This window comes from Ricinus communis, chromosome 7, assembly GCF_019578655.1.
Source record: "Ricinus communis isolate WT05 ecotype wild-type chromosome 7, ASM1957865v1, whole genome shotgun sequence".
NCBI lineage: Eukaryota > Viridiplantae > Streptophyta > Magnoliopsida > Malpighiales > Euphorbiaceae > Ricinus > Ricinus communis.
In genome coordinates this window covers 21,543,145-21,615,233 of record NC_063262.1, presented here as the reverse complement: position 1 = coordinate 21,615,233, position 72,089 = coordinate 21,543,145, and the positions used below count along the sequence as shown (strand labels likewise).

At 28.3% G+C, this 72,089-nt stretch overlaps 5 protein-coding genes and 1 long non-coding RNA gene across 8 annotated transcripts; 4 read left to right on the top strand and 2 right to left on the bottom strand.

Moving 5' to 3' along the window:
* Positions 1-9,118: 9,118 nt before the first annotated feature.
* On the bottom strand, positions 9,119-11,953 carry LOC8282535. The gene is made up of 3 exons (XM_015723087.2): positions 11,755-11,953; positions 9,818-9,906; positions 9,119-9,241 (listed from the first exon to the last, which is right to left on the bottom strand). The coding sequence occupies exons 1-3, from the start codon at positions 11,951-11,953 to the stop codon at positions 9,119-9,121; spliced, it is 411 nt and encodes a 136-aa protein (XP_015578573.2).
* A 9,114-nt stretch (positions 11,954-21,067) lies between these two features.
* Positions 21,068-35,347, top strand: LOC8282567 (lysM domain receptor-like kinase 3). Of its 2 annotated transcripts, none has more exons than XM_015723103.3 (12): positions 21,068-21,957; positions 28,737-28,770; positions 28,891-28,895; positions 28,984-29,133; positions 30,361-30,557; positions 31,427-31,516; positions 33,129-33,222; positions 33,301-33,452; positions 33,532-33,623; positions 34,210-34,348; positions 34,686-34,784; positions 34,876-35,347. In XM_015723103.3, exons 1-12 carry the CDS (start codon positions 21,297-21,299, stop codon positions 35,038-35,040), a joined length of 1,878 nt encoding a protein of 625 aa, XP_015578589.2. In that variant the 5' UTR covers positions 21,068-21,296; the 3' UTR covers positions 35,041-35,347. The 2 variants fall into 2 exon arrangements, with proteins under 2 accessions (XP_015578589.2, XP_015578590.2); XM_015723104.3 differs by lacking the exon at positions 21,068-21,957 and adding an exon at positions 27,622-28,601.
* A 2,495-nt stretch (positions 35,348-37,842) lies between these two features.
* LOC107261749 lies at positions 37,843-38,723 on the bottom strand. The gene is made up of 2 exons (XR_001535650.3): positions 38,219-38,723; positions 37,843-38,118 (listed from the first exon to the last, which is right to left on the bottom strand). It is a non-coding gene; the product is annotated as an uncharacterized LOC107261749 (long non-coding RNA).
* A 13,115-nt stretch (positions 38,724-51,838) lies between these two features.
* LOC8269564 (ribonuclease 3-like protein 3) lies at positions 51,839-54,171 on the top strand. Its single transcript, XM_048376353.1, has 3 exons — positions 51,839-52,648; positions 53,037-53,183; positions 53,679-54,171. The coding sequence occupies exons 1-3, from the start codon at positions 52,253-52,255 to the stop codon at positions 54,006-54,008; spliced, it is 873 nt and encodes a 290-aa protein (XP_048232310.1). The 5' UTR covers positions 51,839-52,252; the 3' UTR covers positions 54,009-54,171.
* A 4,969-nt stretch (positions 54,172-59,140) lies between these two features.
* On the top strand, positions 59,141-60,741 carry LOC125370528 (pathogenesis-related thaumatin-like protein 3.5). Of its 2 annotated transcripts, none has more exons than XM_048376383.1 (3): positions 59,141-59,424; positions 59,540-60,203; positions 60,323-60,741. In XM_048376383.1, the coding sequence occupies exons 1-3, from the start codon at positions 59,367-59,369 to the stop codon at positions 60,456-60,458; spliced, it is 858 nt and encodes a 285-aa protein (XP_048232340.1). In that variant the 5' UTR covers positions 59,141-59,366; the 3' UTR covers positions 60,459-60,741. The 2 variants fall into 2 exon arrangements, with proteins under 2 accessions (XP_048232340.1, XP_048232339.1); XM_048376382.1 differs by having other exon boundaries at positions 59,142-59,424; positions 59,534-60,203.
* Positions 60,742-66,261: 5,520 nt separating this feature from the next.
* Positions 66,262-69,983, top strand: LOC8276194. Its single transcript, XM_002529296.4, has 3 exons — positions 66,262-66,603; positions 67,264-68,565; positions 69,430-69,983. Exons 1-3 carry the CDS (start codon positions 66,421-66,423, stop codon positions 69,655-69,657), a joined length of 1,713 nt encoding a protein of 570 aa, XP_002529342.1. The 5' UTR covers positions 66,262-66,420; the 3' UTR covers positions 69,658-69,983.
* The last annotated feature ends 2,106 nt before the right edge of the window (positions 69,984-72,089 follow it).

Below are 72,089 nucleotides of genomic sequence, written 5' to 3'. Positions count from 1 at the left end.
TTGCAGCAATTAATTTGTCCCACTAGTGTGGACCAAATAGCATGCATATATGAATTCCATATTCTCTCTGTAGACAAGTGTGTTGCTTTTCTTAATTGCATGGTTGTTGTATGAAATAATGGCCATTTCTACTAGACATTACAGAATTGGACTAGCTAACCCACTCTATCTATCTAAGCTAGATAGCTCTCAATTCTCATCACAGGATATTATATACTGTTTGCAACCCTCAAACCTACTGATCGGCAAATGGGTCATTTCTTAATTATGACTAAGGATAATTCCCTTTCCCAAGTTGCAACCCTGTTATCTTGAATTTTGTGTATCTGTCTTATATGTACTATCTTTCAGTGTCAAGAAAGATGATTATTGTAAAGCTGCAGTTCTTTTCTGGTAGCAGAATATACAGAACACAAAGAAATTAAATAAATTTAACCCTCTGTATATTATGTTTTAGCCGTTACTCTTCTAACCTAATTTTGACTAAGGAAACCAGGGAGCCTTAGATTGGCTGGTACAATCTTTTATTGTATGCTTCTAGAAACCCAGTTATCACAGCGAAAGACTATTGTATAAAATTATTCAGTATTAAGGTTTTCATGATATGATATGTGCATATAAGCATTTTCTATGAGAATTCAACAAATCGTAGAACAAAGAGAATTAAACAAAATAGTCATATATATAATGAATATCATGAAAAAGAAAAGTTTTGATCACATCAATCTTTCCTTCTGTACGATTTCTAAAAAAAGAAAAAGAAAAAGAAAAATAGAACTAGGTATTCTAGAAGTATATTAATACATATGTGTTACAAAAATAAGAACTATCTTCTAATCTATGCTAAGTGCTAACTTTTGCATATAATTAACCAATAGTTACTATAAAACTCCTGTATATATATATATAGCAATACACAAAAGAGAAACAAATGAAAAGAGAATATGTTATCTGAACAAGAAGGTCTCCGTATGATCTCTTCCGAAAACAAACAAGAAATCTTCATAACCTTCTCCTGTTGTGCAGAGGGTTCGATCCTGTAGGAACTCTTCGTTTCTGCGATTCGAATTCTTTAATGGGTCGGGTCGCAAAGGGCCCATTATTAACTGAGGAGTAGTGAAAAGATTGTCGGTTCATCGTGGATGCATAAGGTGCAGCAGCAAAGGGTGTTCTTGCAAATGCAAGAATCGTAGGATTGAAGAAAATGAGAAGAGCAAGAAGAAGGGAGGAGAGGCGAAAGCGATTCATTTCTTTTGCTAGAGAATGTTTGTGAAAGAGATAGAAAGATAATAATATGGAAAAGGCAATAAGCTTTTGTTATATACACATGGTCCACACTTTCTTTTTTTCTGAATGTGTATAATTAATAATAATAATAATAATAATAATAATAATGCATTTTTATGTGAACACCTAAAGGTCTGTGTACACTGAAGATTGAAAAATAAGGCATGGAATTTGTTGATGTTGATTAAAGTGTGTGCATAGTTTTTGTTACTAGAGTCAAACATATAATCACTGGTGGTTGGGGGTGGTGGTGACGGTGGTGGAGGTGGAGGTGGAGGTGGAGATCACAATTGAACAGGGATACAAGAATTAAACACAAAGTTATTAATATGTGAACTCGGAGGGGAAGGTAAGAGATTGCTGCTCACTCTTAAATTTATTTATTTTTTCTTTTCTACTTTGTTTTATTTTAAATGCCAATTGCTCATTTCTTCATCGTCATCTTCGTCTTCATATGACCTTTTTTTCCCTTTCCTTATTTTAACTAGTTGACTAATAAAAATCAATAGTTTAGTCTCCAAATCCCAAAAGGGTTTCTTGTTATAATAATTTGCTATTTTTTAGATTATGGAATTAGAATTGAATTTAATTAAGAGTTTAAATAAAAATAAAAAAATATAAACTTAGTTGGTAAGAGAAGCGACCTATTTTCTAGTGAATCAGGCGCCAATTATCTCAAAAGATAAATAATAAAATATTTAAATTTTGGATAGATTTATTATATAAAAGATAAAAAAAAAAAAAAGGAATAGTATAAAATGAAATAAAAAATTAAAATTTAATAGTTGACTTTTAAAAGTATAGTTTCTTACAGAATTATTATAATTAAGATTGTTGCCAAATAAGAATAGAAAATTAAGAACCACAAATATGGAGCTTGATTTTAAATTTCCATTAATGTAAAAGGTCAATGGTCCAATACGGAGGCAATCGAGTAGTATATTGAAGAAATCGTATTAAAGGCACATGCTGCGATTAATATATAAACTTTACTAAAATAAGAGAGCTTTATATGTTTTTAGATTATTTTACTGGATTTGTTTTTCTGGTTTATAAAGGTGAGATGTGATTAATGAAATGAGTGAAATGTGGAATTATTAATAAGAAATTATATTAACCAAAGATCAAAATTACCTACTAATCATTATAACTAGTCATTTTTATGGTAGGGGTTTACTATTTTAGATTCTTTAATTTTCTTCCCCAAATCCTCAAATGCAAACCACAATTAAATTTATGCTAATGTTTAAGTAAGAAAGAGAAACAACTCAGAAAATTGGTAAAATGTCACCTTCAATTCATTAGATAACAATCACAAAGATATAAAATAAAATGAGATATATCTCATTTTACTGGTTTGATAATAATGTATTATTTTAAAAATTAGATGATATTATTTCACTATTTTTTAAATATTTTTTTAATATTTTTTTCTAATGAAATTTTTAAAAAATAGAAATTTATATAAATAGAAAAATATAAAAATAATCTTTTTAAGAAAAGAACAAAATAAATATTGAAAAAAATCATTTAAATAAGAATTTATAAAAAAAATAATTTACCATGAAATCTTTTCTCTAAAAACACAACAATGTCTATTAACATTATTAAGAATTGAACGAGCTCATTTTTGTTTTCAAACAGTACTCTAGTAAACTCATATATTAATATAAAAGTATTAACATAATATCTAATCTTTTAATGGAAAAATATTTTATTTTTCACAATAGAAGTTTTTATTTAATTAAAAATAAATAATTTACTATTTAAAGGGAATTTCGTAATAATTTAAAGGAATTAAATTTTAGATATACTATTTTTTATGCAATCTATCAATTATCTAATTAGAAAAATACTCATTTGCTGTTTAAAAGTAAATTTATAATTATAAGAAGAATAAATTATTCTAACTTGATACATATTATCCTTTTCAATCTTATTTATAATACACATTAAGATTTAGATTAATAATATTTAATGTGCAATATAATTATATATAAATTCAAAAATACTATAAATCACATGAAAAGCACATGCATTACTATTCATAAATCTGAAAATATAATAAGTCATGTGTAAAGTACGTGTGTGAAAAACTAATCTTCATAAAAGTCTCTCAATAGCTAACTTTATTTGTGGATCAAATTGTTATACATTGTAGACTCATAGGATCCCTGAGATATTGTTATGGAGTAGAATTAAGTTTTTTAACCTAATGCTCCATAATAAGATTGACCGAGATATAGAGAGTTGGCAAATAAAAGGAAAGATGAGCAGTATTTAAAGATACATGTATATTGATAAAAAAATCTATGGAAGAATGTTCCAATTATCTAAGTAGGTCGTAAAGTTGAGTACGGGGTAGTATGACTGAACTATAACAGCTAAGAGATAACTATGGTAACTAGGTGATAGTTATGTTGTTAAAGAATGGCTATGTGATAACTATGTTGTTGAGGGTAGCTATGTAGCTAGGTGATAGTTATATACTTAAGCAGTATGTATGATAGTTGAGAGCAGGCTTTATATAATTTGAAACAAAAATGAAGCTTAAACTATTAAATCATTAAATTGAACTTAGATTTTCACTATCTCTCAAAATACTAAACTATTCAACCCTTTTTGTTTATGAGAATGAGATGAGTATTTATAGAAAAGATTTGATTAATAGAGGTTATTGACTATTATGCTATATGGTACCATCTTAGTGAATGTAGAGCTATTGATATGAGTTAGGCTTATATTGGTCTAGGCTTACCTAAATTGGATCCATAAGAGTATATTCATCAAGTAAAGATTAAGAGAAAGATAGCCTTTATTTTTAACGGCCCACACCTCGAGTCTACTAAGCTGAATTTCTCACTACAAGAAATCAGCGAAATAGCAATGGATAACTTTCATCACTATTTAGAGACGTATTTGTGATGGATTGTTGATGGAGTAAGGATTATGAAATTTCTTTTTCTCTTAGCTACAGATTTATGACGAAATAATGACGAACAAAGTTCGTCACTATTTCGTTGCAAATTATAGCGCCAATTTTAATGGCGGCTTAGCAATGGACGACTATACCAACGCTAGAGTTTGGCACACAATTGGTGCCATGTATTAGGGACGAACAACTCTATTGCTACTTAGCAACGGGATATGAATCCATAGCTAATTAGCAACGAACTCTGTATGATTAAGTAACGATAGACAATTATGTTATCGCTAAAGTTTGGCATGTAATAGGTGCCATGTTCAGTGACAAACATCTCCTTTGCTAATTAGCGACGTACATGCTTCCGTCGCTAATTGTCCTTAACTAATTAGCGATGCATTAGTGACGAAAAATTTGTGGCTAATTTCAAAAAAGATTTCCACCTTTTTTTTTTTAGTTTTCTCGCTTATATATTTTTTTATCAATGGAATTTTCCATCACTAATTTAAAAAAAGAAAAATTCCATCAATATTTTTCTCTTCCGCTCATTTATAGTGTTAGCAACAAATTAGCGATGAATTATTTCTATTGCTAATTTTTAAAATAAAATTTTCATCCAACTTTTTTATTATCCCGCTTATTTAATGTTTTAGTGACGGATTTCTATCCGTCGCTAAATCTAACTCTTTATAAATTCACATTTTCTTTTTCATTCCATTATTTTTTTTACTCTTTCATTCTTTCTTTCTTTTTTTTTTCTCTCTTTTTTTATTTTTATTTCTTCTTCTCTCTTTTTATTTTTATTTTCGGATACTTATGACAAAATTTTTAAACATTTAAGGAAATCCATAAATACCTAATTAGTACTCTAGTAAACCAAAAACGAAATAGAACACCACATTGACATGTTGATAGAATAAAAAACTTATCTAGACACTAAATAAAAAATATTATAAAACTCAAACATTAAATTTATAATTATCTTAAAATATTACTAAGGAAAGATTTTCTGACAATGTCGGCTAATGTCCGGATTGAAATTGTATCGGTTCACCAATAAAAACAATAAGACGTGTAATCGGAGAAACTGAAGAAATTCTCTGACAACAGTTATACCCAATTAAAAGAAAGGAAAATTTGCTTCTGGAAGGAAAAAGGTTAATTCTGACTACCCAATTAGAACGATTCAGCATCCCAACAGCACATTCATATAATGGATATAATAATTGGTTCTTTATTGTAAAGTTAAGGAATATATTATTATTATTATTATTATTATTATTATCCATGCTCTAAATGATGTATAATGTTGAATTCAAGAAAGCACTTTACTGAATTACTATATATGAAAACAGCAGGGTTTGAACATTATTAAAGTATGATTAATTAATTATTAAAGGTACCACAAAGCTTAATTTATTTTTCTTAATTACTTTTGCTCGGTAGATTAATATCGTTTTGAATTAAATTAAAGTCTTAATTGGACTGATTTTTTTCTTTTTCATCCTGAATTTAAGCTTGCGTTAGTGTGTAAACTTGAACATTCAAGGGAAAAATGATCATCTATTGCACTCTTGAAGACATAAAATTGTTGGTGGTGAGAAGACTTTCTATATTTGATTCACGTAATAGGTTAGGTATGATATAAAATAATACAAAAATATAATAAATAAGAATTAAATAGTTATTTTATTTTTTGATTCATCGATTGGATTAAATATTTTAATAAGATTGTACTTAAATTATTATCCTGCACTTACAATTTTGTCATAATAATGAAATTATGAATTTTGCATTTATTCTCGATATTTCACTTAATAACTAGATATAAGATAGATAAAATATGTTATTCTTTCGGCCGAATAATAACTACTTTGCAATTCACTATAAGTTATGTATATGTAAAATTTAACAATAATGATTTCATGAGATAATTACTTTTTATTTGGGCTTGAAATCTTAAACTAACATTGAGCTTGAAATCTTAAACTAACTATATTCTATATAGAATAATTAATTCTATTTATATTTTCTCGAATATGTTATTAAGATTATTATTAGTATTTTATGTTTTTTTAAATAATTAGTATTTTATGTTAATGCTATGTTTGGCTGAAATCTATAAAAGAATTCATTTTATTCGAGAAAAAGGTATGAGAGGAAAATAAAATAGAAATAATAAAGTTGAAAGAAATATTTTGATATTATAGAATGTATTAATTTACTAAAATGAAATTCATTTGAAAGTTTTATCTATTTAATTAGAATTTAGTTTCACTATAATCAATTCCATACAAATTTGATTATACAAAATATTAAAATGAACTTCCACTCCATTCAAAGCATATAAATTTTAGATTTATAAATAAAATTCATAAATTTTATGAATTACAACCAAACACTGCATAAAATTTTGTAAAATTGTCAACTTCTGTTAGACAATAATACGATTTGTTGCGAACCTAAACTTATTTTAGAGCAAGGAGACAAAAGTCTTTTCTTTTTTAATTAAAGAAAAAAACAAAACTTTGGATGAAAGCAATAAGAAAGGTTGAAAAATTCCATATAAAGATGTTTCCATAAAATTATTAAGTTTCTAATTTGAACCTAATCAAAGTTTAATTAATTAAAGAAAAGTTACACTTAAAATAATTTTATGATTAGCTAGGGCAACCCTAGCTATCATATGGTCATAATGAAGTTAATAAAATAAAAAGAAAGAAAAAAAGAAGAAGGAAATGGAAGTGGTCAAGGGATCACTTTCTAATGCGTACGGCACGTGCATTTAGGTCATAGTTTCCTAATGCAACATTTCTTTTCAACCCTATTAGCAAATTTTTTATAGGCAAATAGCACAGATTTTCAACGCGGTCCACCCACAAAACAAATTGTGCAATTTCAACGTTGCCTTCATCGCCTCCATTTTGCTTTTCACCGACATTAAGGACCCATTTGATTTAAGGTAAAAGAATAGAATAAAAATAGAGAAAAAGATAAAAATAATAATAATAATCGTAAAATAAATCTAAATAATTTTACCGTAACCCATTTGAAGGTGTGGGAATTTCACCAAGTTGCCCTTGCCCTTGAGCTGGCTTACACTTCCTCTCCCTCGTGTGTCTATGATGTTTAATTGATTAGAAATTGGAACTAATTTGGTGTTTGTCACTTTGAAATGTCAATATTAACTAATCAATAATGTCTTCATTAACATCAAATGAATTATTGAATTCCCACAACTCCTAATTACAGTTCTTACTATTGAAGAGATGGCTTGTGAGTATCTTTGTGCACAGTCATTATTTATTTCAGATATGTAATCAAGTTTAAGGACAACCCCCTTTTGGAATTTGCAGCCAACATAAATGGGATTTGCCGCCAACATAAACTAAACTTCTGTCTAACTTGAAAAGTAATGTATATGTTAATTTTAAATTATATTGATAGTGTCATGTCATGTAATTTTAATTTTGAGGTCTTTTCAATAATCCCCATGTCATTAATTTTAACACATGATGTAACTTTACGTTAAACCCATATTAGGTATTTATTTAAGTATTTTAAAAACTAAGCTTCTATTTATGTATATAAGCTTATAAGATAATAGAATTGATAATTTAAGTTAATTAATAATCTTATTAAACTGTATTTCGATAAGTTATTGTTTTATTTGATATCATCATTGTGTGAGAGTCTGCATAAGTTAAGACTTGTATGTCCAAAAAGGAAAAAAAAAATATTTATACCCTTTCAATAATTTATTTTATTTTATTTTTTCTTAATTCAGAAAATTTTAATGAAATTCAGTAAATGATATATATGTCAACAATATTTCATATCTTGATTTATGAATTATATATAATTAGTATTGATAATATAACTAATATGTTATTTTAGAATTAGAATTATTATGTAATTTTAAAAAACTAATTCATCCATTAAATAATAATAAAGATATAATTAATATATAATTTCTTAAGATTACTATTATTTAATATATAACTTGTTAGTTAGTAAATTAATTATATAAAAAGTTACGCCAGCATGATAATATTATAAATTGTTGAAGAAACATAAACTAATTTTTATCCAATTTTATTATAAATTGTTGAAATTGGAATGATCGAATATTTTTCATTAGAGGACTAATTGATTAAATTCTTAAAAATAAAAAAAAAATCAGCTCTTTTTGCCGGTTGGCAACTTATTAATGGCCAAACCCAACATGGTCATTACGCGCTTGGAATTATGCAATGTTGACGAATTTTCCAATGGTAAGACAATGTTCATGACGTACCACTGAGGACATATACGGCGAACCCTCTTCATAATTATAATATTGGTGGACCAAATTAACCTTTCTTCTCTCTTGGAAAATCTGAGCTTATTGTTTCTATTATTAGATAGTATAAGTGACTAAGATTACAATTATTAAAATTATAATTTCGAATTTAGTTTAAGAAAATACTACATATAACGGAGAAATGCAACGTCGTCTTAAGAATTTCAAATTTTTTATTTTATAAACTTTTATCTAGTGTAAATCTTTTTCAAATAATTATAGATAAATATTTTATTTTATTTTAAATTTTTAGTTTAATATATCATATACTTTTCGTAATAATATTAATAATTATTAATTTAATCATAAATATAGTATTGAGTTGTCATGAAAAAAAAAAAAAAGTAAATTTACTTACCCGACTAAAGTGAGTTTAAAAATAAGAATCTGTAATCTTTCTTATCATATATTTAAATACGTTCAATTTATAAAAAAAATGAGATGAGAATCAAAATTGGATCGAGTGATTTCGATTGTTGCTACTGATTTACCTGCAAATATTTTGAAATTGAAATAAAATTTCTTTATTAATCAGACTTGCCTCTCTTTCTTTTTTATTCATAGAATTAAAGATAAGAAATATCCTGCAAGAATAACAAAACAAGATCAGACGGAGGAACAGGGATCCAGTTAGGGCAAAACAATACAGAGTTGGCTTTGGACAGCCAATCAGCAACTTCGTTACATGTCTGAAAATAAAAGTGAAAGAACAAAACTCAAAACATCTGGCAAGATTTCTCATGTCATCAATTATCTGTCCAAGCTCCTAAGAGATCAACAGCAAGGAGTTAGACTCGCAAGCAACTTTCCTGAGCTTCAAGGAGTCGATTTTGATTCTTTAATCAAATCAAACAATTTATTAAGATTTTTATTTTATTTCTATTTTTTTTTTAAATCCCAATAATCTTAATTTGAGAATTTAACCAAATGAATCCTAGTGAGAAAGAATTAAAAAGAATTTATTGAACTATTTCAAGTACTAGTAGTTAATTGTTTTCTAATATTACGAAATTTATGTATTGATTCCGATTTTAAAAGTAATGATAACCAACACCAATTTAAGAAGTAGATTCTAATTTCTTATTAAACCTACCAGCATATTAACATTTCCATTTTTTTTAATTCTTTTTCAGTTTCATTATTTTGGGTAATTTTAAAAATTGAATCAATGAACCTTAATAATTATTTAAAAAAAAATTATGGCATGATGAAGAGGTTGAACAGTTGATTAGTGCTTGGTGTGCCCATTGAAAACTACCAATTACCATGTCTTGGTTCTGGATCCAGCTAAACTCATGATCCTGCCTCACCCATATAGTGGTACACAAAATTTTCCATCTAGAACAAGTAATTCCTGCAATGAATTAGAAATTATTAGTTGAAGCCCTGTGTAAAGAGATGATCATGAGGACCTATGAGAAAGTGCCACCTATAGATGACCACAGTGGAACTGGCTGTCCAATCTTTGGAGTAAGAGTTTCCTTCCTTATATTCTTGAATCATGTGACATCAAATTTTAACTTTTTCCCCTCCTTTATGCGACCCACCAAAGGAGTGAATTTTCTTTTAATATCATTCATCCAAAATATGACTTCTAAATTCTTGCTTTTGATATCGGAAGTAACACCACTTCTCAAAGACCAGTGAGGCTGTTGGGTCGGTGGTTGGATCGCTTTCAAGGATTTAATATTGGATTTTGGAAGGACAGTTTTTTTTAGGACTTTTTTCTCAAAAATGCCTAAGTTTACCTTTTTGATTGAATCTTTTTGTCTACCTCAGCTCTGAAATTAGCCTTGCGGTGATGGATTTGGTTACATTCGAGTTAGTTATGGTTTTATAAATATTTTATAATAAAAAGAATATATATATATAATTATGTGAAATTACTACTATTCAATAGCTTTATTTTTTTAATGTTTAAACATGTTATTTAAAATAAATATCTTTTCCATTGAAGCTAGATCTCATATGTAATAATTATAAAACTTAATTATTTTCTCTCCATCTAAATCATGGGCTCTTATTTTAAGTGGCTATCTTAACTGCTACAAACACGAATTAACAAGGATGAATCTTAAGCTTGTTGTCTAGGAGAGACCGATTATTTTATCAATTAATGCTTTTTTTTTTTAGGAATAAGTATATAAAAGTGTCATATAGTCTTAACGATTGACAACTTTCAATATGTGGCTTCTTTTTAAATAAAAAAGCTACGTTATTACAAATTATGATAAAATAAAATATCTTATCGTTAAAATATATTGATTGACAATGATTTAGCTATTTTTATTCTGATTAGCCGTCATTATTATATTTTATGTGTTTAATAATATTTTATAGTTTAATAACTCAAAATGTCAATATTTAACTGTTAAATCTATTTTATTGAACCAACAATTTCTTAAATTATAATTTAACGGTTAAATGATAAAATAATAAATTGTTAAGTTTTAAACTCATATCAACATAATAATGACAGTTGATAGGAACGAAGGTGACTGAATCTTACAAATTGAGAGTTTTTAACGGCAAAATACTTTTTTTGTCATAATTTGTAACTATATACTTCTCTTTCTCTAAAAAAGAAAATTATATTCAAAATTATAAAATAGTAAAACCATAGTTTAATTTTCTTTTTACTGAGTTCAGTAAACAATTACATGTATTTACAAATGTTCTTGTCAAAATTAAAGTTGGTTATTCCGGATTCAATAGAACCAAAACCCAATATAATCAAAGTTTATTTGCACTATTCTTATATTTATTATATATTTTTTTTTATTGGAGAGATAAAATTAGATTTGGAAGTTGTAAATTGCAGTAGTAAAAGTTGGGATAAATAATGAAGAAAAAGTGAGTGGAAAAGTTTCATAAATGAAATATTGACAGAATATATGTAGACACAAAAATAAATAAATAAATAAATCACAACCACTTATATGCAAATTCCAGACTACAATCTACAGCACAGTATGCAAAGTCTCAACCATTTGTTTTTCCTTTATATATAAAAAGAGTTTAAAAGAGAACTAATCCCCACAAGCCGAGGAACAACTAACCCAACCCTAAATAATCCGCAGCTTGATTGGCTTAGTATATATATGTACCTCAAGGGAACTTGCTACTCTTGACTCGACAACTGGTGGATGGTATAAACCTATTATATTCAATGAAAAGTCTCCGCACTATCTCAACGACACACCTGCTGTCAACTCAACCTCCAACTGAACCACACCTCTATTCCATGCAATTCTCAGCTGCTGATACAGTCCCCATAGCTCCGCTTCACTGATCGAGCAACTGTCAATGTTCATTCCAAAACCCGTGACCCCATTACCGCAGCGATCCCTCACAATATCACCCGCTCCTGTTTGAAGTCGATGCACCACTATAAGCACCATCACTATTCAAGTTCATATCCGAGCCCTAACGAGGACTCCAGCTAACTAAGATTTCCTTCCTCGTGCCTCCAGTCACAGCAGTACTGTTCATTTCAAGTCGATTAAGAAATTCCTTGTTTTTTTATTTATAACTGATTTAAGTTAAAATTTATATAGAAAATATTATAATATAAATTACTTTTACTGTGTCTCGTCCATGCGTACAGACATAGAGGGCCATAGATAAACAAGTTGGAAAACTTTTGATAAATAAAATTTTCCGGGATCATATCCCCAAGGCATCTTTTACTGTATGCGGGAATTGGCTATTGTCTCACTTGAATGTGAGGTTGAATTTTTTGCACTTTCTGTCTCTCTATTGTTTTCTTGTTTATACCTTTCCTTTTTCTTTTTCTTTTTTTCCTTCATGATTGAAGCCATGTGGCGACTCTAATGGGTCGTCAACCCACGCCCAAAACCTTTTCTAAAATCCTTAAATGGCAAAATCTATAAGTAAGACTCTTAATTATTCAGTTTTTTAAAATTTTTACTTTGTTCTATATTCTTATTTCTACTTTTATAAATATTTTTATATTTATTTTATGAGAGTTTTGTTTATTCTATTGAGTTTTATATTTTTATTTTTCTTTATTTAAGAATTGTTAGATTGTTGATAAAAGTAAGAAATATAAATATAAAAATTAATAAAATAAATAAATATTAAAGAGTTGAACAAAATAAAATTAAAAAATTTAACCGATTTGCCTTATTGAATTTTGTTTTTGTTGGCATCAGGTGTTGCTCTGCTTTCAAGTGTCAACCCATTTGGTAAATCTGTCATTCATTTCTTATAACTACTTTAGCAGTCTAAAAAACCTTGAATCTGCAATTAGATTTATCTTTTTAATTCTTTTTACAATGATTGCAAAAAGTTTCTAAAATCTCATCCATTAATGTTATTTGTAATAGGATTCGTTTGGAAGTGAATCTTTTTATTTAGTGTGTGAGATATGTATTTAAAAATCAATCTAAAGTTAAAAGAGATAAGAAAGAGAAAAAGAAGGAAATTTATATAAGAGAAAAGGTACATTTTTGCTATTAAAGTTTGGTATGAGAAGCAAATTAACCCTTAAACTATTTTGTAAGTTCAAATAAACTTTTAAAGTGTCAAAAATTTATAATTTATACCCCTCTATTAAGAAAATATTAACAGACCATAGGTCTTGCTAAGGTGGCAATTATTTTTATCAAAATAAAAAGATTAGACCCACCATAACTGATGTGTCAATAAACAATAGGTGATTAATGAGTATTAATACACAAAAAAATAAAATAAAACTATTTTTCAAATAAAATAAAAATAATATGCATTAATATATTAAAAAAAAACAAAATAAATAATTTTTATCAAAATAAAATAAAAAAGTTATTTTCTAAAAAAAAAGTTACCGACCATTCACCTTATCGTTCCACTACCATTACCACCCATCATCACCATCTCCGATCAACAAATAAATTTAACAAAATCAATGACATATATACTTTTAATACAAGAAGCTCATACCCAAAATAAAACCACATTCTTTTATTTCTTCTAAAAAAACAAAAAGATATCATAGAAGAAAACATAATAATGAATATAAAATCAAGCCAAACAGGCATAATCCTTGTTAGTATCTTTTGTAAGCTTTGCACATGAAAGCCCATAATCATATTTGGCAAAGATTGTTCCTTACTAATTTAACAATGATATTTTCTTCATATCTCTCAGCTGGAAATAAATACTTGCCTCGATTTCTCAGATATAAAACCCAGACCATTAAATACTACTCTAAACTAGCTCCATAATAGCATTACGAGTTGAAGATTTCAACTTTGATTTTCATTTGTCTTTTCTTTTACCAAACAAATAAACACAGTTGAAATGATAAAAAGTTAAATTAGAGTTAAAAATTGTTAGAATGCATTTAATTGAATAACAATTGAGAAGGCTAAAACAACACCACATGAAGTATTGTGGACCTTATGTAATAATAACGACCGTGGGGTAGAAAACTGTGATGATTATAACAACAAGAAGGATAATTAAGTAACAGAGGATTTTGAAACTAGAGCATAATTTGAAAACATTAATATTCATTTTGTATTGTAAGTGGCATCCTTTTGTGATGGTTTCTAAATTTTAGATGGGACTAGAAAAAAAAGAAGAACATGGAGAAGGAAAGAGAAGTAGTATTTTCTAATACTAAAATATTTTAAATTTATTAAAAATAATAAACACGGTAAATCAGTATATTAGACCTATTGTTAGCCACATCAGCTTTAAGTGACGGTGTTAAATATTCTGTTATGTTAAAGTTGTAAAATTACAGATTTTTTATACTTTAAGAATTTATTTGCACCTAAAAATAGTTTAAGAGCTAATCTATTGTTTACATTAAACATTAGGGGTAAAAATGTACTTTTTTTTATAAATAAATAAAGAAGAGAGGGATGAAAAAGTAGAAATCTATATATATATATATGTGTGTGTACTATTTTTGACACATGGGATTCAAACTTATATATAATTTTATAGTTCTTTCTATTAATTTACTAATTAATAAGTTATATTCCTAATTAAATACTTATTTTAATCCTAAAAATAATATATTAATAATAAATTAATTTCCTAATTAGATAATGATTAGTTTTCCAAGTAGGTAATGATTAGTTTTCTAATTAGATAAAAATAATTCTAAAAAATATCATACTAATTATATTTTAATATTATATTAATTAATAAATTAATTTTCTAATTAGATAATGATTCTAATTATAGAAAATAATACTTTAAATATTATATTCACTAATAAATTAATTTTTAATTCTAAAAAAATAGTAATATCAATTACATTGATAATCTATATAATATTAGAATTAATAAATAAATATTTTTAAAGAAATTTAATATTATTTTACTAATAAATTTTTTTTAAAAATTAAAGATATTTAAAAATAGTTAGTTTGCTATTATTTTTTAAAATATTATAAATCAATATTAAATATTAAAAAATTATTAAATTATATCTGTAAACTTGATTTTATAATCAAAATAATAATAACAACGGTCGTGTAACGCACAAATAAATGACTAATATATTTAAATATGAAGTAATTTTGTCACGATAAAAAAATAATCTTATAAGTTTACAATTTATTTACATTGTATTTAGTAGAAATTCATATAATTTATGAAAATCATTTACAAATATGAAGTTTATGTATTTCGATTAAAATAAAGTTAATTTACAATTTTGTATAATCAAATTTATAAAATTAATTATAGCTGAACTAAACTTTAATAAAATAGATAGAATTCTGAAATGTTAATATATTCATAACATTGAATTTCCATTTTATTTTCTCTCTTGTTTTTTTTCTTTCAAATGAAATAAATTTTTTAATTAATTTTATCGAAATACAATATTAGAAAATTTCTATTAAAAAATTTATACAATCCGATTTAATTTTAACCACAAGGATTTAATAAAATAGAATTTCATTTATACTAAAGACACAAACTATGAAATTCATAAAAAGTTATGAAACACAATATTGTTCCATCCTTGAAATATAAATTTTCTTTTATTTCCAAACACTTGAACTCTTACAAAAATATAGTTTTAACCACTTTCGATGTAATCTGCTTTTATATAATATTCTCAAAAAAATTAATATTTGTAAAACATTAAATTTAAAACCAAATAAACAGCAATCAAACTGTCGTTTGTTTTTGAAGCAAATTAAGTTGTTGTTTTTTATGGAGAATATAATTTCAGTTTGATATTTTGGGTTATAAAATCATTTTGCAAATTAGAATAAAAAATACATTAAAAAAAGAAAAGAAAGAAATAGAAAAGTTGTTAGGACGTTATTGTATCTCTGGCTACTCCAATTTGGATAAAAAAACTTTGTACTCTAAATTTCTAAATTGCTGAATGAAATACTTACGTGGCAGGACGTTGTTCTTTCAAATGTGGTTGAGCGAGTGAAGCGCTTTAAGCGTGAGACATGTACACAACAAAGTTTCATGTCATAAACCACTCTACACATACGAATCCAAATTTTTTTAAAAACAAAATCATCAAAGTGAGAGTACAAAATTTGTAGTATGGAAATCACCAAAGCAATAATATAAAAACTAAGTTACAAAAGATTAAAAAGATTAATTAACAAACAAAATAAATTTATTTATTAATAAATCCAGACACATAAATTCAATGATTTTACTTTCTGATTGATCTGAATGATAAACTAAAAAAATAAACTACCTATAATAAATAATCATAATAATTAAAGAATTGTGATACTCTGTTGAAGAAGAAAGATGATAATAGAAGACAATGAAGAATTTAAGCTATAAGCACCTTCGTTACAGCCATGGCTACAACTACTAATAGACATACAGTCCAGTTGGAGAAGGCCACATGTACATGTAGGAAATAGGACTTAATATGAATCCCCTATCAGTGTTGCATATGTGCAGTGTATAGTCAAAATAATAATCCTAAAAGCTATATTGCAAGCTGGTACAGAAAGAACACATATTTGAAAGCTTATTTATTCATTATGCAATCTGTGAAAGATAAAATGCTATGAAAGAAGAAAGGACTGCCATCAATAGAATCATTAGAGGTAAGGAAGATGCCTCGCAGGCCTAAAAAGGTCAAAAAAAATGACAAAAATGAAATTAAAAAAGTTAGAAATTTTTTGAGAATGAGAAGAGTAATGACTTGTAAACACTGTGGGAACAAATGCCACAATTCTAGAGGTTATCCTACAAAGCCAAAAGGCACACATTTACTCTCTTATTTTATTGTGAGTGAAGTATAAATTTTTTTCTTCTAATTTATGATGTATTTTACTTTTGAAATGTAGGGTTCTTCAAAACCAAGGGTGAGGAAGACTAAAGATACCGACTCTCATGCTTCTGATAAGGATTTAAGAAAGCAAGTTGTTGAGAATTTGAAAAATAAGTATAAAGCCAATAAGAAACTCAAAGTGAAGAGGGAGAAAAAATCAAATAAGTCAAACATCAATAATAGTGTCACAAATTCAATATCTTTAAGGTATGACACAGGTGACACTAGAGTGTATGTTTCAAGAGTGAAGAAACAGAAAATGCAAGGTTATGGTTGCTATGTGAATCCTGATACATTATTGGGTTGTAAGTTATTTTCAATAATTTTGTCTTAGTTTTATAATTTATTTGTTTTAATTGACTTGCTTCTTTGTGATTTTTATAATTTATTTTATTTGATGTCTATGTTTGTAGTCTAGAACATCATCGTCAAGGTTCCTTTACATGCTAAAGGCAAAGAAAAAGTCCAAACTACCTCTCAGCGAGTTGATCCCAAAAGAAAGAGCAATGGCATTACAATTATTGAGAGGCAGACACAGTGAAGATGCATGATGTTTTGGTAATTTTTGTTGTGATATTAGCAATGTATTTTTGTAATTAATAAGATATTTTTGTAGTGATGTTCTTGTAATGAAGATGTTTTTATGATTTTTTTTATAATGAACAAGTTGTTTTGCTACATTTGAGTAGTCAATAAACAAGTTATGTTGCAACATTTCACCAGTCAATGGACAAGCTATTTTGTATTCGCAGTTTACATGTTCTTAAAATAATTCCTAACCAATTATTGACATAGGTAATTCAAAAATAATAGAAACACTAACTGTCTTCAACATTAATAATAGAAAATTTCAAGATTATATTACTAATACCAACTGCTTTAGTCATTAACAAAGGCAAAAGGATTATAATAGCATAATAGTTAGGGAATTACAATACATATATAGTAAAAACTTAGCATATATTGTAATTGCCAAACTAACAAAGAATTAAAGACTTATACAAATCCCTGCTTCTCTTCAAAGCTTGCATATTTTGAGTAACCTCCATAAGGTTGACCAGCAATAGCACAGTCTCTTACTTGATAGCCTCAATTATACTTGAAGTGACCATTTGCATATCTTTCTTAGCAGCTTCAATTTTTCCCCTTAACTCAGACTGAAACCCCTTAATTTGAGCGTTAAAATCATCCTTCACAAGCTACATTTCATTTTTTACATCTCAGGGTTAAGCATATGAGACAACCTTGTAAGCTTATTCATTTCCCTTACTTCTTCTAATAGCATCATATTGCATTCACTAATCCAATCATCATACCACTACAAATTATCATAGTGGGACTGCATAACAAAAATAAGAAAAATATCACTTCTCACTTCAAACCAAAAAATTGCAAAATAAATAACTTAATTACCCCTCCATAAGGACATTTTCAGAATTTTCTCTCTATTGTTATTTGTCCTTGGTATCATCAACTTCAATCTCTCGCCACACATATATTTTAAGCTTAAAGGATTCCTAGAACTACTGCCAACGACGTATGTGCTTTGATTTTGGCTTTGAAATGCTATTCCTCTTTCTGATTGAGAAGCCATTACTCAAAATCTTCACAAAAGGGTTTCAATTGGAAAGAAAAATTATTTCTTCCTTAAAATCAAACAGGTTGATAACCCTAACCCAAGAATGAAATGCCTCACTTCTACCCCTTTCCTTTTCTTGTCGAAATTTTGGAAAATCATTTTCTATTATAAACTTTAACGAAGTTAGAATTTTTAGGCTGGGTGTTAACTAAAGGTCCACGTGACACTGAATTTATTAGGCATAAGGGCCCAATTCAATGTTTGAAAACATAAAGGGCTTAACTACAAAAAATATTAACGTTCAAGGGCCCAATTATGCTTTTTGTCAAGTTTATACATACGTGTCATTCTTCTATTCATTATAGTGTATACAATAGGTCTAAATAAGAATTTTTTATTTTATAAAGTAAAAGATGTTGTAAGATGGGCAAAAAAATTTATACCTAAAACCTATATTGTGGTCATGCAAATTGTGAGCTATAAAACTCATACTTCCAGTGGAAAAAGGCACAATAGTAGCAGCGTTAGAGTTAATTTTAATCCAACATGGTAAAGTTGGAGTTTTTTGAATTGAACACAAAGAATGAGTAGGAAAATCTGATGAAGAAACTCAAGTAGCAAGGCTATACTCAAAATCCTTATTTACTCGGAAAAGAACTTTAGTGTTTTTATATCCATTTCTAATTGAGAACGACAATCATTTTGGCCTTTCAAAATCTGCCATAGTAAAAGTCATCTTTTTTTAGATGTTTCTAAAATCAACGAAGGTGATAAAGATCCCTCACTAGACTCACACAATAGTCTAAGATGTCAATATGCATGAAATGAGTAGAAAGGAAACTTGAGTAGGAAAGCTCTCAAACTCGTTGGGGCAAACGAGATATGAAAAAGCATATACTGCATAGTAGTCTCAAACGCTCCACAACAATGCCATGAGATATTTTTTCCAAGCCGAAGTCGGTGATAAAGAATGGAGCTCTAAGCATTGGATAGTAGCTTCCACATGAATACTTTTAAATAAATCTCAGAGCTTCTATATAAATTTCTTTGCCATACTAAATCCCTTTCTTCATCTTATATTACCGTTTAATTAGATGCACCCAGTTGGACATTATAGGATGCTAGCCATGCATAATATCTAAAGCCAGCTATATATATTTTGTAATAACAATTTAAGTGTCATTCCAGTATATCCACATTATCTATAATATTAATTGAAATTGAAGAATGATCTTAATCCAAGAGCGTGTAAATAAGACGGTAAGAATCTTTTCTAGTTCAATTAAAGTCTCAAATTCAAACCTTATATATGTAAATGTGTTAAAATTCTTGAGATAATGTCTTGCCATCAAAAATCATATTGGGCGGGTGCTCTAAATTATACATTAAATTACTAAACCAAAAAAAAGAAAAGAATGGTTTTAGCTTGTGAAGCCAAGAAAAGTACGATGAATCAAAGATATGTTCAGAATTTAAAAGCAAGATCAATATAATAAGGCGTCGTACGGTCACTAAAAACAAGAAAAAAATGATAATTGAAAGAGGACAAGAAGTCAAAATATAAGTAATTCTTCTTTTTAGTTTAAGGAGTTATTTCATAAATATTTTTATAATAACTAAATAAATATTTAATAACATAAAATTAAAAACAACCTAAGTAATGAGTAAATGAGTCACAAAAGATAATTACTTAATTAATCATTACATAATTATTTATATAATTAGTCATTATATGTACCGTTGCTCCTCTTCTTTTGTGTGAAAAGTTGTCGTCAATAATTTTGAATTAAATGACTACTCCATCGGGTTGCCGGCTTCACTAATGAATGGCCATAATATAATTATATAACATACACAGATTTTCCAACTCCAAGAGTATTTATACTTTGTTGTTACAGGAGAGTACCCCATAATTTAACGGTAGAATAATACTATTGAAAGTAAACCCTTTTTGTTGAACAAATAAGGATCGAATAGTATTGAAGCTACACTCCCTTTTTCTTTTAAAATAATGGATAGAAGAGAGAGAGAGGTAATTAGTGGTAGCAATGTTTTGCTAGCTTGAGATCGAACTCTAACCTAATATTATAATGTAATTTTTAAAATTATTTTCTCTGAAATTCAAATTTAAATTTTCTATAAGTGCATGAAAATATTTTGATTATTAGATTATCATTTTATACGGTAGAATGGTATTATTGATTTAATTCTTATTATTAAATTAACATTTTGAAAATATTTTAGAAATCATATTCTAAAATTTAAATTTAAATTTTTATAAGTGGATGAATTAGTTTCAACCATTAGACCACCATTTCATATGGTAAAAGACATTATTGATTCAATTTTTATTATTAAAATAACATGTTGGAATTGTTTTAGGAATCATATTCTATTAGATTCATCCTTTCTATTGAACTTGATATTATGAAATTAATAGTTTAACAAAATTCTTAGGAATCATAATTAATAAATCAGAAAAGATATAGTTCATAAGAAAACCAAGAGCATGTTTATAATAAATCAATTCAATTTATTCAAGAAACAAAGCTCTTTAATGCCATATATTATATATATATACAGAAAATCAAATGTTATATAAAAAAAAAAAAATCATATGTTATAAACTTATTTAAAAAAGAAAGAAAGAAAACAAAACAAGAAGCCAGTGTAGTCTTAACCAAAAGATAGCCGGAAGTTTCCATTTCGTATTCTCCAAGGATGCAAAACACAGAAAGAAAGCGACAACCAAACATCAATTACTCAAATTTCTTGAGTCTTTGTTTAATTCCTAAAATAATGTCTCCTTCAACAACAGATATCCACCAAGTCAACTCTCCATAGCAGCAACACCATCACAATATTTCATCACCATCACCAAATGTTCTCTTTTCTCTTTTACAGTTTTAACCCCAAATTGAATCCCGAATTAGGGTTATTGCTGTTACTCTCACTTTCCTTCTCCATCCCATCATCATCAAGATGCGAGAGAGGCTGCGATTTAGCTTACGCATCATACTACGTCCTCCCAGGCGCAACATTGTCCTTCATAGCCGAATATTTCAGCTCCGATATTTTACAATCTGCCGACACAATCGTTGATTACAATAAAGACCAAATCCCTGACCAAGATAGACTTCCTGCTTTAACCAGAATCAACATTCCCTTCTCCTGCGATTGCGTCGGCGGTGAATTCCTCGGCCACGTGTTCCATTACAATCTTCGCTCTGGCGTCACATACGGCGCCCTCGCGAATGAGACATATGCGAACTTGACGGATGTTCCGTGGCTGAAGAAGTCTAATAGCTATCCTGAGAATAATATACCTGACAGTGGCGTGCTTAACGTGGCAGTTAATTGCTCATGCGGAGATGGGTCCGTTTCAAAGGATTACGGGCTGTTCGTTACGTATCCGCTTCGGATCGGAGACAGCATGGAATCGATTGCGAGGGAAGCCAATGTTTCGGTTGATCTGTTGCAGAGGTACAATGAAGGTGCTGACTTTAGCAGTGGGAGCGGTTTGGTTTATGTTCCAGGCAAAGGTAATTCAGTTATGATACTTTTTTGTTTTATAAAGTTATCTTTTTTATATAATAAGACTATGTGGGTTACTGATCACTGATCGTCTTATGGTGATTAGTTATGGGGCCTAAGAACACTGTTGAGATTACTTTTTTTGCAGCATTTTAATTTTAAAATTAAACAACTTGTTAACAGATATAGGAAAGCGCTTTGTTATTAAAATATTATAAGAGAAACTAGAATGATCATGGACAAAAAAAGAAAAAAAGGAGACTTGTGAAACCTTGATAGTTGACAATAAGTTCAGACTCCGTTAGATTATTTAGACACAAATTGGACAAGAACGGTTGTGTAATTCGACAAGTAGTAGACTTCCCTGAGCAGAATCAAGAATTATGTACATCCCCACTTTGTTAAATTCCTAAGCAGCTTCATTTCTTGACTCGAAGCTGTATCTGCTTTCTTCGTCTAACACGGCACAACCTTTACTTTGGTTGAAATGGATCTCCCCTGCATCTTTTTGAAACCAAATCATTTGAACCGCGTTTTCTCCATTCTCTCCGACTTAAGAATTAGCCAACTCAATGTAAGAATGAAAAACACTACACGACAGGGCACCAAAAAGAAATATAGAATTTTTAAAAAATTTAGAAAATGAATGAATATTTATATATATATAATCCAATACTTAGAAGTTATGCTAATATTCTTACATAGTATTTAAATAAGTAATAATTATTTATAAAAAGATTAAAATATAAAAATAGATAATTATTCTATATCTATTGTATCATTGTCTTTTGTCATCATAAAAAATATAAATAAGATATAATTAATATCATTAATTATGTTCGCATATAATAAATAGGCATAATTACTAATTAAATCCTTAAATTTATGTTTTTTAACAATTTTACCTAATTATTTTAAAATTTTAAAACAAATACTTATGCTTTCAGTTTATTTTTAAAAATATTTATTGGTAACAACTTTTAAAATATTACAATGAGAAAATTGACTTGGCAAGTTAATTATGCTTATTAACATAAAAATTAGTGAGTTAATAAAAAAATTGTTGCATTTAAATGTAAAATATGTGAAAAATATACATACATTCAATATTTAATGGTCATATTATTAAGTTTATGATAAACTATTTTTGCTGGTTCATAATTATTATTTTTTTAATAAGACAATCAACTTCTTATATCATTTTTTTCACCGTGAAACTTTAAAAATTGGTATCGGAAAGTATTTTTGAAAAAAAAAATTAAAAAAATGAGTATTTATTTTAAAATTTTGAAACAATTGGATAAAATTATTAAAAAGTATAAAATTAAAAATTTAATTTATAATTAGGCCTAATAAATACTATATTGCATATTTTTCTATTAAATTACTAGCTGATATTTATTAGATTTTAAGAAAATAACTATTTACTATAGATCAAGAAAAAGATAATATTGAAAAAAAAAATATATATATATATATATAGAGAGAGAGAGACTTTTAAATATAAAACTACTAAGAATTAAGAATATTAATATAATAAACAAGACTACATAATCGAAAAAGTTTAGAATCATCTATAATTAAAAAGTAAAATAAATAAAAAATTTAAATTTTTTCTCAAAATAGGAGATCCAATTAAATATATATATATATATATATATATATTTTTTAAAGTTTCCTAAAATTCTCAAAAATAAATAAAAACTAGTGACCGATGTTTAATCTCATGTATTCATAGCTGTCTCTTTGCAATTTCTGCTCATCAGCTTGTCGTTTATCAATATTATAGACTGATTCAGTTATGCAAATCTCCAATATTTGTCACAGCTCCTTCAAGTATCTTAAGCCAAGCTCCTTCAAGTATCTTAAGCCACTTTGCCGTATAAAAGCAATATTTTTATGCAGAGGAATGATCTCTTCTTTTTGTTGCTCTCTTCCATAATCGGTCGATTTTTGGTGATTTTATTTTATCTAATTTTTTAATCTAACAATATCACGACTCGATTTGTGGGTCTGTGACTGGTATTAGGGAATGGGTAGGCGTAAGGCCACCGAATTCCGTAGTAAACCTGACACTCATTGACTTAAATAAATCTCATCTAAAATTATTGATGCCACAATTTATCTTAACCATTAAATTTTACATATTTAATTCAGTCTGCCAAAAAAATTAGGCGAGATACATAAAATTACAACTGATAAGTTTACTATTTTACTGCAGAGAATCTAGATTTTTACAAGTCAGCATACCAAATCAAACATATCACCCGATGATGAAGGAGTCGGGTTGCTTGATAAGGGCCGTGGGAAGACTAACAAACATAGATATGAAAAACAGTAAATTTAATACTGTCAGTCTCGAGAGTGAGTTAAAACTATATACCCCAAAAATAATTTCGAACACTTCAATAATACATTAATTTAATTTGAATAAATATTAAGTCATGCAACAATATTCGTGTCATATCATGCTTAATAAAAGTAAAAATATAACCTTCACATACAATGGGATGGGATACCTCAACAGAATCCTACTCTCAACACTAACATCTCGACTTTCTCATTCTAACAGAACTGGCGCCCAGAGAGCGAAGCTCGACCAGGATCCTTAACTCTAGTCTGGTCACTTAGGTTTCCATATAAGCCGGCGCCTAGAGAGCAATGCTCGACCAGGGACCTTTACTCCGGCAAACACACTCTACTAAGCCAGAGAGCGACGCTCAACCAGGACAAGTCCTAACTTACCTTTTTAAATTTATCAATTTACCCTTTTTCCATCACTCTCGGATTCATACCAGTGCACTCATCAAAATAAAATGTCCTACTGCCGTCCCATCTCGAGTCAACACAAAATCGATAAAATCATAATGCAGAAAAATGAAACATATATAAACAGTACATAACTGAATAATCAAAGTATTAATCATTAAATTAGAGATATCGTGTAAAATATTAACATGACACACGTAAGTAAATATATGACTTTAACTTACAGTTTTGACGATCTACTAGCTCTGCTCCGATGCCTCGGGTGGAGCGAGCCGAACTGACGGATTTATCTAATCACGAAAAAAATTTATCAATAACGCTAAAACAGTTGACAATTAACCCTAGGTCTAGTTTCCAAGGACTGACTGTCTAAGAATCTCAATTCGGGTAAATTCTACCGAAAATTCGGCAGAACCTCCCCTACAATACGGACGTTTACCCCTCGTAAAATGGGTCCAGAACCTGCCAGAAAAACACTTCAAATATTCAACAATTTAATATAATGGGAGTCGGGTCCCCAAGACTTCACTATCTTTCCCGACTCCCCCATACAACACAAATCACGACTATAGTAGACAGTCCGACAAATAATTATTTTAACACACAAATATTATCTATACTCAAGACAAATCAATAAGCATATAATAAACTAGAGAATTTCAAAACCTACGGGCCAGAGAAAAATTACCGAGACGCTTGATCGCTCGGTCCGACTCGCCTCCAACCGTCGGAGTCCGATCGTCGATTTGAACACACCAACGGACTCGGAACGACGCACTGATGACGATCTCCGCCTCCGATTTTCCGATCCACCCCCGATCATCCGAAGGGATTTATAGACGATCTCGGCCGTCAATTTGCAAACGGAGTTCGATCGCCACGAAACCGGTGCCATTGCGAAGCTTGAGCTGAGGAGAGTTCGGATACGTCCTCCAATCATCCATCCATCGCCGGAGCTCGCCGAAAAATACCGTTGTCAACACCTCGCCGAAACTCCCTCCTCCAGCCACCGAAGCCGACGTCGCTGCCACCAAAAGGAATCCCTCAACTCACCGGTCAAAACAAGACCGACCTCGCTGCCAAAGGACGTCGGAAACGATCGGAACGGTGCCGACAACCACAGTGCCCCCCCCTCTTTTTTTTTCTAACATGGCCGCTGCTAGACTTGTGAAGCGGCACCCTCGGCCGCCAGCGTGTCTCTAGAGCGCCTACCGGACGATGCCGCCTTCCTCCCTTCTTCCTCTTCTCTTTTTTCTTTTCTTCTTTTCTTTCTTCTTTCTTTTCTTTCTTTTCCTCTCCATATCGGCTTTTGATCCCTCAAATTTTGTTCCTTACCTTTTGATCCCTCAACTTTTTTAATTAAAACAATTTTTTCCCGTAAAATTTCCAATTAACCCCAACTTTTCTTTAGCCTTTTAATTAAGCCCCTAACTAAGTAATTTAGGCCAAATTAGAATTATTGAAAATATATAATTACATATACACCCTTGCTTTTAAATATAAAATTATCAAAAAGCCCTTACGACATATTTAATTACAAAAATACCAAACATACAAATTTCCATTAAAACCTCATAATAATAAAATTATTCTTTTAATCCTTATCCCAAAATAAATATTCAATTTAGTCCTAACACACAATTAATTTGATTAATCAAATTGCTAACTATTTTCCAATTTGAAATTTAATACCACTAGCTAATTAAAATACCAATTTCCCCAAAAATTCTTTTATAAAAACATCCTTTACAAAATTTTCCATAATTTTCCAATATATAATTTTATTTATATATATATATGCATTTAGGGGAAAATTTCGAATAACCAAAAATATAATTTATTTCTCAAAGGATTTTACTTAATTAATTTCTTAAAAATCAAATTAATTGGATATAGAAAATAACTCATTTATTTGTTTAGCATTAAAATTCAAAATTATATTTAAATCATTCCAATTAAACCAAATAAAAATTAAATTAAATTAATTTAAATAAAAATTTATTTATTAATTAAAATTTCGGGTATTACAAATAATTTCTACCTATTTAATAAGTTAAATTCTTTTATATATTCTCTTTCTTAATAACTAAATAAAAGTAAATGTACTATTTTAATTTTAATTTTAAAAATATTTTTTTATTGTGAATAACAATATTTTTTTTACTATTAATAATTTAACATAAATTTTTTAGAGAATTATTATAAAAGTGCAAAATTTCTAAAGAAATTAAATAAAAAATTTGAATTTAATTTATTGAATAGATAACAATTTATTAGATTGAAAAATTAGATGAGGTGAATTAATAAAAAAAAGTGATAAGAGAGTTTCGCTCACATCCCTCCCTCATTATTCTAGAAACTTGTAAGAGTACTTTCAGTTAAAAAAATATTGCAATAGTATTTTCTACATGTGAAATTAGATAAAATATAATTCATTAAAATTAAGTAAAATATATATTTTATTTTTATTTGTATTAATATTTGTTCGTATAAAATATGATATATAATATTTTTATAAAAGATAATAAAAATATTTATTTTTTATTATTTTTTTATAAAAAATACAGTGTAAAGTTTTTTAATTTTTATTGTATGAAAACATTAAAAGAAATTTTTTTAAAAATATGTTTTTGGTTTTTTTAAATTTTTTAAAAATATTTTCTGATAAAATAACTAAAAGAAAAACGCATTGTAATTTTTTTTAAAATTAAAAACAGTATGTTTTAAAAAAATTATACAATAAAAATAATATCTTTTTATTAATATTAAGGTATTTTTACCTCTCAAAAGACTATCCATAAAAACAGTACAACATTAAGGCCCACTACTAATCCGTCGCAGACTGGGAGGCATTAAGGCCTAATAAGACCCCAAATCCTGAAAGGCAGCCGCCGCCCGTGGGAAGCAACGACCAACCGGTTAAGAAGTGGAACAGAAGAAAACAGCGGGAATTTATTGCTGCGAGTACTATCCCTCCACTCTTAACAAAATTCAGAACACGGCAGCCTCAATTTATCCATTTCTGAATAGTTAATCCAACAAAATGTCCTTTTCAACAACCCTTAATCATCCCCATCACCAACTATTAATAATATTGCACCCTTTTCATTTAAGTACCCCACAAATTCCCAGTCAACGTTCCACCATATTGAAAAAAATATCTAAATTCAAAATCAAAACCAAACACTTCCTTCAATTCCTCCTTCTCTTCTTCTTCTTCTTCTTCTTCTTCAAATCAGTCGAGCTCCAATGTATCCGAAATTAGGGTTATTATCATTACTAGTTCCACTCATTCTCTCTCTCGCCAGCACTGCACACTCCAAATGCACCAGAGGCTGCGATTTAGCATTCGCCTCATACTACGTCTGGCAAGAGGCAAATACTTCCTTCATAGCCGAGGTCATGAAATCAAGTATTTTGGACTCGCCCGATACCATCGTGACATACAACAGCGACCAAGTCTCTAACAAGGACAGTCTCCCATCCTTCATCAGGATCAACCTCCCTTTCCCCTGCGGTTGCATCGACGGTGAATTCCTTGGCCACGTCTTCAACTACGACGTCAGATCAGGCGACACCTATCTGGTCGTTGCTGAAAAGTACTATTCTAATCTAACCACGGTTTCTTGGTTGAGCCAGTTGAACAGCTATCCTCCTACTAATATACCTGATACCGGTATACTTAACGTGACGGTCAATTGCTCGTGTGGAAATAGTCAAATTTCTAAGGATTATGGTTTGTTTATCACATATCCGCTTCGGCCTGAGGATTCGTTGGAGTCTATTGCTAATCAGACTAGTATTCGTGCTGATTTGCTTCAGAGTTATAATCCTGGTGTTAATTTTAGCCGAGGAAGTGGCTTGGTTTATATTCCTGGACAAGGTCATTTCTGTTTAATTTTGTTGTTAAGCTCTTATGCTTTTGGATGCAATTGTGAAAACTGAAAATTACATTTTTAGTTGTCTGCTGTGACATGCTTCTGAATAATTGACTGGAAACTCTTCATATATTTTGCAGATTTAAATAATAGCTACCGGCCCCTGACTTCAAGGTAATTTTGGTTGCTGCATTTTCTTATGTTTATTTTAATCTTTTATCCATGTCTTACGGATTGTTAAATCGATGTTGTTTTTATTTCTTTTCATTCGTTTGTTCTTTTTCCGTTTTGCAGCACAGGTTGTTTGTTTTGGCCTTCTCTACAAATTAAGGACTTCTTTGATGATTAAGCTTATTAAGCTTACATTTATAGTTTTAATATAAGCAGGAATATCAGGTGGAGCTATTGCTGGAATTTGCATTGCTGCTGCGGCTGTGGTGGTGTTGGTTGCAGTTTGTATGTACTTTGGACTTTACAGAAAGAAGAAGGTGAAGGGGGCATTGCTGTCTCAAGATATCTCTGCTCATGCATTACAAGGTATTTTAATTTTCGTTCATTTCTTTCTCCGGAATTTCAGAAAAAGGTATTTCATTTGTACTATGGTCTTAAGCCAATGTGGTAACGTTAGGAACAACATTCTCACTTGTTAATGCTGCCTGTCAAGACTTCTGGGATAAAAGAAATGTATATTTTTTAGGTAAAGATTCTAACAGATATTGATCTTATTTGTTTGCGATAATAAGAATTCAGGAATTATTTTGTTCATATCTTATTTTTTAGTTGTACATTTTTCTCTTTACAAAAATCTCTCTCTCCTATCTCTCCTATTTTTTCTTCTTCTTAATATTTTATATATCATACACATTAACCATTCCTTTGGGAAAACTGTGGGGCAGATAGACAAAGGGAGGGGAATAAAAAGGGAAAGATGGGGAATATGAAGTGAGTGAATACCCTTTTCTCCTCTCTTGTTTAGGACTGGTTAAAATGGAGGAAAAGAATTTGGAGTGGTTACCTTTTTAAGTTATATTAACTATGATAGCTTCATAGTTTTTACAGGATGAAAAGGTTGAATGGCATGTACTGTAAAACCCACTTTCCCCCTGTTTTAACCCAAAATGGGAACAACTTTTGTGGGGTTTGATGATTATGTTTATTGATTGACCATTTTATTTCCTTTCCTTTTCTTTCTAAAAGAGGGAAAACTTGATTCCCTCCCCCCCTTTCTCCCCTCCTTTCCACCAGCTTTTCTCCGTTCCCTATACTATGGCTTAGGTCGATGAAAAATACTAATACTCCTCTTTTGTCAATCTTTTCAATATTTAATTCTTGTTTTTCATCCTTTCAGAGTATTATTCCCATCCATGTATATAAAAACAACACATGCATTATAGGTTGTTCATTTGTACATAATGAGAATTACTTATTTCATGATGTTTGTATGATAAGATTGTTTTTTTCTATTAATATAAGAATTACTTGTATTAATAATTTGTTAATTTTGTAATTGATTAATAATTTGTTTAATTTTTTAATTTACTTGTTTCTTCTTTAAGAACTACTTATTAGATAGGTGTCTTCATTTTCGTGTTCTATAGTATAGTGGTCTTTATGCTCCATTATCTTTTCCCCTTTTTGCTTTGTATGTTATAGATACATGAAACTTAATGATTTCTTTTACTAATTATTTCTCTGAAGAAAATGAATTGGTAAAGATGATTAGACTTGTTCAATATTTTATCTTTCCCTTCCTCTTTTCACAAGGTCCTGGAAGTAACTCAGACAAGCCTGTGGAATCAACTGGTTTGGCACCATCTCCAGGCCTTACGGGCATAACCGTGGACAAGTCAGTCGAGTTTTCATATGAAGAACTTGCCCTGGCTACTGATAACTTCAGTTTGGCTAATAAGATTGGCCAAGGTGGCTTTGGGTCTGTATACTATGCAGAACTTAGAGGCGAGGTCAGGAGTCAAACCAGTCTTTATTTCTTTTAAATCATTTTTGATGAAATGCATGCAATTTTTCTTATTATAATTTCTGTTAGGTAATTCGTCATCTTGGCTGTTGCTTAAGACAAGTGGACACCATGCTTTTGTTCTGTTTTTGAATCATACAAGTCATAATCACTGTCAAAATGGGACTCTTACCACATATATAAACCAGCGGGGGATAGATTTAAAATGTGTTTGCTATTTGATCCATTTAGCTCGGAGATCATTTAAATATGCCATTTATAGTACAATCTCTCTATCGATATTACATATAATAGGGAAAGGAAAACATTTGGATGGACTGAAAAGCCTGTATTACTTTCTAAAATGTTTGCATAAAAATCAAATCCTCTAGTTATAGTTTTGATTTAAATAATTGTGAATAGTTCTGATTTAAATAATTTTGAATAGTTCTAATCTCTGATGGAGTCCTACTTGCAAATATGCATATAATATCACATGCAAATATATGGTCTTGCCAAGGATCTGTCACCAATAGAAAATTTTCCCCAAAGACCATGAGCCTTGTTTACATCTTTCCTTTCTTTTCCCGTCTATTTTAATATAACATTGAGAAATGTGATAATAAAACTTTGAATTCTAAGAAATTTATTTTTATTTTTAATAGGATATATTTGTTAGATAGTGATCAGATCCAAATGAGAATGAATGTTATAAATTAGAAAATAATTTTAATGAAAATTTTAATAATTTATAACAATTTAGTTGGTGGGTATGTTCTTTATCTTTGGTGGTAGAAGCATATGTTAATGATTGCTTTTCTTTTTGTAGTAATAAATCTTTTGCTTTTCAACCCATATATTTGACTTACTATACAGAAAGCTGCAATCAAGAAGATGGACATGCAAGCTTCAAAAGAATTTTTTGCTGAACTAAAGGTTCTAACACATGTTCATCACTTGAATCTGGTACTCTTTCTCTCTTGGATACAAGAATTCTTGTTACCTTGTGTATAACAATTACCTTTAGTTGAGCATATATATATCATTTTGTTATAACATGGGTTTTGGAGTAATGTTTTGCCCTTCCTAGAAATTCAATTGCTGTTTATGTCTATCTTACAAACTATATAGAACTAGTTGGCTGTACGGTGTTTTTTACTACGCTTTATTGGAGATATAAAACTATTCTTAGGGCCTCAGCTAACAACTTAGGCTTTTTAGTGACTTAGGCTTTTTAGTGAAATGGTTTCTTAATTTCAGAGCCTCTATGGTTGAATGGTCTAGAGTTCAGTCCTCAGCCACTCCTGTATTATTTATTAAATATTCCAGCAAAGTAAAGTGGGCTTGTGCTTGTGCTTGTCCACACTGTAAATAATGGACTGTTGCATGGGGGAGTGTATTGGAGATATAAACCTGTTCTTGGGGCTTCACCTAACAGCTTAAGTTTTTTTGGGTAGAACGGTTCTTTCATATTAGAAATTGAATTAATTGATTAAGGTGGGAATTAAGTGAACGGAAGAAGTGTTAAACCTATTGATAAATTTGGACTTAGGTTCAACCAACACCAAAATGACTAGAACTAGCCACTTGGTTGGTTTTACCTAGCACTTATAAGTTATTTGAGTTTCTTATTCTTTTAGCTATTTGGGATCTCTTACAAGCTTGATCTTTTTTTTCTCTTTTCCTTTTATTTAAGGGTTCTAATCTAGTGAAATATATATTTATGTCGATATTTACTCTTAATAGTTGTAATCCAAATTCAACTAAATTGACCATTATAATTCTGTTAGAAGAGGCAAATTAATTGTTTGTTTAATTTGTTTACACATCAGCTTTTAATACAAATACCAAGTTCTTGCTTGAACATTTTATACCTGTCAGCATTATACGAGTATCCATATGTCACTCACTGTCCATGTAGAAGTAATGAAGTTAAAACTATTCCAGATTTATCTGTTTTGACATTTGGCAAATTTCTGTTGGTTATTTGTATGGTCTTAGTAAGAACAGTCAAACAGTCTAAAGTCCCTGCTTTCGGATAAATTACTATACCTCGTCTCAGTACATGAGTGCTGATATGAGTAGTTTACTGCTCCCCACATGCCCAAACTACATGTTCTTTGCTAGGCAATAGCATCTTGATCTCCATGTTTCTATTGACCATGGCAGTGCAAGATGTAGTCCAATGTTTACCACAAACAAAAATATTAGAATTTACATTTGAGGCACCAGATTTCAGACATGTAGAATGATAGTCAAGAAGTGCACTTCTTGTCATGTCTGGAAAATATCAGACCTTTAGAAGCACAAAGCATATACTTGGTATTTATTGCTTAAAGGTATTTTAATCAGTTAATGTTTCATGGTTAGAGTTCAAAATTAGTTGGATAATTCATAGGTCCTGCTAGAAGGATTGGCAGAAGTTAGTTAACTATTTATTAACATTTTTGAGAGCTGTATTAGTTGATGCAATAGTTCTATCTGTAATTGTAACTTTGCAAACTCCAATTGCATGGATGACATGGTAAATTTTGTATTACCTGTTATCTCTTCTTAATGTTATCTATACTCGATGCAGGTGCGACTGATTGGATATTGTGTTGAGGGTTCTCTTTTCCTAGTTTATGAATACATTGAGAATGGAAACTTAAGCCAACATTTGCATGGCTCTGGTGAGGCTATCTGCATTCTGTAGATAATTTCTGGTCTTAGCTAATGTAAATAGTGATAGCAATGTTACTTTTTTGTAGGGAGGGATCCATTGCCATGGTCTACTAGGGTGCAAATTGCCCTTGATTCAGCCAGAGGACTTGAATATATCCACGAGCACACTGTTCCTGTTTATATTCATCGTGATATTAAGTCAGCAAACATATTGATCGACAAGAATTTCCGTGGAAAGGTTGTATCACCATCTTTGTTGTGATTATTCTCCATCTCAAAGCCTTTTAAATGGTTATACTAAGTCCTCCATAATACAGGTTGCAGATTTTGGTTTGACTAAGCTCACTGAGGTTGGAAGTGCATCCCTTCCCACACGTCTTGTGGGTACATTTGGATACATGCCACCAGAGTAAGATAATTTCTTAATTTAACATGAAATTCAAATCTCAGCATTAAGCTTCATGAGTAATCCAAATTTTGCTTTACAACTTGCTTATCTAGCTGTTCTTCATAATTTCTTCTTGTACATAATGATTTAAACAGAGATCCTGAAGATCTGTGCTTGAGCAATTAATATGTGGTTTAATTATCTTATTCTTGTCTATATATCTGTAAGTGCAATAGTTTTGAGGCCTAGGATTCAGAAAAAGATTTATGAATAGCATGTTGATTGGTTTCTCTGAATTTAGGGAAACCACAGAATCAATTTGGTAATGAAGTCTTGTATCCAGAATATCTGGGAAGAGCAAATGATTATGACTGATACATTAGGGAGAATGATGGTTTTGGGAAACATGAATATAATACTAAGAGTTAGAAGTATGCTCAGTATGTTTATGAAGCTACTATAGTCAGCCTCAGCCTCACCCAGAGAATTTTATGGCATGTTGAGTGTATAAGAATTAATGCAATCCACAATCTAACCCGATGGGTTAAGGAAAGCTGCTGGAACACATTTATTTGTCATGGATTAAAATTCTCATGTTTGTCTTCAGGTACGCTCAATATGGCGATGTTTCTCCGAAAGTCGATGTCTATGCCCTTGGGGTTGTCCTTTATGAACTTATATCTGCCAAGGAAGCTATCGTCAAGGGAAACAGTTCTAGTGCTGAATCAAGGGGCCTTGTTGCTTTGGTTAGTTTTCTACCATCCTTCTTTATGTCAATTAATTTTATAGTGTAAATACATACAGAAGTTACCAGAAGTCTAGCAATATTAAAAGTTGAATGGCACTAAACCAGACAAGTTAAACTACAACTTCTATGCTATCTCTGAAGTCGACAAATACCAATTTGTGATCGGGGCATAGTTCAATTGCTTTGCAAGCTATATGAGACACTGTTAGGATATACAATTTGATACCCCATCAATCGTGATTCACAGTGTATAGCATGTGAGGTTTCTTGTACAAAGGAACGATTTTCAGAAAATGTCTATTAGATGACGCTAATGTTTATGCTGTGCTCTGCAGTTTGAGGATGTTCTTAATCAGCCTGATCCTAAAGAAGATGTTCGCAAATTGGTTGACCCTAGGCTAGGAGATAACTATCCGCTTGATTCAGTCCGAAAAGTAAGATTCTCTTCCTACAGATATATGTAGTATTAACATTTTCTTTCTCAGGTTTAATATGTCCTAAAGCTGTGGCAAATTTTTGTTGCAGATGGCACAGCTTGCCAAGGCATGCACACAAGAGAATCCTCAACTACGTCCAAGTATGAGATCTATTGTTGTTGCCTTAATGACCCTTTCATCCTCAACGGAGGATTGGGATGTTGGCTCCTTCTATGAAAATCAAGCTCTTGTCAATCTAATGTCAGGAAGGTAGAGGCTATAGTCATCGATCATTTTGGAGATTTTTCTTTTATCTTTTATTTTTTAAAAAAATTCCGTGAGGAACACCTAAAATATGTCACTTCCAGATATAAATATATATAGTGCCTGTAAATGTTTAGATAAAAATTATGGAGGGAGCACAGAATGATATTTAACCATTTTGTTGAATGCACATAAATAATTCCTTTGGGAATAATGAAGCATGAAATTTGTATAATTATGAATTGGGTTTGGACAGTGGAAGGAAAGTAATTGTTACTTGAATATTATACTGCTTAAATGCCTGCATTTGATGCCAACCCGGAACAAGAAAGTAATAAGCCTATGCGTTAAGAGTTTTCTATAGCTTTAATGGACCCAGTCCAATTTATATGCCTTTGAACTTCTTATCATAAAAAACGAAAGAAAAGATAGTTTCCTATGTAATGAAAATTCAGTAGAAAAATTCATTTAATATATCAAATATATGAAATGCCAAATCTTTGTCAATTCAAAATGGCACTTAGCATGTCAATTACAATGATCAACGAATTCTAGCAAAGGGTAACACTAACAATAATAGCAGAGGATTAACATTCATCTGTTACCAGTTACTAACAACTGAAAAAAAAACAGATGTCATAATTTTAGTAAAGTGTAGGAGATTTCCCATATATTAACAATATTTTGAATCGGTTAGAGTCTGATTCTATATTTAACCAGTTTTTATCCGAGTTTGAACCTCCCTAGTACCTGTAGAACTTAATCGAATAAAGATTTCCCAGCCTTCACCTCAGATATTGGGTCATGTTTGGTACTGTAATCACTAATGTAAGGGAATGAGAATTACATTCACATTTGAATCCTTTATTTGGTTGTGTAAATTTTTTCCAATTCTATGTAATGAGAATTGCATGCATATTCCTTAGTACATTGCTAGACGTAAGGCCAATTTCCTGCAAAATCATCACAAATGTGATTCCATTTACATAGCTTCTATTGATCCACCAAAAGTAAATATAAAAAAAGAAAAAGAGAAAACCTGGAGTTAAGTTACATGTAAGTTATGTGCCCAAAGATATATTAATTGTCTTTTTATAGAAATGTTGTTTTCTTCTTATATTTAATTCTACTTTTTTTAGTTCTATATACTTGTAATGACATAAATTTTCCCTACAAAAAGAATATTTAAAAAATAATACGAATTACATTTATTTAGTGATTATTCATGTGTTGAATATTTTTCTAAAATTATAAATAGTTAGAGCTTTTTAAACTTGTAGGAATGTTTTTTCTTTATATGCATAATTATATTATTTTTATACAAATGTAAAGTTGATAATTATAATTAAAGTATTAATTTTTTATAACGTTACATTTAATATATCTTTAGACAACTATTTAAACAAATATAAAATAGTCATTATATTACGATCCATCTTTTATTTATATACCAATTAAACGTTGTGATGAAATAGTTATATTGCCTATATTTATTACATTACATCATTGATTACATCAAATTAAATATAGTCGAAAGAGAAATAGATGCTACTCCAATTTACTAGTACCTAGGTTTAGTCTTCAGTCCCATGTGAAAGCAAATTACTCAATTTATGTAATATCTTTTGCTTTTCATCTTACAACTAATGTTATACTTTTAAGAATTAAAGCTAAATTATAAATTAAATTTGAATTTTGAATTTTTAAATAATTTTAACTAATTCTTTCAAGATTTTATAAAGTTATGTCTTAATTTTTTTTTTCAAATATAGTATTACAGTGAAAAACCTGGTAATTCTTGCTAATTTTGCATCTAATACAATTAAAATATTAAAAAGGAATAAAGTTAAATTCTTCCCTCCAACTTTTCAAAATAGATCAGTTCACCCCTTTTGATATTTTTTTGTTCAAATCAGTCCATACTTTGCTTTTTCTTTTTTAGCTCAATTTCCTCTTAATTGAGAGAGTGAAGTCTCACTCTGTTAACAAATAAAATACAATTCATAATTCTTAAAAATCTATTCTATAATCTAAACATACCTTAAATATTTTAATTAAAATATATTTATTTATACTTCAATTTGTAGTGGTTTTTAATTAAAAAATTAATATTTTTATATTTTTTATTATATCACTCTCCGATTAGAAAGGGTGAAACACACTCTCCAAAAAATGGATAAATTGAGCCAAGAAGATAAAATTTTGAATTAAATTGTCCTAAGAAGTCAAAAGGGATTAATTCAATCTTTTCTAATAGGTTAAGGGGGCAAACTAGATCTTATTTCTATTAAAAGAACAGTGATATAAGATATTCGTAGTTTCATGTTCGCTGTTATGGATCACTGCTTATTATTTTAGGCATAATTTACTTTAGAGAACTTGGATTGAGGCAATTCAAAAGACATGGAAAAGCTAATTAACAGTGATACAACTTTCATGTTCTAGGCTTGAGGTAGGCCTGTCGTCTTTAGGGTTAGAAATGGGTCACAATTTGAAGTCAACTATTCGATTTTTTTATTATGTGAATTCTTAGTTGACCAAGTTATTTATATTTTGTGTAAAACTTTGTTAACACTCCTAAAACCAGGGTTTTGACTGGGTATTTAGGATATTTACGGAAAAAAACATGCACTTTTGTCCTTAAAGTTTGGTGCGAGAAGTTTATTAGCACTTAAACTATTTTTAGGTGCAAATAAACTCTTAAACTATTAAAAACTTATATTCTATGCCATTTTTCCAACTCAGTATTTAACATAGACTAATTATGTTAATAACTATATCTATAAAATTCTTAAAATGGTGATGCGGAATATACTGCAATAAAAAACAAAAATAAAATCATTCTCATTTCTCTCTCCTTCACATTGCAAACAATCGCCTCCAACCACCATTACTACCATCGAAAGCTATCTGTAAGGAGTTCTTTTCTTAGCATTAACATATATAATTAATCTAGTAGGATGGAAATCAAGATAGCATTCAACGAGATGACCATCAAGATTTCTTAGCACTAACATAAAATAATTAAGAAACAAAAACAAAAACCTTCAATAATTCATACAGCAACACCTATTCTCCAGTTCCTCAGCTGCAATAGAACACAAGCAATATATCATGTTGACTGATTATAAATTTTCCAATTCAAAGTTCAGCACTAAGTAGCATACCACAAACAAAAATACTTTTACCTAGAATTCCTTGTTATGCCCACCAAATCAAACTCCATTTGGATCAAGACCATACGACCACCCTCACCTCCACCACCGCTAATATACTTCTCATTTCTACCCCCATATCCACCACTTTTTGCCCGTTCACCCAAGCGCCCTCATCTTTGTCCAGGCTTATCGCACTTAAAGCACTCTCCTGCACTACCAAATAGGCGTCTTCTTCCGTCGCTTTCTTCTCATCAAAAGTGATGAACCCATGAAAGGCCTCTATTGCGGCGGCTTTGGCCTCTTTATGGCTTCTTCGATCACATAGATAACTTTAACAATAACAAAATGGCAGAGTTTGGTCTTGCGATTTAATAGATACAATGTATAATTTTTTTTCCGAGTTTGGTTTTGCGAGATTTAGATGATTCAAAATTTAGAGAAAAGTTTAATATTGATGTGGTGGTTTTTATGGATAGTGGAGAGACGATGGTGGTAGTAGTAATGGTACTAGCAGCAGTGATGGTGAATGGATGAGGTTGAAAGAAAATGTAATTGTAATTTCTTTTAATTTTTAATAGAAACTACTAGTTTTTCATAAAAAAATTATTAGTTTTATTTTTTAAGATATTAATTTATTGATATATTAGTTATAGTAGGATTTATTTTTTTATTCTAAAAAAATAATTTCCACATCAATTGTATTTAATGGCAGTTGAACTTTCTGTTGAAAAAGGGGCATAGACTATAGGTTTTTTATAGTTGAAAAATAACTTAAGGGCTAATTCGCTCCTTACACCAAATATTAGAAGTGAAAATGCACATTTGCTTGATATTTATTTCATTTACGAAGATTTCTATTATTGTATTATTAGGAATACAATTTTATTTCTTCGTATTTATATTATGATTTTTGTAGTATCAATACAATATGTAGCCAAATTTTTTAGGAGTTGAATGAATTGGGAATATTGCTTTTCCAATTTAAACTTTAAATCTCTTTTGGATTCTTTTTGAACTTTGAACTTTGAACTAATCAATATTATTTCTTTTGCGGTGTTTTAAACTTATCAAAATTATTATATTATGATATTCTAATTATTAATTATTACTCATTTTCTTATCTTGTTTTTAAGTGTGACATTAATATTCTTCTTTAAAACCTTTGGTTCATGCTATTATAAATGTTGAATCAAGATCTTGGTTCTCAGTTTCATTATAAGTAATAGAATGAACATGATAAAATCCTAAAAATGATTGGTCAGATTCCTCTTTCATAATGATAGCTTAAGATTAATACTAATGACACTTGAAAAAAGTCATTTGTAATTTCTACAATTACTGGCTTTTCATTATAGCTATGAAAATTAGTGTTGTGGATTTGCTATAAACTTACCAATTACTTTATAGCTTTTATTGGCAAGTCATAGGACATTTTAAGTGCTCTATATATTGCATGAGAAGTAGGTCTTACGAATATAAATTTTATATTTAATTAATTTAAGATAAGATATCTATTAAATTAGCTGAGGCCACATGCCAATTCAAGTCCAGAATTGAACCGGTTAAAACCAAAGAAAACTAGTCAAAATCGGAACTAAGCTCGAACTAACCCTAAACTAGTGAACTATTAAATCAAATTAGCCTTGGGCACAGGCCAGTTCAAGTCTTGAACTAGAATCGGTCAAAATTGAACATAAACCAGTCAAATCCAGGGCCAATCCCCTATATGGAACAAGAACCCTAACTTGATAATAAAATAAAATGACAAACGATGATCCTCGGCTAGTTCTAAGGGCCACATAACCATGAAATGACACTTCTAGAACTTGAACCGTGAACTGAAACTGACCGATTATAAGAGCGACTTTTAAATATAAAATAATTAAGAAATATGAAGATCAATTTAATGAAAAATTATATAAATAAGAAATAGTTGAGAATCTTCTCAAAATAGGAAGCTAAATAAATAGAGAAAAGTTAAAAATCCTTCTCAAAGTAATAAAGCGAAAAAGTTAAAGATCTCAAAATTCTTCAAAATAAAAATAAAAAAGGGAACTTCTTTGAAGTTTTGAAAACATGTTTAAAAGTTTACAAAGAGTTTTAAGGTCCAAAGTATTTTCAACATAAAAACATGACTTATATAGAAGTTCTTGTGCAGTATAATCATAAAGACTAATAATTAAATAAGTGTGGTTTTAGTCAATCAGGATTGTGGGATTAAATGCATGGGTGATTTCTATGATTTTATTATTATTATTTTTATGAAAGAAAAACAATGGAATAGAATGTCAAGCAATAACATTAGTATCAAAAGGACACTCGAACAGTTAATACATTGACAAATTTCGCAATAGACCTAAAGAAATCCTATACTCAAATCATCCTCTACATAAACACCACTAGTTTACTAATTGAAATTATATGTGGGACAAAAATTTCATGTACGTGTGTAACTTATATTATTTTCAACTTTATTTATTTTTTGTGGTTTTCCTTTATAGTTCAAGTGTTCACAGTTCTAAAGAGATAATATTAAACATTTTGACGATACAATTGAATATCTAATTAGCTTGGTAGATACTGCAATTTTTAATCTATTACTTATGGACATGTGTTACCAACTTTTTGCATATTTTTTCACCTGTTAATCCTATTCCATAAAGTTAGTTCTTTTTCTTCATTTTTTCCTTTTTTTTCTTATACTAGAGCAATAAAGGAATAGAAATTCATATAAGAGAAGTGATTAAGATCTATTTGGCAAGAAATTACTATTAAGAAAAGTATTATCTTAAAAATATTGATTGGAGGTTTTTAAATTTTTTTCAAAAGTAAATTGACATATTTAAGTCAGAAAAGCTCATACTATTAAATTATTTTATTTAATAATATCTTTAAAAGTATTTTTCAAAAAAAATAATTTTTTGTTATAAATCGTAAATAGCTATAAAGTATAATCAACATCATAAATTTTAAAGAAAATAACATTGAGTTAATAATCCTGTACTTATAAAGTGTAATCAACATTGGCATTTTATAAGAAATTTCTACAACTTATTAGTTCACAGAAAAGAATGTCACAAAGAAAAAAGGTTGCAGAAAGAAAAGAGAAGAACTGAAAATGTCTCAAGTTATAGAGGTCTTTGGAAAGATATCTCAAGTTACAAAGGGGAGTTTTATAGTGGGAAGTATCGGGTTTCTTTTAGGTTTAAAAGAGCTATAGTAATTTTGTTGCCTACTATCTAAAAGAGCGATAGGGAAATATATCGAGAGTTTAGCAAACTAAACCTAGCTCGAGGAACATCTTTTGTTGTTGAGAAAGTATAAGATTTTACTACAGAGTCACTAGTCCGCCAACTAAACCTAGTGATTCAAAAAAGGGGTGGTGTATTATTCTATAATGATAATCAAAGAAAAATTAAAAAGAATACTTGCTCAACTTTAGAAAAGGTATGAGCTAATCAGGAATTGGAGAATTCACCTTATGAGTTGAAGATTAGTAATAAGTTTTTAGTATTATCTTAAGTTTATTCTCTATTATAATGTCTTACAGTGCAAATGATATATTTAAGTCACTACAGGAGTAGACTCATAATTATCGCAATAATGTTCAGGCCATAATTATGATGATAATGGGCATTGAATATAATAAGGATAAAAATAGGCTAACACCACATTGGTAGTTAGGTAGTCTTAAATATTTCTATCCATACAAATTCACCTTCTAGCTTAATTGCATACATAATGCAATTTTTCATACTTAAAAGTATTTTTGGCCTAAGCTTATTGAAATATATGGACTAATTTGGATAATTGATTCAGGTTGAACAAGTGATAAATGAAGTTAAGTTAGTTAATATGGCGAGTGGTGAGGAACCTAAGGAAAGAATATTTGAAATAAACATGTGTTAGTTGAGGTGGTTGTGAGAGTCGATGAGTTACTTTAAATTGTAAGAGATTTTTAGAAAGTAGTTTTCTCGAGAGGTTCAAAGAAGTTAAGGAAATGAGAGAGTTTCATGATACCACTTCCTTAAAAATAGCTACACACATTTTCTCAATAGGTTACTTCATTAAGTTGGCGAACCCATGAAGTCTATAAATTGAGAAGCTCGCGTTAAGTTTTAGCATAAAAAATCATTATCCCAAATCCATCGACGCTTAACAAAATTCATTTTTTCATCATACTTTCCTAGGATACCATATTGCACTATTCATTCTATTTTCATTATAGCATTTTTTTTTTAGTTTAAATTTATTTTCAGTATTTATAAACACAGTTTTTTTTAGCCTTTTATTGCTTTAAATTTCATTAATTTCACTTCAGGAGCTATTTCATTTAATTCTCTCAGTTCATTTGCATTTCACTTTTATTAGATTTGGTTTGTTGGCTTTTGTTTTCAAATTCTTTAGCTTATTACATATATATTTTTTATAATTCATTTAAATGCGTTATACAACCAATATGACCGTAATCGACTAAACTTGATCTCATTGATTCAATATTTACACAACCAATATATTTATAATCTCGAATCATTAAAAAACAATTAACCATTATCATCTAACGCGAATACTAAAACTAGTAATACTTATTAATATTTCATGACCTACACAAATTCCAACTTTGACATCCTCCTCTTCTGCAATTTCTCTCTTTTTCTATCTCAACTTTCAATTATTATTTTCAAAATCTTTTTACCTTTAGTAATTTATTGATCATGTTGATCATTTAATTCATTCGAATGCTATTTGATTTCTCTATAAATTTTTGCTATTGTTTCTCCCTCGATTGATTGATTTTACTTGTCATTAAATAATTAGTCAAAATTCTTTTTCAATCTTGATGTATATATCGGACCCCTAAACATGCAATGAAAGAAAAGGAAGAACTAATGTTTTATTTGGGTGACACTTTCACCATTGGAAAAGTTTAAATCATAGTTCTAATGCTCCTATTATAGTTTTTTTGAATATTTTTTTGTAAGGCATAATTATTGTCATTTGTAAAATATCAATAAATAGAACTAAATTGTTAATACTTTATTATGAATGAAGAATGCATATTTATATTGTCTTCTCAACCATATAATAGCATTAGAGAAGATATATTATAATTATTTGTATTCATTATCATTGGTATATTAGTGACTAAATTTGGAAAATATGACATGAATATATTAAATTAATAAAGTGATTATCATTGATTAAGTTAATGATATATCTGAGTTTTATTGATTGCATGTGTAGTATATAAAATAATCATATTATGTTAGGTTTTGTTAGGACTTTCAATTTTTATAAATTCTTTTCCATCAGCAAGTAAATAAATGGTAAAAATCAGTAAATGCAATTTTTAAAAATATCAATAATAATTAATTCAATGGCAATCAATTTTATTACATTTCTGATAATTAAACTTTGTAACATTGATATCCCTTCACTTTGGATTATTTTTAACTTTTATGATCTAAATTTTATTAATTATTTATTTGTATTAATTTTCTGCTCATTTCAGTTTATATTTTATACTTGAAATGTCCTGTTTTAAGTAATTAAAATGCAATGTTGTATGTAGGTGGATGCATGTAATTTGCTCAATATCTTGGGAGTCAAAGGCGTGATAAACAGTTACAGTGTGGTTGAGAGATAAATTTACTTTGTAAAATAATTATCTCAGGATTAGTTGTAATATTTTAATTATGAAATTTGTTAATTAATTATTTTAAAGATAGTTTTATTTTAAAAAAAAAAATTACCACATTTTTTTATTTAATTCTTGTAGTCAATAAACATGACAAATTCACTATGTACCATTATTTACTGAGCTGGAAATATAATTAGGAATCAATCTGGATTGATTAGGAAAATGGTTTCTCGAAAATGATAAGGATTAGAGATAGATTGTGTATGCAAAAACTTATAAAAAATAGTAATGGAAGGAAATGTATTAATTTATGAGTAAAATACTTATGTGAGAAATTGAGAGCCATAGAAGGATAATAACACATGCACACTGTTGGGAGAGAGCCACAAGGTTGAAACGGTAGTATAATGTTGATCATTTGTAAGGATATTTTCCGCCCAATCTAAGGGCTTCTCTCGTAGTGGTTTTTTATTTTAAAAAAACATAATTTTTATAATAAAGATATTTTAAAAAATATTTAAATATTTAAAATAAAATATTTTATTTAAAGTCAATATATTTTTTATATTTTATTTTATTTTTTATTTTTATTTCTATAAAAAATTAAAATTTTTAATTTTATTTTCTTCACATTTATTTTGCTCTCAATCAACGAGGAAGGTTTTGGTCCTAGCATTTTAGACTTTTATCTTTTCGCCTTTGGGCTAAAAGTATCATAAATTTCTTTTATATTCCAATAATATGCATTTAGTATTTGTTAATTCAATACAGTATAATTTGTTAATTCACATTTATTAAATCATTTTCGATGTAGCGGGCCGTGACAAGCATCAGCCTCCGTATAGAAGTTCAAAATCAAACTACTGTATCCAATGAATGCTGAAGTAATACATCAAGCTAATGTCTCTCTTTTTTTAAATTGTATTAGTCACGTTAATATTAAAATAACATAATGTAAACCTAATTGTCTATAAACTATTCATGCCTTTAGAAAAAGATTTATTTTTTTATATAAAATTTAATATCTCAATTGATATTTTTATTTCCATTTATAATCTTTTTACTATTTTTAATTTTAAAAATAAATAAAAACCATCAATTTTTTAAACAATTTATCTTCAAATTATTATCATTAAGTAATTTTAATTTAAATACATAATATATCTAAGATTTATTTTTCTATTTTAAATAATTTAATAAGTTATGAAGCTGATTATTGATGTTAATTATTACTTTATAAATTAAAATTTCTTAGAATTTTAATAAAATTATAGTTCTATTAAATTAATAATTAATAATATTATATATATATATATAGAAATAGAAATAATGTCCGCTCGTAGCTTTCTAGAATTTTGTTTACCTCTTTGTAGTGTTTTTACACTTTTTTTTATTCTCTAATACATAAATCTTACCTTGGAATTTAATTTTAATTTTAATATAATTGAATTTTTCAATTTTATGAATTTTTATATTTAATTATTTCAGTAATCGATATTATGTTCATGTATATTATGTAATTTAAAAATGTGTGAGTTTGAATAAAATAATAATATATTTAAAATATAAAATATTAGCTAAATATATAAATAACTCTATGGATAAATACATAAATGGCTCCATAAACTTGTCTTATCTTTACAATTGTCTCGAACTCAACTTTGATTCAATTGAACCTCTTAATTTTATAAATTGTTATTTTTAAATTTTTTAACCCTAAACATTATTGTCACGACCCCACCTGTGGGCCCGTGACCTAAGACTAGGGAATGGGTAGGCTTAAGGCCACCGAAACCCGTAGTAAGCCCCGACACTCACCGGATTTAAACAAATCTCAACTCAAATTTATATTATTAAAACCATAAATTATCTTAATAGTTACACGTTACAAAATTACTTCGGTCTACCAAAAAATACTAGGCGAGACCCGAAGCTCAGAAAATTTACAACTGATACATATACTAATTACTACTGCGGAGAATCTAAGATTTACCATTTTACATACCAAATCAAATACTTCACCCGATGATGAAGGAGTTCACTGAATAAGAGTCGCGAGAGAACTAAATCACGAATCCTGAAAAAACATAAATAGAGTGAGTTAAAATCATACATCTAAAACAGTTTCAAATATCTCAATGTCACATTCATTTAATTTTAAAATAATTAATAAATCACGCGAACCATACGTGTCATGTTAAAACATATGTGTCATGCCATGCTTAAACAAAATTTATTCCACATGCAAGCGGGACAAAGTACTTCAAGAGTAGAACTCTAATCCCAACTCTAAAATCTCGATTATTTCAACACTTATGTCTCAACTAACCTCAACTCTATCATCTCAAACCTCTCATTCCAATAGGACTGGCTCCCAGAGAGCAAAGCTCGACCAGGGACCTTACCTCCAGTCCGGTCACTTAACTCTCAGCCTTAGCCTTTTGGCTCTCTTATCCAATAAGACTGGCGCCCCCGAGAGCAATGCTCGACCAGGGACCTTACCTCCGACCGTCACTTAAATATCCAAATAAGAAATCTAGTAGCCATTCGACTCTCTTAATCCAATAAGACTGCCCCCGAGAGCAATGCTCGACCGGGGACCTTACCTCCGGTCACTTAAATTTCCAAATAAGCCGGCGCCCCGAGAGCAATGCTCGACCAGGGACCTTTACTCCGGCAACCACAAATCACTAAGCCCAGAGAGCGATGCTCGACCAGGGCAGGTCCTAATCTTTCTTTCTTAAAATTTTTACCTCTTTACCCTTTTCTTATCTCTCTCATATTATATTGGACACTCATCCAACTCCTATGTTCTACTGCCGTCCCATCCTGAGTCATCATGCAATATTAAAATTGGTAATAAAGGAAAAACATATTTAAATAGTAATTAAAAGCATCATGCAAATGATAATAATAATAATTGAATGAAAAATTGAAATTGCAAATAAATATTCACAGTAGCAAATCAAATTTTATGCATGACACGTGCGTAAATGATATATGACTTTAACTCACAGAATTAGGCGACCTCCTAGCTCAGCTTAGGTGTCTCGGTAGGAGCGAGCCGAACAGACAGATCATCTAATCACGGAAAACAATTTATCAAAACGATGAAACAATTACAATAGATCCTAGGTCTAGATTCCTAGGACTGACTGTCTAAGAATCTCGACTCGGGAACTACCGAAAATTCGGCAGAACCTCCCCTACAACACGAACATTACCCCCCGTAAAAACGGGTCCAGGACCTGCCAGAAAAACACTCCAAATAACCAACAATTAAAACAACGGGAGTCGGGTCCCCAAACTTCACTATTTCCCGACTCCGCCACACAGCACAAAAACACGACTATGGCAGCCAATCGATGACAAATATTTATGACTCACAAATATCATCAAGTACACAATATAAACCATAGACACAAATTAAACCAAGGATTTCTAAAATTAACGGGCCAAAGAAATTTACCGAGACGTTCGATCGCTCGGTTGACTCTCCACGTACGGGAGTCCGATCGACGATCCGAACACACCATCGGACTCACAATGACGGCCGATGGCGATCCCTGCCCGATTTTCCGATCCGACACCCGATCATCCGGAGAGATTTGCGGACGATCTCGATCGTCGATTCGCAAACGAAGCCCGATCGCCACGAAACCAAGTGCCATCGCGAAGCTTGAGCCGAGGAGAGTCGGGATACATCCTCCGATCATCCATCCTCCGGGAGCTCACGGAAAAGCCCAAAAATGCCGGCCGCCACCATTTTCTCTCTCCACCGTGAATCTCCGATTCCGGCCACCATCGACACCGGCCGCCAAAACAAAGCCGAGGGCCGAGAGGAGTCGATCGGCACTAAAATCGGCCGACCACCGACGCCGGAAGCCATCTTCCTCCTAGCGTCGCCCGTGTGCCACTGGCCACTGACACCACGGCGACGACGCACGCCACTCCTTCTTCTTCTTGACTCTCTCTCTCTCTCTCTCTTCCTCTCTTCCTTCCCCGACTTCCATTCCTTTCAATATCGACATTTGACCCTTGAACTTTTCCTTATTACAATTTCGTCCCTCAACTTTCTTAATTACTTACAATTTCATTCCGCAGAATTTCAATTTAACCCCCAAACTTCTTTTTAGCCTTTCAATTAAGCCCTTAACTATTTAATTTGGGCCAAATTAGAATTACTGAAAATACACAATTACAAAAATACCCCTGACCGACATATTTATTTACGAAAATACCAAACTCACAAATTTCCATTAAAGCCCCATAAAAATAAAATTATACTTTCAATCCTTATTCCAAAATAAATTTCCAATTTAGTCCTAACACACAATTAAATTAAATAATCAATTTTTCCAAAATTCTTTTATAAACACATCCTTTACAATTCTACCATAATTTTCCAATATATAATTTTGCTTATATAAATATGCATTTGGAAAAATTTTGAATAACCAAAATATAATCATTTCAAATTAAACCCAATAATAATGAAGCTAAAATTAACTTAAATAAAAACTCATTATTAAATATATAAAAATTTCGGGTGTTACAATTATATGCGTATATTTTACGCCATCTAAAAAATATATAAGTTTGAATAAAATAATAATATATTTAAAATATAAAATAATTAAACCATATAAAATGAAAAAAAAAAAGAGTAAAACGATGAGTTTTAGTTTTTAAAAAACTCACCGCTTTTTATTGTCTGTCAAACATTTCCTTCCTACGATTATTGATATTCCTTCCTACGATTACCGATATGGATATCGCCTGTGAGTATAAAAAGAAATTTTTAATGACAGAAAAATTGAAGGATTACAACAGTTTATTTTAGTCAATTAAATTATTTTAAAATTTTATTTAATAAAATTAATAAAATAATCTTAATTACAATAAACAATACATTAAAATTAGTGGAACACACTTTTTATAGGAGGTTAATCCAATGCGTTCAATTTCTCTATGCGAAAGATTTAAATATAATAACTTGTGAAGTTCAAATATCAAATTGAATTAGAATTGAGTTTGGAACAATTACAAAAATAGAATAAATTCAAAATCAATTATATATATTATTTATTATAAATAACGCTATTAATGGGAATATTAATTTTTTACTTTTATAATTTTTTCTTATTACAGTTAGTAAAAAAGTTAAAATAACTGATCGGTCCAAATTATGTATAGATATTTAAGGGTATTTTAGAGCTTTAATGATATATTTCTATATATAAAATGGTGAAAATATGTGTTTTTGTATCGCTTAAGCTTAATTATCTATTTTCAGAAATATTAGCAAAAAGAGGAAAATATAGAGCTAAAAGAAGCTTAATGGGACATATTCGTATCAAGGCTCAAGATTAAGACGCATGGACTGCTAATTATAAGGCCCAAGAGATATTGTAGTCATTTTATATAATTATTAGGATTTATATTAAGAGTTATTTATGAGATAGTATTTGGTGGAGATTAAAATACTTTAAGTCTTATCTATTAGATAGACTTATATTAGTATACTTATATAAAGAGAGATTTATTTAGAGGAGGACTCTCCTCTATATATATCTCTACAAAAATCTAATTAAAAAAAGAAAGAAAAATGAGGAAAAGAAGAAAGATGAGAGTTTTCTCCTACATGTTCTCTACACATGCCACTTTTATTTTCTCCATAATTCTATACAGTTCTTAATAAACATTTAGTTTTAGTTTTCATTACTCTTTTTAAGATTTAAGGAGTTTTTCAAGAAGTGGAGACTGAGGACCTATCGTCTTTCTACTTAAAGAAATTTTGGATCTAAAGTAAGCTTTTTACTTTTTTTATGTCTTTCTATTTAATACCATGATCATTGGGTTAAATATGTTAGGCTAGTTTTCATAAGTGTTTAGTTTAATCTTTTTATTTTTGTATGAACCTTGTTATTTATTTATTTAATGAGTGATTTCTTTATCTTCATATCTTTATTAGTTTCAATTATTATTGTTAGTTAACCATCATATTAATTTAACAATAGTAATTGTTATGAAAAGCTTTAGGTTTAAAAGTATTATAACATCATTTTTACTTTAATATGTGTTGGTATAAGAAATATAGGTTGCATCATTAGCTTAAATGGCTTAGGAAAAAAGGCACATCACCATCTCATTCATTAATCTAGGCTTAAAGTAAAACAAAGAGATTACTAAGTAAATGGCTAGATTAAATACTGTTTTTAGCATATAGTTTTAGATCATAAACACTTACATTTGCATTGCATATTTATTTATTATTTAGTTACTTTACTTTATGAATATTACCCTCTCAATATACCAATTTCGAGTGTTTAGATTTACTTCTATTGTTTTGTATTGATAATTAGTCTTTATAATAAGTGACCTCATAGTTTTTTGAAAGATCGACCTCGTGGTGAACTTATCCTTGCTATAGGAACGGTTCGTGCACTTGCGAGTACTAAAAAAGACACATCCATAACCTATAAATTTTAAAATTTTGATTTAATTAAAATTAAATTTATAAAATTAAATATAAAAACGAAATAAATTCAGAAATTTATTTATATATTTGAATTTTTTTTATTTTAGTTTCTCAAACAGTATTAAATTTTTTTATATATCTTTTCGCATTTTTAAAAATAAGTGCTATATTTTAATTGTTTTTCAAATAAATTATTAGATCGGCCGTTTGAGTATCGATTTATTTGATAAAGGCATGTCTAGTGCCTTGGAGAGCAAGAAGAATGCTCTTTATTTTGGCAAAAAGGCAATGAGCTTTTCAGCAGACACACTTTTGCTCTAGTCAATGTCTATTTATTATGTTTCCAGTTTCAACTGAAAAATCGCAGCTGCCTCTTCATTTAGTGGCCTCTTCAAACTTGGCCCTCACGAATGTACCTACTAGTGTTTTAATTTATAACTAAATCACAATGTCACAGTTTATTTAATCTATAATATCATATCTTAAAAATAATAATATAAATGATATTATTATTATTATTATTATTATTTCATTTTTATTTAAATTAGTAAAATAAATTAATTTATAGTTATCAATTTATATTTTTTGTTTCACCAAATTTATTATAATCTATTTCTACTATACAATTATGTTTTTACATATATTGTTTATTAAATTTACTATAATTTGTTCCCACCAAATCTTTTAAATTATTATCTTTTATTTTTAAATGCAAAGGTCATAAATAATAATAGATATAGTATTAATCATGCAAAAAATTAATAAAATAATATATTGAAGCAGATATTATAATATTTAATTATTTTATTAATGATTTTGATTTACAACATTCTTTCCGTTCGATTGAGTATCCATTAGCTATTAGATAGTTGGTCTGGGATTTTGCTTATAGGACAATATGGTAATGGTTTAGTAACAATCTCTGATGAAATATATAAGAATCAAAAGGTTTTGACAAATAGCAAACTCGAGTTTATAAAAATAATTGCAAGAAAATAGTATTGCTGATTATTAATAAAAATAAATATAAAAAGAAAATGTTATGGCTAAAAAGAATGAAATAAAATCACGTCAGATTAGTATATTTCTATTTCTTTCTAATTGAAGTAAATAACCACTTTTACCGGTGTAAGTTTTTTTAACAGTGGTTAAGGTTTACAACACAAATTTAATGATTATAATTGTTTTGATACCGGTATCATATTCTCCAAAATCACACATGTTTTTTATTTAAATATCTTTTATTTTAATAGTAAATATTAATACATTTTCAAGTCAATAAATTTTTTTTTTTGAGTTTTTTATCTACTCAAATTATTTAACTATTTCCCCTGAATAAAGCTATATGTTATGACAAGCCCATCATTCTATTTTTGACAACTTGAATTAATAATAAAGACTATACGAAATAATTATTTTACCTTTTTGAGAAATGTCAATTTATTAATGGATTTGGTGGCTAAAGGACATGGGGCTTTTTCTGCTCGTACATACTAGTAGATATGACACAAGGTTATTGATAATTAATTAGGCAATTAATAAGAGTATTATTGTGGCTACTAGATACTTCTGAATTGGAAATAAAATTAACAATTAAAAACCAAAAAAATTATTTATTTATAAACGTCAATTTATTGTTAAATGATTTTATTCTTTGATTAGATATTATATTTTTAGAAAAGAATTTGCATGACTAAAAAAGAAAATCAATGATTTAAGAGAAATAAATAAATAAATAAAGAAAAATAAAATGAAAATTGAAGAGGTCAACTTGAACTCATTATTGACCATTCAAAACTCTTTTACGTGTAGTGAACTGAATACCAAACCAAACTCAATTTTCCTTCGTATTATATAAACTAAAAGCCTTAAAAATTTTACATGAAATAAAACCCAAAAAAAAAAAAAAAAAAAAAAAAAGCTCTGCAATTGCATCACCGCTATGGAACACCAAAACCAAACAGAGACGGTGATTATAATGAACAAAGATATAGAAACCGAGTTAGAGGAAGCTGAGTCAAATCAGTCGCCGAGTCTTGATGGAGTGGAGGAGATCCTTAAATACAAATTCAAGAACAGAAGCTTATTAGAAGAAGCTTTTACAGATTCTTCGTTTCCTGGTAAGTGCTTTTCTTACGAGCGATTAGAGCATGTTGGTGATTCAGTCCTCAATCTCCTTTTCACTAAAGAACATTACTTCAAGTACCCGAATTTGCCGCCCGGAGATTTGACCCGGCTCCGTGCTGCCAATGTTGATACTGAAAAACTCGCACGTGTTGCTGTCAAGCACGGGTTTCATCGGTTCTTGCGTCATAAGAAACCTCTTCTTGAAGAACAAGTAAGTTTATGGAAATAACTGAAGTTGTTTTTATTTAGTTTTTTTTTTTTCCTTTTCTGTTATTTGAACATGGAGACCTGTTACGATTTGGGTAATTAAAATATTGATTACGATCTGGGCGATGAATTAATTGACTGATCTCGTGAACTTGTTCAAGAAATTTGAGGATGAAATTGGTATTCTTGTTGAAGACTGCCAGCAAGAGTGCAACTATAATTTTGTTTCACTTGCACATAAAAATAATCGCCAATTGTTTGGCCCATTATGCGTCGGCCCGATCAGATTATATATATATGGCTTATTGTCAATAGTTGTTGTCTTGCTTTCTATACCAACATTGCAGTCACAAGGAATTAAAAAGTCAATATTATTGATCAAATGTGAGCAGATTCGAGAGTTCAGTCAAGCTATCTTGGAGTATCCATTGCACTCCAATGGACTAGTGGATGTGCCAAAGGTCCTCGCCGACATTGTTGAATCAGCCATTGGTGCTGTTTTCATTGACAGCAATTCTTCAGTAGATACTGTCTGGAAGGTACTTTTGTCTTCCTCATCACGTATACCACTGCTTTCTTCTTCTTTTTTCATTCTTTTTATTCAAAAACAATACTGAAGACGTCCATCATGCGCTCTGGCTAAATTTGATTACTTAACTTGACTTGCGCATTAACCTAACATAAAACAGAACTAAAAAACAGCAACAAAAAAGAAATGTTCATCTGATATGGTTTTACTGGATGGATGTCTTATTTCTACAGCATGAGCCACATTTCTATTATTAGGGTCCGGCCTATGCACAAGGCTTGGACATTTTATTCCTGTTTACAGTCCTGTAGACTAAAATTTAAACATTTTTTAGCCTTTTTTTCTCTAGAGCTTTGTATATTTTGTTGCACCGATTCTTCTTTCTTTTTTTTGTTTATCTTTTTTCCATACAAGCACCTACATATATTAATATATGGTTGTTATTGATATTGTAGCAAGGTCTATGAAAATGTTAATACTTGCATTATGTTTATCTTGGAGTTAGGTGTTTAAGGACTTGTTGGAACCCATAATTAATCGAGAAACACTCAAAATACATCCGGTTACCCAGTTGTATGAAGTATGCCAGAAGCGAAATTTAAAAGTAAAGTTCGTGGATTTATGGAGAGAAAGCATGGCAGTTGATGTGTTCATAGATGATCAGCTTGTGGGTAGAGGAACATACGGCCTCAAGAAAGAAATTGCTCATAATAGAGCAGCAAAGGATGCTCTGGACAACATTGGAAGAATACTTGGCGACAAAGATACAACTGATCATGCATCATGCTTCCTTCAAACTGACATTGATGAACAAAAAGGTAATATATGTTTGTAGATGGTCACATGTATATCTTATGTACTTTGATTAACATGCCTATTCGATCGTCCTGATTTGGTTGGAACATGTAACATATTGATGTTATCATTGTCCTGGAACCATTCGATGCTGTATTGATGTTTGTAAATGAAAAAGGTTGAACATCTTTAGAATTGGAAAATTGATGTGTTTTCGTTTCTATTTTACTCTAGAATCTTTAGATAATTAAAGATAAGGTCCAATGCTTATTTAGACAAATTTATTACGTATAAAAGTTCAGATTTCTATTAGTTTAATCCAAAATTAATGCTATATTTGATGATGCATTTCGAAATTTATTTCATTTGGAAAAAAGACACGAAAGAGAAATATAAACTTGATTATATAGAGTTATGAAGTAACGTTCACTTCATTCAAAGCACATAAATTTTAAATTTGTAAATAAATTTTATGAAGTTTATGGATTTTAACTAAACACGATGTAAATGTAATTCGGATTTTTTTAGGTTAAACTAAAATTTAAAATATTAAAATAACTAAAGTAATTAAATTCCGAACTTTACACATTTTAATAATTTTATTTAATTGTTTTAAAATTTTAAAACAAATATTCATGCTTTTAATTTATTTTTAAAAATACTTTTCAATGACAATTTTTAAAATTTCACAGTAATAAAAGATGATGTAGAAAGTCGATTATATTTACTATAATAATAATAATTATGAATCAGTAAAAATAATTTATTCTAGATTTAATAATACTGGTAGTTTTACGCATGTGTTACACCGTCGTAATTATTATTTTGATTATAAAATCAATTTGATAGATACAATTTTATAAAAATTTCAATATTTAAAATTAATTTATAAAATTTTAAGAAATAATAGCAAACTAATTATTTTTAATTTTTTTTTAAATTCTAAAATTCTATTAATGCATAATATAAAATTTATTTTAAAACTTATTTATAAATTAATTTTAATATTATATAAATTCATATATCAATGTAATTGATATTACTATTTTTTAAAATTAAAAATTTATTAATAATTAAAGTTAATTTATTATTATAATATTAAAATATTATTTTTAGAACTAGAATTATTATTTAGTTACAAACCTAATTTATTAATCAAAATAATATTAAAATATAATTAATTTATTATTTCTTATGATATAATTAGTATCCTTATCTAATTCGAAAACTATTTATTAGTTAATATAATATTAAAATATAATTAATTTTATTTCTTAAGATTATAATAACTGTTTAATTAGGAATGTAACTTATGAATCAATAAATTGATAAAAAAAATATAAAATTATACGTAAACTTAAATCCTATGTGCAAAAGTCCATATACATGTCAAAACAAAAATTTTATGTATAAAAAATTAAGCATACATGTTAAAAAAATCTTAGGTCTTAGAAATAAATATATACTAATCGTTTACCCGTACGTTGCACAGTCGTTATTATTATTTTGATTATAAAATCAAGCTAATGGATATAATTTAATAAAAAGGTCAATTTTTATTATTAATTTATATTATTTTAGAAAATAACTATTTTTAAATGGTGTTAATTTTTTAAAATTCTAAAATTCTATTAATACAATAATATAAAAATTATTTTAAAAGTTATTTATTATATAATCTTAATATTATATAAATTAATAAATCAATATAATCGATATTGCTATTTTTTAAAATTAAAATTTATTATATGATCGAGAAATTATTTTATTATTGAATATAATATAAAAAGTATAATCTAAAATATTATTTATTAATACTAAAATTATTATCTAATTATAAAATTAATTCATTAGTTAATATAATATTAAAATATAATTATTATGTTATTTTTTGGATAAAATTAGTATTATTATCTTATTAAGAAATTATTTATTAGTTAATATAGCTAGATAATTATATGTCTTATGGGCGGTTTAATTTTAATATCAATAAATTATAGAATTATTAATATTTAAATTGAATAATATCATACCACAAAAAATTAATAAAAACTCTAAAAATAAATTAATTGACTACAGAACTAACTTTATATATCTTTTAAAATTTTTTAAACACTTATTAATTTTAATGATGATAAATTTATTTACTAGAAAATGTTTATTCTCTCCTTTTAAAAATTTAATAGTTTTCTATAGTTTGAACTCTGTAATTTTCTTTTACTATATTTATAACATCAATATGGAAATAAATAAATAAGAATATCTCATAAAATTAAATAAAATAAATATGTTACAAATATAAATTGAATCAAATTAAATAATTGTGTTATAACTTGATTTAATATTAGGTATTTCATTTATTTTTTAATTTTTTTTATTTAGTATTTTGTATATTTTAAGTATATAATTCTGTAATATTTTCTTATTTTATATATATAAAAATTAAAATTTATGTTATTTTTTAATTTACTAAATTATAAAAAATCTAACCTAAAAACTAATTTTAATTAACTGAATTTTTTACTTGAAATTGAACCATATCAAAATAATTTCATTGGAATATATTTAAGATAGAATATAATGAAGAATGAAAGATGGAAATAAATATAAATATTTTAATTAAAAAACAGTTCTTTAATTGATAAGATAATTATTCAACTATGGGAATAAAAAAATTTGGAAAATCTAATCAAAAAGTAAAACTATAAAGAAGAATTTGGAAAAAAATGACAAATTAAATACTTAAAATTTATAATTTAGGTATTATATATTGTAATACAATATTTAGAAAAAAAATTATTTAAAATGAAAGTTATAAATAAGAATCCAAAAAGATATAAGAATATGAAATAATTAAATATCCTAATTAAAGTGTTAGAAATTGTAACATAATACTTTTTAAAATACTAGAAAAATATGCTAGAATAATTAATTTTTAAAAAATTAAAAGAAAATAATTTAGAAATCATATGACATATGCCATGTAGAATAGAGAAAAATAATATTAAAATATTACTCTCATTATATATATATATATATATATATATATATATATATATATATATATATATATATATATATATATAGACATAGACTTATTAAATTGCACACAAAAATTAATTTAAAAATTATTTTTTAATAAATAAATTAAAAATATTTTGTTTATTAATATAAAAATTAATTCTATTAACAAAGTTTTTTTACTTAAAACTGAACTCTATCAAAATAATCTCAATAGAATATATGTAAGATAGAATAAAAAAAGAGACGAGGGGTATAAATGAATACAAATGTGACGAGTAAAAAAATAATTTTTTAATTAATAAGATATATTATATTATAAAAATAAAAAATTTAAAAAAATAATCAAAACTTGAAATTATAAAAAAATTTAAAAAAACTATAAAAAATAATTAAGATTTATAATTAAATTATTTTATGTTGCAATAAGATGGAAGTTATGAAAAATAATTTAAAAAGAAAAGTGAAATAATTATACATCATAATTTAAGTTGTTAAAGTTGTAATATAATACTTTAATAAAATAGTAAAAAATATTAAAATAATTAATTCTCTAAGAATTAAGAAAAATAGCTTAGGATTCATATAATATGCCATATAGGAGAGAGAAAATAATGTTAAAATATTTCTTTCATATATATATATATTAAATATAATTAGTATAGAATTAAAGTCAGTGTTTAATTAGTAATGTAACTTATGAATCAATAAATTAATAGAAAAATTTATAAAATTATATATAAACTTAAATCTCATGTGTCAAAAGTAAGTACACATGTCAAATAAAATTTTATGTGTCAAAAATAAGCATACATGTCGAAAAACTTTATATCTTATATATATATATATATATATATATATATATATATATATATATATATATATTACCACTAAAAATATCATTTATATGCATTCTATTACATATTTTATATCCAAATACAACAAATTTTTTTATTAATTTACTATTTTTATGTTAGTAAGCAAAATCAACTTGTAACGTTATTTTTTTTTATTGTAAAATTTTAGAAATTTTTACTGGAAAATATTTTTAAAAATAAATTAGAAGTATAAATATTTGGTTTAAATTTTTGAAATAATTTGATAAAATTATTAAAAAAAATATAAATATTAAGATTTAATTAGTAATTGCAGTTTAGGTATTTGTATGCTTTGTGCTAAAAAAAGCTAAAGCTCACATCATGCATGGATTCTAAGACAATGACTTTGATAACGAATTTCTTTTATTAATTAGAGAAGAATATATGGATTTGATTTCTTTCCTATAATTATTTTTTATGATTTTCTTTTTAGTTATACTTTTCTTTTTCATGTGGAATGTCTATACATACAATTTGATCTTATTATAAATATAAAACTGATTTTTGATGGGAAAATTAGTATACTTTGTAATTAAGTTTTAATAGTTATTTATTTATGATCCTCCATATTGTGATTCAACCAAAGCCTAATTGATAACATATTGTATTAATTACTCCTTAGATTAATCCAATATATTACTGGATTTATGTTTGTTTATACTTCACTTGTAGATGCATTTTTAGTCACATCATTACACTTCCATAACTTGTATGTATGTGTCAATATTAATGATATAAGTTTTATTCTTCCTTTGTATAAATTCGATTTTACCAGAGGGTTTAAGTAAATAATTAAAGTATAAAAACTGAGAGAAGATGCTTTATATTATTAACATAAAATATACATTATAGCAATTATTATGTAGCACCTATAGTTTCATTATACATTTACTTGAATTTATATGTGATGACTTACTATAAATATAAAGGTGTAATAATTTATTGTAAATACATATATAAAAGACCGGAAAATGAATGCTTAATTAAGATATTAAAGAAAACTAAAGTTCTAATTTAACTTTTATGCTTTAAATCTTAAATTGAAAATTGGATTTAGAGTTATTTAGAATAAGAAGGTGTTAATCATTTGACAATAAACATGGGAAAAAACAGAAGAAGAAAAAAATGGAAGGCAATTACAGATAAATTTTGTTCATGTGGCAGATTCTGTTGGTCCACCGACTATAGTATTATTAGAATCAGAAGTACAAAGAGGGGAAAGAACAGAACCTGAATGAACTTGCAAGAAAGAATTAGGAAAGGAATCAGAAAAGGAAAGAATAGAACCTGAATAAACTTGCAAGAAAGGATTAGGAAAGGAATCATAAAACTTTGTTCTTAAAGATTTTCCTTGCTGGAATGGAGTTAATGGGTTTTAATTTTACCATCTCTCCTCCCTCTACACATATTCTTCACCTCTTTTGCTTTATATTTTAGCTCCATTTTTTCTCATTCTTCTACCCGCAAAGAGGCGCAGAGTCAAATTATCAGTTACTTAGATGGCAAGTCGCAATTTCCATTTTCCACTTCTGCTCATTCTGCTCGCGGTTTCATCGGGTAATTCATTTAAGTATTTTCTAAATATATTAAATTATGTTCTGACCGTTCTTTATCTTTTTGAAAAAAAAAAATTTTGATTGGACTTTGATTTTAATTTGTGATGAAGTGGCAGAAATAAAAGTGACAGAATCTACACGAATTTTTACCATAATCAACTATTGCAAAGAGACAGTATGGCCTGGAATTACCCCAGGAGAAAATTTCAATGAAGGTGGATTTCCATTAAAACCAGGCCAATCTATTGTGTTCAATGCTCCGGTCGGATGGAGTGGCCGGATATGGGGTAGAACCGGCTGCAACTTCGACAAAAACGGCAATGGCACATGCCAGACGGGGGCCTGCGGCACGTCCTTGAAGTGTTCAGGTGCAGGTCAAACCCCTGCATCTCTAGCTGAATTCACCCTAGCAGCACTGGACTTCTACGATGTCAGCCTTGTTGATGGGTTCAATTTGCCAATAAGTGTCACACCAATTAACGGCAATGGAAACTGCAGCGTTGCTGGTTGTAATGCTGACTTGAGGACTAACTGCCCGTCGGAGCTCTCTGTCAAGTCCAAGGGGAAGGTTATCGCTTGCCGGAGTGCCTGTGATGTGTTCAATACCGATGAGTATTGTTGCAGAGGAGTTTATGGGAATCCTGTAGTGTGTCAGCCTACTTACTACTCCAAGAAATTTAAGGAGGCATGCCCTACTGCTTATAGTTATGCATATGATGATCCTACTAGCATTTTTACTTGCTCTGGTACAGATTATGTCATCAGTTTTTGTTCTTCTAGGTGAGTGAACATAAGAATTACTGCAAATGTTACTCATTTTCTTAGATATGATGTCTGTACTTTTTCCTTTCTTTTCTTTTTTGCTATAAACAAACTTAGTTTCCTGTTTCGGTTTTCAGGGATCAACAGGTTTGCACATACCATAATAACAAGCTTGTTTGCGGTGGATCAACAGGAGGATCTCAAGGATTAAAATCATTTGCTGGGGGATGGATGGTTGTGATGCTTGCAGGGTTGTCACTGGTTAATTGGTGAACTGATATATAGTATTTTTAGGTTTATTAAGACAAGCATCTTTTGTTTTTGGATAATGTTAGAGAAGTATTTTATTCTTTGATGATTAAGTTTGCCCCTTAAAACTTGTGAAAGAGGATTGGTTCTTCCCTTTGCAGGAGAAATGACTGAAAAAGTGGAAACTTGTAAATATGCATTTGTTGGTTCTATTGTTTTTCTTCTATTCAAGTGGGCAAGAATTAATTGCAATTATCTATCCTGATGTGATCATAAATTCAATGCAGCATATTATTTCTTTTCTCCATTTAGTATTTTTAACCTTTAGATGATTTCTAATTGCATTTTTTTTACTAGTTTTTTTTACACATGCTTCATATTTAGACAATTATTTTCTATCCTAAAAAGTATCCTTTAAATTATTAATTTCTATATATTAATCTTTAAATAATAGAATAATTAATTACTAAATTATTATTATTAATATCCCAAAAGCAACATATTTTATTTTCATTTGTAATATAAGAACTTATATTAAATAACTAAGTAATTTATTTTTCTATCTATTTTTTTCAATTTACTTATTGTAATTAAATTTGTTGTTTAATTTAATTAGTTCAATATTTTATTTTCATTTGTAATATAAGAACTTGTATTAAAAAATCAATTAATTTATTTTTCAATTTATTTTAATTCTGCAATCGAATAATAAATAAAAATGTGAACTTTATTTTAAATAAAAATGAGAATTTAATTAAGGGATTTTAAATAAACTTACTTGCTAATCTTATTCATACCTTTATAGATACTAGTCTTTTACTCATATGCATCGCATGTGGATATTAATAATTGAAACTGTTTATAATTAAAGATAAGAAAGTCACTAAATTTAGAATAATAAATACTACTAATGCAAAAATTATATAATTCTTAAATTATAATTGGTTCATATAAAATTTATTTTTAAAAACTAATTAATCCATTTATATCCATACTGCATTAGTTGAGTTAATTTTAAATTCTTAAATAGTTGAACTCAATATTCTCATAATTCAAATTAAATTTATACTAACATTAATAATCTATCATCAATAAGTTGATATATTATTAACCAAAATGAAAATTTTATTTCTCGAAACATCTAGTGCTATTTCACAATAGAAAAAATACACATAAATCGAAATAATTTTCATTTATAACTTATATATATAATCCACTTGATACCAATTTCTAATGCACAAGTTGAAAGAGTTCTATGATTTTATGTATTTTAAGTAAAATTTATGGTTGGGTTAACATTCTAAAATATTGACTCATTTTTTTAATTTTAGATAAAATAAATATAAAACTCTATAGAAATTATTAGCGTTATTTAAGTATATTTTCAAATTCTGGATTGATTATATAACTTTTCTAATGGTTAATATTCATATATTTATTCAATTTAGAAAACTAAAAACTTTGATGCTAGCCAAAATATAAATTTATTTGTATTTTATCAAATAGATTTAATACTAATTTTATTTCTCTTAAAAAAATTAGTTTTCATTCAATGGTTTAATTTTTTGTGATATGAAAAGTCTATATGGTTTGTAAGAACATTTAGATTTATTTATTTTAGTGGTTCTATCTTGATTATAATTTCTTGTAAAATAATATATATCTATAATTATATCTACAATTGTTCTCAATAATTACATTTTATATTTACAAAATAAATTATAGTTGAGATTGATCATTTAATTTTACTTAAGTAAATAGATTTACAGGCAATTATTTTCTATTTAAATACTTATAATCTATTAAATTAAAATTGAAATATTTTTTCTTTTATATAACAGTAATTGGACTTGTTAAATTTTATATAGTAAATAATAAAATAAATATTAAATTTAGACAGAATGAATATAAAGATTTTATATAATTTTATAAAATTAAATTTAAATGCAATGCTTTAAATAGAATTCTTGTTGTTTCTTTTGTTTTAATCTTATAGTTTCCTATCTCTATATAAAATTTATCCTTATATTATTATTATCTATTATTTTTGTATTAAATTAGTAAAAAATCATATTAATCACTCTTAACAACACTATTTGTAAGATCCATTCAATAAAATTTATTTGTCCTCCTCCCTCTTTGTATTTTTATATTTACTAGTTTTTAATCTAGGAACGTTACATATATTGTTAATAGTTGGACTTATTATTATTAATTTATTATATAGATTCTTTTTCATAGAATTATTGTATGCATTAATTTGAATATTAAAGAATATTTATCTAGACTAATTATTTTTATATCAATTTTATAATTTTAATAATCAAATTCTCAATTGTTTTACAAATTGTGTTGAACTTCTGCAGGGTTGCTTATTTTGGTTGTTGAACCAATCAATGAAGAATTGATTAAGAAAAATTATAAGAAAATGCACGAAATAAGCTAAAGGATTAAATAATAGAATAATTAATTTCTAAGTTATTATTATTAATACCCCAAAAGCAACATATTTTATTTTCATTTGTAATATAAGAAGTTATATTAAATAATTAAGTAATTAATTTTTCTATCTGTTCTTTTCAATTTACTTATTGTAATTAAGTTTATTGTTTAGTTTAATTTGTTCAATATTTTATTTTCATTTGTAATATAAGAACTTGTATTAAAAAATCAATTAATCTATTTTTCAATTTATTTTAATTCTACAATCGAATAATAAATAACAATGTGAACTTTATTTTAAATACAAACGAGAATTTAATTAAGGGATTTTAAATAAACTTACTTGCTAATCTTATTCATACTTTTATAGATATTGTCTTTTACTCATATGCATTACACGTGAATATTAATAATTGAAACTGTTTACAATTAAAGATAAGAAAGCCACTAAATTTAGAATAATAAATACTACTAATGTGAAAATTATATAATTCTTAAATTATAATTGGTTCATATAAATTTTATTTTTAAAAACTAATTAATCCATTTATATCTATATTGCATTAGTTGAGTTAATTCTAAATTTCTAATAATTGAACTCAATGTTCGCATAATTCAAATTAGATTTATACTAACATTAATAATCCATCATCAGTAAATTGATACATTATTAACCAAGATGGAAATTTTATTTCTCCAAACATCCGGTGCTATTTCACAATAAATATAAATAAATATATAAATATATATATATATCTATATTTGTTTCTACAATTGTTTTTGATAATTAGATTTTATATTTATAAATCAAATTATAATTAAGATTGATTATTTAATTTTACTTAAGTAACTATATTTATAGGCAATTATTTTCTATTTAAATATTTATAATTTATTAAATTAAAATAATTTTTTTATCGAACAGTAATTGAACTTGTTGATTTTTATATAATAAATAATAAAATAATCTAGAATGAATATAAGTATTTTATAAAATAAAATTTAAATGCAATGCTTTAAATAGTATTCTAGTTATTTTTTTTGTTTAATATCTTTTTATTTTAGATAAAACAGTGTTTTTATAAATTTTAATTAAATATAGCATAAAACTTGGTTACTTGTCTATTTAATGCTGCCTTCTGACCTCAATTTTCTAGCCTTGTTGCATCCGGTGACACCAGTAAACTGTAATGGAAAAACAAATTCACAATTTCTAATTACTAGTCAGTTTGGCTCTAATTCTCTAGTAATTTACTTTTATTTCCCAAGCATTTTCTAGCTCATATGTAAATTCATAAGCACATGCACCACCAATTTTTTTGCAATTTGACATATATGTAATTTTCATTTACAGTGCTAAAAGAATATGTAAAAGAAAACAAAAAATTTTGAGTTAATAATACTAAGGCTAGATAATATAAAAATATTTCAGATTGAAAACCAACATAGTTCAATAATAGACCCGGTCTACTTGTTCAGCTTCAGTTGAACAAAATATGTTGGATGAGGATTTAATATCAATTTGTCGGTAGCTTATTTAAACTGATAGACTTTTTAAAATCATTTGGCTATCTTATGATTTTATTTTTATATTAATTATTAAAATATAATATATAGTTTAAGATTATCCTTTTTTTTGCAATATGTAATTTTTATTTTTATTCATAACACATTGATAATTCTATTTATATTTATTTTATGTGTAATTTTATATTTATTTTGACTTGCCAATTTAATTAACTTTTAAAAATTAATTTATACATGTACATATGAAAAAGAAAAACATTTACTAAATAGGTACAAGAAAACACATATTCAATATTATAATATCTTTAGAATAAATTCCAACTTGGCTATTCAACTTATCGTTTGAATTTAATTTAGCTATTTTTTACATTTATGGATATTTTAGTCGAAATCTTTACATATTTAGCTCAAATTAGTTCTATCTATTTACAAATGAGAGAGTGAGTTATACACTTTGTAAAAGAGAGTAGATATAATAAAAAATAAAAATATTAATTTTTTATATTAAATTAAAATTATCTAAATTAAAAAAATAATATTGATAATGGAACAAAATACAATAGAAAATAAATACTGTTGTTTTTCAGTGTTCTTACTATTTTTTTTTTCTAATAATGACAGTAAAGAAGACGATTACGGTGGTGGTGGTGTCGATGCGCGATGGATGTGAGAGCAGTTTTAGCGGGAATAGTTTAGGTAATAACTACTTATTGCTTAATTATTTTAGTTGTACTAAAATTATGAAATAATTTTTAAATAACATTATAAGTTTTTTAAGGATTTCTTATTTTATTTTCAAAAGATAGTGACTCTCACTCTCTCATTTTCTTTAAATAGAGTTAATTTAAATTAAATATATAAAAATTTGGACTAAAAAATCTTTAAATCTAGAAAATAACTAAATTGAATATGTATGACAAAGTCAGTAATTAAATTAAATTTTATTCCAATATCTTCTTATGATTGTATATTCAATCACATTATTACATATAAATATTGATTTTTGTTATATTTTCTATATTTTTTTATTTATATATTATATTTTAAATATAAATTATATCCATATTGATTATTTTTTATGCTGACAACAACTTAAAAATATTTATAAAATTCTTATATAAATCAGCTATATATTAGATATTAGTTATCAGCTATATTAGCTCTCCGCGATCAACTGCACTTAAATCATAACCTTTAATTTTCAATGGTGCAGTCACTAGCATTAGAAACTTAGATTTTGTGATTATATTATCGATTCTCAATCTGATTCTTTTTTTTCTTTTCCACTTGTGAAAACGTTCCGTAGTGTAATTGAGATTTAATGTAAATTAAATTTATTTAACAAGAATATTGAGGAGTTACGGTTGTTACAGAGATTATTTGGTTAATTTTAGGTCTCATTGTGATGGTTAATTTTTAATTTTGTAATAATGTCATTAAACATAGTAGCCTCAATTGTAAACCTTAATGGTACCTTCACTCTCCTGATAATCTTCACAAACCCAGCCATGCTATTTTCATTTTTTAACGGAAAAAGACAAACAACCAATTAAAATTCATAAATATTTATATTACTTATTTAAAAATTTAAAAATTACATATTTTAATTAAAAATTATAATTTTTATAATTAAATTCATAAATCAATTATAACTAAATTAAATTATAACAAAATAAATAATTATAATAAATTTGTATTAGTAAATTAATATATTATATTAATATTAAATTATTTTTATTGCGAAATTATTATTCGATTAAAAGATGTTGCCAATGTAAAATTGGTCATAGGAAAGGCCCAGATCGTTCTGGAATTTGAAAACCGTGTTCAACGTAGAATTGGAATTAAAATTAACAAAATAAATTAAATAACAATTCGAATTCCCCTCAGTTGTTTCTCTCTTCGACCTCATTCATTACCTCACCAAGTCATCCACCGACCCATTGACACAAACTTATATATACAGTACAGATTGATTGATTATTTTTCATTCAGACCTTAGCATATTGAAGAAAGAATGGATTTTGAACTGAGAAGGGCAAGAGAGAAGCTTGAAAAAGAACAAAAAGACAGGAAAGAGAAAGCAAGATTGAGACTTGAAAGGGAGAGAAAGGCTAAAGATGAAGCTAAGAAACAAAGAGAAGCCATTGAAGCTGCACAAAGATCTCGAAGGCTTGATGCTATTCAAGCACAGATTAAGGTTTATTATACCTGCCCCACCTTTTCGTTACTTTAAAATTTCAATCTTTTTCCTTAGAAAAAAGAATTGATTATGTTGCTTTTTCTATTTCTGATTTAGGGTTGCTGTTTATGGTTATACTTAGGGAGGTTCTGTTAATTCTATGACTGATCTGATGTGATTGAGGAATTGAAATTCATTATTTTTTTTATGTCTGTAAACTATATGTAGGGACATTAATTTATTTTGAATAGTGATCAGCTAGAGATATCTCCCATATTTCTTATTATATTTGAAAAGTTTAACGAGATTGTCATGGAAGCAAAACTTCTACTTGCTAGTTGGTAACTGTAACCATATTGGTGTCCTTCGTGGAAATAAGATTTTTCTAGGAAAAATAAGAAAAGAAATGAAATGAAAAACGTTAACAATGCTGTTCAAAAAGAATTCTCAATATTGAGAATTGGAAAAGGGAAAAACTAAAGTGGGAAAGTATTAGTCTTGGACCAAGTAATAGCACCAATTGTGACAGATTATGAATGTTGATTATGCGTCCAAATACATGCAATTCATGTGTGAAACTGGACAAGACATTTCCATGTTTTCTACTAGTTCCAAAGATAGTTTTCAAATTGATTAGAATGTTTATAATCACCACAGGATTATTGGTTTTCTTTGCAGGCTGATGAGCAAATGCAAGAAAATTTAATTGCTGGTAGAGGAATTGCATTTTCTTGTATCTTGGAAGCTGTACCTTTTCAGGGTAATGGAGACAAGATTAAACTTCCATCTTCCTGTTTCACAGAATTATCCGATCAAGGTGCTTTTGACAAAGGACCGATATATTTCCAATTATCTGTGATTCATCAAGAAGGCTCTTCTGAGATGAAAACTACTGACTCAGAGCAGAAAATCACGCACTCAGGTGTCCTAGAGTTCACTGCAGAAGAAGGTTCTGTTGGGCTTCCTCCTCATGTATGGAATAACTTGTTCCCTTCAGGACCTTTGGAAGTTCCTCTGGTTGAGATTCGTTATCGTTGGCTGCCTAAAGGAACCTATGCAAAGCTTCAACCTGAGGTTGTTGGCTTTTCAGACCTTCCTAATCACAAGGCTATCCTAGAAACAACGCTTCGCCAGCATGCGACTCTTTCTCAAGGTGATGTGATCACTGTCAACCATGGGATACTGACATACAAATTACGGGTTCTAGAGTTGAAACCTTCCTCTAGTGTCTCTGTTCTGGAAACAGATATTGAGGTTGACATAGTTGGTCCAGATTCCACTTCGGTTTCAGAGACTGCAAATCAACATGTTCTGAAGCCACTTACTGTTGGGACCTTGGAATCTGGAATGGTCGAGGAAGGGAATTATGAGTATTATAAATTTTCTATCGATAATGAAACATGGGAAAAGATCGCTTCTGATGATATTAGAGTCGAAGTGAAGATAGATGCTGAAACTGGTAGTGGTGATACTGATCTTTACGTATCAAAGCATCCCCTCATATTCCCAACCAGACATCAACATGAATGGTCTTCTCATGATATGGGTTCAAAGGTTTTGATACTCAGCTCTAAGGATAAGAACCTAGGGGTGGGTATTTATAGCATTGGTGTATATGGATTCAAGGGAACAACAAAGTACAAGGCATTATTAAGTGTTCAAGATAACAATAATCTGAAAACGGGTCAACAGGCTGGATCTTCATCATCCATGGAAGTTGATACTGTAGAATGTCGAAATTGCAAGCATTTTATACCCAATAGGAGTATAGCACTGCATGAAGCGTATTGTAGCAGACATAATATTGTTTGTCAGCATGCTGGATGTGGTATTGTTTTAAGGACTGAGGAGGCCAAAAACCATATGCACTGCGAGAAATGTGGTCAAGCTTTTCTAAAGGGAGAAATGGAGAAGCACATGAAAATTTTCCATGAACCCCTTCAGTGCCCCTGTGGAGTAGTGCTTGAGAAGGAACAGATGGTAAGCAAGTGAAAACCTTGTTCTATTTTTTTTATTTTTTTTATCTTTTTAAAGTTTAGACTGACTACTAAATTCTTGATTATTAAGGCTCCTTTCGTCTCGCAGAAAATATTCTTGAGAAATATTTTCCACATTTGATGCAGTAGGAAAGTTGGTTAACGGAAAAGATTTTTCTGGTCAAAGATAAAACTAAGCCATTTTTAAGGAAAATGGCTTCTCATTTTGAGAAAAGGAAGTCATGTTCCAAAGTGTTACAGACTTGTGAAAATAAAGTGAACTTGTACAAAAACTAACTAAAGTTGTATCAATTAATGTATCAACTGCTAGAAAACACATTTGGTCACCAGAGGCTGGCAATGGTCAGGGGACAGTCATTGGGGAAAATTTTCAACTCTGGTGTAGTTTTCTTTTATATTTAATCATAATTTAAAAATGTGAAGTTTTGATGAGTTCTAAAAATTTTAGTAGCTTTATAGTGAAAAGTAATATCTTTTAGAACACGGAAACTCTGGAAAATAATTTCCTTATTATATACAACCAAACAACATAAAATGAGCTCTTTTCTTAGAAAAGATTGAGGGAAATATTTTCTAGAGCAAGTTATTTTCTGCGAACAGATGGAGCCTAATACTCTTTTGAGCGTCATACCATTTGCGCTTCATAAAAACTGTTGAAGTCTTCCTGGATGATTTGTGGTGTAAAAGTGTGAACAGTGAAGTCCACAATCTGCTGAATAATTCCCAAAAAGTTCATTGAAAACTAAACAAGCAAAGCTTACAGTATGGATTTTATCATTTGTGTTGCGAATCAGTTTTTAGTTTGTCTGGGAACAGTTTATTTATCTATTTCTTTTGTCTGTGGCAGGTGCAACACCAAGCTTCAGCTTGTCCCCTACGTCTTATCACATGCCGATTTTGCGGCGACATGGTTCAAGCTGGGAGTTCCGCTATGGATGTGCGGGACCGATTAAGAGGATTATCTGAGCATGAGAGTGTCTGCGGATCCAGAACAGCTCCATGCGACTCTTGTGGCCGGTCTGTCATGTTGAAGGAAATGGACATTCATCAAATTGCTGTTCACCAGAAAAGTTAATGCTGAGAATTAACTTAAGAGGCACAAGGGTCTGGCTGCCATGTGATCATGCAGTGTAGAAAGTATGTCTAAATCCACCTACGATACGAGTTTTAGACCCTATTGCTCTATGGTGGTTATAATCAATTATTGGTGTGCAAATTCACTATTGTTCATACGAAACGAGAGACCCGACGAAATATTGTTGTATCATGTGCTTGTGTCAAGTTATTGATATATGATTCCTTCTCTACTGCTGGTGGTGGAAACCTGGTTTAAGTTGAATTTGTAAATTTTTAAAGATAGTACAAATTATAAAATGTCAGCTGCTTTCTCTTTTCAGAATATCTCCTGGGTGCCGAGTGCTTGGATTTTTTAAAGTTCTCCTTTGTTTCTTCTTTTAATATTTGCAAGTTGCAACAGCAAAAGTCAAAAGTTATTAAAAAAAGTCCCAAAATTATCGGCCTGGAATGTCGTGTTATGTTTGAACTGTGCATTTAAAATGCTGGTTATTCGGCCTTGCCGACACCTGTGGGATTTGGTTCAAAGGTGGACCTTACCTGCCTACCCCCTTTGACCCTTTGCTTAACATGTGTCCACCAACTCCGAAGGCCTAAATCTTCCAACAAAACTAAATTCTTCCTAATTCAATTGAAAAACTGAAGTTTATATTGAGTTTCTATATTTACGGAAGCAATCGGATAACTGAATTGGTTACTGGTCGAAAATAGAATTATAAACGAAATTTAATCACAAATTCACACGTTATACCTCTTTAATAGAGAAAATTAGAAGAAAAAAGAAAAATATGTACTCAGAAATACATATTAGGAGATGTCTATTTTTATCTCATATTAAAGTCTTTATTTTTTTGACTTATAAAATGCTCAATTTGCATTGAATTGTGATTACTTTCTTACATTAGCTGTATGTATCGACTTGAGCTCGAGAGCTCTACCTAAATTGTACTATTGAATATACATAACTACCTATCAATAGAATGAATAATTTACCTTTTATATGTTAATTAATGGTATAATAATGCCACTTAATGCGAACAATTCAAATTTCTGTTGTCGAATATGCTATATAATATAGCTTATAAATTATTGAAATAGAAAATGAATCTAAGTAAATTATTTAAAAACTCTTAACCAATCTTATATTTCCAATGAAAACCTAATTAATCTTCCAGAACTTATTTCAAAAAAAATTCTTTCAAAATTTTATTTATAATTATAACCTAATTAAAGTTCTAGTCAATCTTAAAAAAAGAGATTCTTTTAATTGTGAAATTATTTTTTAACTAATATTTTTACAGAGAAGAACTTATTACCAACAAAACATAAGAAAACAAAGTCTCGTTGGCTCGGGAATAAAACCTTGCTAAGGAAAAAGGGTAAACGCAACTGATTTGTTAAAATAAGATAACGCAGCCAGACGGGACTTTATCTTCAAGCCAAATATGCATACAAAGCAACTAAATTAGATCTTCGATTTAAGCCAACAAAATCATGAAACTGAACCAATGTAATAAGAGATCAAACATCATGAACAATATTTCCAAACTCATACTCTGAATCAAAGCGAACACGTTAGCAACATCTGACTTAACCTCTAAACTCATGACGCTATAATCCATTGCCAACTGAAGCACTTTTCTAATCGTGATCAACTCTCCTATTTCTACTGTAGAACAATGAGTACTAGGGGTCACTCCAGCTACTATACAAATATCTATGATCATCTATAATAATCTCCATCTTATCATTAATGTCTCCTCAAAAGAAATATTAAAATAAATTTTAAAAGCATCACGGTAAGGTAGCTACTAAGCATGCTTATGCCTAATTTTGTTAGAGGTAAAATGATATAACTCAGAGAAAGATTTTGTGAAGAATATCATGGTACTTCATTAAAGAATAAAAAACTATTTATACAAGTCATCTAATACAAACTTCTAAGCTAGATAATACAACTAACTAACATGCTTAGTTGTACAAATAAATACATTTACTTATTTACCATTGATACTCCTCCTCAAGATGAGCATATATATCAATAATGCTCATCTTGGATAATAAACTCTTGAATTGAGCTAGGTTCAATGCCTTTGTAAATATATCAACCAACTAATCTTGTGTCTTTATGTGCTCTGGCTTGATAACTCCATTCAAAATCCTTTCCCTTATAAAATGACAATTCAATTTTATGTGCTTTGTCCTTTCGTGGAAAACTGGATTATTGGCTAAATGTATAGCAGATATATTATCATAATAGAACTTAACAGATTGAGTATGTTGAATATGGAAATCTTTCAATAGAACTAGGATCCACACAACCTCATGCACTGTTGTTGTCATAGTTCTATACTCAGCTTTTGTTGAACTTCTAGAAATGACGCTTTATTTCTTTGATCTCCAACTTATTAAAGAATCTCCAATGAATATGCA

What these genes read in the sequence shown, in the direction of transcription:
- LOC8269564 (XM_048376353.1), top strand. Translation starts at nt 52,253, where the DNA reads ATGGAACACCAAAACCAAACAGAGACGGTGATTATAATGAACAAAGAT. An exon ending in AACCTCTTCTTGAAGAACAA is followed by an intron (nt 52,649 to 53,036) that starts GTAAGTTTATGG and finishes AAATGTGAGCAG; the next exon opens with ATTCGAGAGTTCAGTCAAGC. An exon ending in CAGTAGATACTGTCTGGAAG is followed by an intron (nt 53,184 to 53,678) that starts GTACTTTTGTCT and finishes TCTTGGAGTTAG; the next exon opens with GTGTTTAAGGACTTGTTGGA.
- LOC8276194 (XM_002529296.4), top strand. Translation starts at nt 66,421, where the DNA reads ATGGATTTTGAACTGAGAAGGGCAAGAGAGAAGCTTGAAAAAGAACAA. An exon ending in CTATTCAAGCACAGATTAAG is followed by an intron (nt 66,604 to 67,263) that starts GTTTATTATACC and finishes TTTTCTTTGCAG; the next exon opens with GCTGATGAGCAAATGCAAGA. An exon ending in TGCTTGAGAAGGAACAGATG is followed by an intron (nt 68,566 to 69,429) that starts GTAAGCAAGTGA and finishes TGTCTGTGGCAG; the next exon opens with GTGCAACACCAAGCTTCAGC.
- LOC125370528 (XM_048376382.1), top strand. Translation starts at nt 59,367, where the DNA reads ATGGCAAGTCGCAATTTCCATTTTCCACTTCTGCTCATTCTGCTCGCG. An exon ending in TCTGCTCGCGGTTTCATCGG is followed by an intron (nt 59,425 to 59,533) that starts GTAATTCATTTA and finishes TTTGTGATGAAG; the next exon opens with TGGCAGAAATAAAAGTGACA. An exon ending in ATCAGTTTTTGTTCTTCTAG is followed by an intron (nt 60,204 to 60,322) that starts GTGAGTGAACAT and finishes TTCGGTTTTCAG; the next exon opens with GGATCAACAGGTTTGCACAT.
- LOC8282567 (XM_015723103.3), top strand. Translation starts at nt 21,297, where the DNA reads ATGTTCTCTTTTCTCTTTTACAGTTTTAACCCCAAATTGAATCCCGAA. An exon ending in GGTTTATGTTCCAGGCAAAG is followed by an intron (nt 21,958 to 28,736) that starts GTAATTCAGTTA and finishes TATATTTTGCAG; the next exon opens with ATTTAAATAATAGCTACCGG. An exon ending in CGCTTGATTCAGTCCGAAAA is followed by an intron (nt 34,785 to 34,875) that starts GTAAGATTCTCT and finishes TTTTTGTTGCAG; the next exon opens with ATGGCACAGCTTGCCAAGGC.
- LOC8282535 (XM_015723087.2), bottom strand. Translation starts at nt 11,953, where the DNA reads ATGGTGCTTATAGTGGTGCATCGACTTCAAACAGGAGCGGGTGATATT. An exon ending in GGAGGTTGAGTTGACAGCAG is followed by an intron (nt 9,907 to 11,754) that starts GTGTGTCGTTGA and finishes AATTCATTGCAG; the next exon opens with GAATTACTTGTTCTAGATGG. An exon ending in GGATCCAGAACCAAGACATG is followed by an intron (nt 9,242 to 9,817) that starts GTAATTGGTAGT and finishes TTTTATTTTCAG; the next exon opens with ACATGTAACGAAGTTGCTGA.